The 55,000-nt window shown below is 48.7% G+C and overlaps 1 protein-coding gene across 1 annotated transcript; it reads right to left on the bottom strand.

Annotated features, from left to right (window-relative positions):
* Positions 1–19,432: 19,432 nt before the first annotated feature.
* Positions 19,433–23,544, bottom strand: LOC119103549 (larval cuticle protein LCP-14). The gene is made up of 3 exons (XM_037227130.1): positions 23,441–23,544; positions 22,216–22,325; positions 19,433–19,977 (listed from the first exon to the last, which is right to left on the bottom strand). Exons 1-3 carry the CDS (start codon positions 23,447–23,449, stop codon positions 19,791–19,793), a joined length of 306 nt encoding a protein of 101 aa, XP_037083025.1. The 5' UTR covers positions 23,450–23,544; the 3' UTR covers positions 19,433–19,790.
* Between the last annotated feature and the right edge of the window lie 31,456 nt (positions 23,545–55,000).

Below are 55,000 nucleotides of genomic sequence, written 5' to 3'. Positions count from 1 at the left end.
TCTAGCACACACCCAGCTTTGTCGGACCACATTATTTGAGGCCGTCTAAATACTGTAGACTGGCTGCCGGACAGCCCGAGTTATTGGTGGCTGGGCGCCGGACAGCCCGAGTAGTTGGTGACTGGGCTCCGGACAGCCCGAGTAGTTGGTGCGTCATAAAAACACAATCAGACCCAAAGGCAGTTCTGAAGTATACGATTAATCAGGCATGTACCAAAGTACAGTCATAACAACGCATGTAACCACCCGCACACACGATTCCTTTCTCATTGGCATACGATGGCTTTGGAAAAGCCGACAGTTCCAAGCTTTTAAGTAAAAGCTATATATATATATATATATATATATATATATATATATTCAGCGGGATTAGCCTCTGTGGAACACAGGGGGTATGCTGCTTAAAGCGATGGCTGCACAGTGAGGGCGAGTGTGCCGACCGTACTAAACGACCAATATTTATCCAGTCGTGCCTTACACCAGCCTTAGTGTCTTTCCGAGACACAGCCGAGCACACCCGGCTGGCGGAGGTGCCAGCAGTTACACAGCTCCAAGCAGTTGAGCGCAGCCGTGTCGGCGGACCACGCTCGTCACACAGGCCACCGGAGGGCAGATCACGTGCATTGGCATCAGTGCAGCCCCGACAATGGACCGCTCAGCATCCCACGGAGACAAAGCAGGACACCGGGAAACCCCTGGACCTGGGCGGCAGGCTACAGGCTGTCAGAAATGGACTGGTGGCGGGCACGCAGGAAGCGGGGAACAAGGGAAGGGCAGAATAGGAAACTGTGCTCCTCTTCGCACCAATCAACATAAACCATATGGCGATGCATGGAAATAAACCGGGTACTAACCGTCCCACCCCTCTCTACCGCAAAGGACCCGCTGTCACCGAATAGTGACCGAATTCTTAGAGCAGAAGGATGGAGGGACGAAAGGTGATCATGATTCGTGATAATCATGCGGAAACCAAGAGGAAGGAGTCATGCCAACCTTGTATCGGCTCCCTTTACACCATGGCGTGAAGTCGCTAGCGGTCCGAACAGACAGGTAAGTACACCATATGGCCAGTCCCGTCTGAAGATGAGATCAAACACAAACAATGTTGATCTGTTAACGCTGTTTCCTTCCGAGCGTTCCTAAGGAGTCAACGCTTAACTTGACAAGATAAGGGAATGCGGCTGCCTTCTCTGCTCTGCCCCTCCCCCACTCCGCTGTGGGTAGGTCGGTAGGTAGTTTCGGTTGACAAAAGATGCGGTGGCCGAAGCAGGCATTTTCAGGTGATAAAAGATGCGATGGCCGGTGGCCGAAGCAGGCAGTTTTGGTTGACAAAAGATGCGATGGCCGGTGGCCGAAGCAGGCAGTTTCGGGTGACAAAAGATGCGATGGCCACGGCGAGCCGTTTCAGACGGCAACAGATACGATGCCCCGAGAGCAGTTTCGAGAGACCGCCGACGCGACGGTCCGTCTGCACAAAGTCGGCCCGTCTACACCACCGGCCCTGGCGGCGGTCGATGGCGTGCGTGAGCGGGGCGCGTCACGTGACGACCCCATCCTGACGGCCGCGGGACGCCGTGACCAATGGCACAGCGTGTCCGGTCAGCGGCACGGCGCACCTACCTGGCGGCCGCGCCACTCTGCAAGGCGACGCGGCGTCGAGCAGTGCTGTCCGTCGATGGTCCAGAGGACAGCCCAACTACGCTGTCAGCACTTGATGTTTCATGGCGGGGTGTCGTGACAGATGCGGCCAAAATCCGAATGAATCCGAGTCAATTTCCGAGCGATGTCCTCGGTAATAACTGCGCTCCGAAAGCTGGCGAACTTCGGCCGTGTTGGGCAGTTCGCCGTGTGTCATTCGACAAACCTTCTGCCGTCCATCACGTCAAAGTTCGGACGCGCAAGTTCGCGTCAAACGCGTCAAAGTTCGGCATTCAGCTCCGCTTCTCGATCTCCCTCTTCTTTGCAATCACGGCGTCGCCACAACGCATATGGAAGTGCACCGCTCCGACCAGCGGTTCACGGTCGCTTCGGTTCATGTTGCGGTCTTCAGATGATTGTAAGAATTGTGCTCTGGAGCGCATCGCCGGCGACCACAGGTTCGGACGTCGCAGGAAGATAAGGCGGCCACCTCACGGTCACCGTCCGCCCCGACGCAGCAACCGGAACACTGCACCTGATCGAAGTCGTCTTCGTGATGTTTGCATATTCGGTCACTTTGGCGGCGGGGATGTCGATATGTTTCTTTGCCCTTACCTCCCCGGCTTTGGATTCACTGCCCGTTGTCGCTCCCCTTGCTAAAAATCGGCCAATCAGCATTGAGCCGGACGACCGTCAACACGACATGTAAGCGTCTCGAGATCGACAGATGGACTGGGAAGGCCACATGCCAAGGTTTAGGGCCAAAGGGCAGCTCATCAGAGCAAACAAATTTGCGCAGAGGTCGCCGGAGAAGCAGGACTCTGGTGGCATTTATTTATCTTTACATCCCGAACACCCTAATGGATGAATTTTGGAACGATGCGTGCTCGGTGCCGGAAAACGCGTGCAACCTTTGTGCGTGTACTCGCGCTCGTGCTAGAAGCCTCAGTCCGTAAGGTGCAAGAGGATCCAGTCCCGCACGTGATCCCATGCCTATACTCTCAGCTGAGACGGGGCGTCACGCCGATGTGGATCCCATGCCTATACTCTCAGCTGAGACGGGGCGTCACGCCGATGTGGATCCCATGCCTATACTCTCAGCTGAGACGGGGCGTCACGCCGATGTGGATCCCATGCCTATACTCTCAGCTGAGACGGGGCGTCACGCCGATGTGGATCCCATGCCTATACTCTCAGCTGAGACGGGGCGTCACGCCGATGTGGATCCCATGCCTATACTCTCAGCTGAGACGGGGCGTCACGCCGATGTGGATCCCATGCCTATACTCTCAGCTGAGACGGGGCGTCACGCCGACGTGGATCCCATGCCTATACTCTCAGCTGAGACGGGGCGTCACGCCGGTGCCAAACTCAGCGCCTTCAACCCGGCATTACGACGTTCTCACGTCTTTTGTTTCCTTTTTGCCCCATGTGTTGAGTTCTCAGGCGAAGCCAGCGACGGCGATATCACGCAAAAGACGGCTCGCTTATTGAGGAATTCTTCGGCTTCAAGTGATAATGAGCGGTTTGCAATGCGATGCGTTCATCACCTAGATCCAACATAAATGATACTTGCACAAAAGTCTTGAAGAGCGGCTGGGTCGCTTGCTGAATCCGTTTGAATTGTACCATGCAGTTGTACCATGTACCTTACCATGCAATACCCTGGCTTTAATGCCATTTGCTATAAGCTGGGTTGGCAGCCTACATATCCCGGGCCATTATTATGACATGAGTCTGCAATTACCACACCACCTGATCTGAACCTGTTATCCTTTAACACGCGTTCGGGTGGGGGTCAAATTGACCCCCCCCCCCGAAGGTTTTTCCAGAATGGTTTTGGCGTAGCCGCGCCAAATTTTGCACAGCTGTAGACAATTGAATATCAGATCGTTTGGCGTCAAAAATTTAGCTATACCCTGTAAGGTCGCTGACCTATGACGGGTCAAAGTCAATCCATGGTTTCAGCCGAGGCAATTTCTAGGAAACACTTTACCATACACATCTGAGATGCTTTCTTAGGCAACACAACAGTTGAATGAGCAAATTACATTGACTTTAGGTCAGTTATGAAGGTCACACCAAGGTGAAAACCAACCTGTTTTATTACTCTAGGGCAAGCTGTATGGGATTTTTTCTTGTGCTCATTTCGAGTTTATTGATAGCAGGAACCGCAATATGTATCTGCCATGGACTTCTTAGAGGTCAAAATAGGTCATTGAACTAAAATGACCTAGGTCAACATTTTGTTTTAGGAACATACTGCCTAGCGTGATCTTTGTCGCTTAGTCAAATGCAAAACTCAAAGCAATCTTGTATGATTTTGGTCACCTTGACCTTCAGAAGGTCAAACAAGGTCACGAACCTTAAATGATAATGTGACCTCTTCCTTAGAAACGGTTATCTACGTTCCGGGGGCACTTTGGAGGCCTAACCGCAACTTGACCTTGTTTGTTTGACCTTTTTTTACCCGAAGGTCTGGGGCCTAAGAACCTGAAACTTTGACCCAAGTGAGTTCACGTAAAGGTCAACACACCCTGGAATTTGGTGTTTTGAGATTTCTTAGTTCCCGAGATCTTAGGGGGGGGGGTGTCAAATTGACCCCTTCCCCCACCCGAGCGAAGGGTATCTAGCCGGCCACCCGGGCGCGTGTTAACGAGGAATACTGGCATAGGTTAATGAGACCTAATACTAAGAAACAATTGCTCTTGCTTGCCACCTGACCGCGATTTCCTCATAATTGTTTCAAAGAATCAAAAGGTCTACGCTGAATTACATACTGCATTTTGACCACCGGTTTTCCTCAAATAGTGCAAAAGTTTTACCCGAAGCACCAGCAGGTGCACAGCCAGGGACTTGGCGGGTTCCTGACCCAAAGCACCCTGGTTCCTGAGTTACACGCCAGCAAAAGTGGAAAAAGCTCTGATGGGAGACTACTTTAGAGACAACTTGCCATTGATGTCATCATAAAAACGTCATGCGATCGGCGTTATATAAGAGGCTGTTTTCTACTTATGGTCAAAACAGCATGACCGCTGATACATTCGCAAAAGCGATGACGCAGCACGTATGATACACTCTGCGGAAGTTGATTGGCTGTTCGTAAGATTTCGCTGCTGAATGCGTGTCCCGAACGTAAGCGTGAGCACTTTCGGATTGCGCGGCACTCGTTGTCATGAGCATCTTTTTCCTTATTTCTAGGCCATAGGTCAATGCTATAAAAAGGAACGTCACTGTCTGCAAAAAAAGTTCGGCCCCCAAAAAACGATTCTCTCCCGAATGTTAAATAAAAACAAGACACGACGGACAATCCGTCTTTTTTCTTCTGCTGGCGTTTTTTCTTTTTTTCTTCTACTCACGTATTTCTCACAGACAGCTCGGTTGGCGCATTATGCACCGGAGTAAAGAACTTTGCACGGGTGCATGGGTTAGCAAGGCATTATACAACCAGGGACATGTTACAGTAATTTTAGATATATACATCACCTAACATTCAACACATATTGTACGACAAATTTAAATCTTGAGCACAAAATGCGACCTACAAGTACCTCTTGAGCTGCATTACCATGATCCACCGTAAGGACTTTGTTTTGAAGGGACCTCACGGTGAGATCCGGTGGTATGACCAAAGACCTGTGCGGAAATTGCGAGAAAACCTGCAATTTGGTAGTCCCGCGGGCTGTGCAAGTCTGGGATCACACTTATTTGACATCAGAGTGTGAAGCAGGCGCTTGAGACGGATGCAATCACTGGTGGTGCGTGCCAGTAGCTTGTATTGATCTTGATGCGATAGGGAGTGTGCGTGCGAGGTTTGCACTTCTGATAGAGAACACTGCTTCGATATTCTTCAAGTCTTATGACTCCCAATAAAATATAACGCATCGCTACCTACCTCTGTCTTTATGTTTGCGTTTGAACATGACAAGGTAGGGACGCCAGCAAACTGAAAGAAACACTAGCACCTATGCTGCAGGGCTGTATAAAGACAATTTGCTACTTCATCATGATCTTGCCAACATTTTGAACCTGTTAAGGTAATACAGCATGTAATCAGTCCATTGTATTCCATTATATTAGCAACTCATTTTGGCAGCAGGGGCAGGTCTGCGCGGCTCATTAATGCACACGCTTGGTGTAAACTTGCATGATACGGCTTTGCAAAGTTGCCTTTCGCTTAAGAATTCTGAAAATATAGTGCTGTACTATTGTGAATGCACATACTACTGTCTTAACAACATTTGTATGCAGGCAAGCATCGTTTGTAAATATTTTTTAGTGAAGCAGCCTGGCCGCTGCAGCATGCTGCAGGGCTGTTGAAGTAGAAGACGTGTTTGCGTCTTTGTCACCTACGTTTTGTGAATTCACAAAACAGGCTGAGCAAGTGATGTCACTTACTGGTTGTGTGCTTTGCTGAAAGTCATTTGTATTCTTGCATCATGTGTTTTTGGTCAGTGATGTGTCAGATGTGGAGTTGGTACAAGAATGCACACTTGACTCATCTTTTCGTGATGGAATCTGTTATGCGAGCAGCAGGGATTGCAGTACAAAAACCATACCATTGCTCGTTATGCCATGCCAACGCAAATCACTGAGGTAGTGCCAAAATGACACTATTGATCCGTGCTATTACACAACGTGCCACATTTGATGACTACTCTATGTTAAGCCTATGAGATAACAGCTTATACTTTATGAATGACTGGTAAAAAGGACTATCATTATCACATCGCCAAAGGGCTATCACCAGCGATAATGCTGTTGCACCACAATGGTTACATCTGGTTTAAGTAGTAATTCCATAAGTAATCCTAAGCAAGAAAAAGCATTCTCGGTATCCCAGCCTTACCATCTCTACCACAACAATAGCAATGCCTTGGCAATCAATTCATATCATTATTACATATTCATTAATTTATGCGTGCAGCTGCATCTCCAGTTACAAATAATAAAGAAAATAACTACTTTGCACAGTGTATATCAATGTCAAGACCGCAGCACTGCAAGCAAGGATAGGTGGACAATACAGTATTGACACCATCAACAGTGCTTGGCAGGTTTCGGTAAGAGATTCATGACACTATATGACAGTTATCACAGCACATCGTGCTTTGATATTAGCAATCTGCCATAAGGGCTGGCGATCTCTACGTTGTGGATGTTAAAGAGTTCACCAAAGCTCTTGTTACGGCCAGTACCAAGACAAAAATTCCACAAACCATCCATTCACTAATGCGCCACTCGGCTTATCCCCCGCGACGAGAATGGCCGGCTGGTGTCAGCTTTCGTGTGTTTCGAGATATTCTTTAGGTCTGGCTGCCACATGCTGCCAGGTATTGCCGTTGTCACAAAACGTTTCCATGACGCCTTCAAATGATGACGTAATAGGGCGCATTTTTAGAAACTTTGAAATTTTGCTTCTTGGGGTCGTTTTTGAGCCTTGAAAGCCTACGAATAGTTTTTGCCCATCATGTCTGATGCTTATCTTAATATCTTCAGATGTGGAACATTCCCTTTAAGGGCAATTGGGCCGACACTCACACTGGTACAAAGAGCATGCCATTTGCGTCGGAATATCAGTGTTGCATTAATCAGAACCTTCATATTTCAATTCGCCCTGGTCTTCCAGTGCATGCCATCCGAATGCTACAAATCACTCTCCCTTTTCCACGCTGGATTAGCATGTGAAATATATAAGCAGCAGCATATAAGTAAAATTTACATCTTACCAACAACACTGCCACCACCCACCCATGGCACTTCGCTGAGACCACACCAAGAAACGCCAGTAATTGTGCACGTCTGCACTTGCACTGATGTCGCCGGCGGTATGGAAGGGAATCGAAATCATTTGAGTTTGGAATACAGCAATTCGTGCCCACAGCTCGGCAATCTAATCTCTTTCCAGTTCTCACACTTTTGTGGTATACTGGTATGTGCATCGCATCTTTATGACACAAAAGATTCCCTGTTGAAGCCAATCAAAATATCGCTTTGGGTGATTGTAATGCCGAATTATAGTTTCATGGCAAGGTGATGAAGAAGTGGAGCGATATTGGTGTTCCACTGAGGGTAATGGGCACTGTGTTGTACTGAATGGATGTGAAGCTGGTGAGGGCTCGCCACATGCTGGGCATACTCCAGCAGCTCACTTGTTCAGAATTAAGTAGAATTATACACCTATCATCAGTACATATTCTTGGAAGAGGGCTGAAACCGATTCCTGGAGCGGGATGAAGACTCTTTTTCTGAAAGGAGATTGAAATATGCAATCTTTCCCTACTGCGGGTTTCACGTCTTCCAATGGGTGTGTGCCGACTAAAGTTTGGCGTGGGCGTGGCCTCGAATGGCATGCAGCGAAACGGAATTGGACCGGTGTCACCTAGCCGACGACGCCGCCTTTAGGATTTGCTGAATGGTCGCATTAACCGGCCAATAACTGTCGGCTCTAAATATATCTGGCGTAACTAGCTGTCCATTTTAAGTGCGCGAAAGCAATGATATTTGCTGATTGGTTTTATCGATTCAACGTAGTCCAATGCGCAATTTTTCTGCCCTGAAAACGAACCTGTCGAAGAGAATAAAAGACTGCAGACTGTTTACGCAGCACATTTTTGCAATTGCTGATGGCAAACCGTAAGTCGCGAACTAAATATGGTAGTTGCACCGTCAATTATATGTCGTACATTTCATTCTATATGGAGTTCCATTCCTCCCATGCCTTATTGGGCCATCCTCGACTGCTGCAACGCATCGTTGTGCACGTGAAATTCAGACATTCCGTGCTATCCTAGTTAAAAAGTGACCACTGAAACATGGTTCAGGCAAACAGACCTGCGAGAGTTTCCGGGCTCAAAGTCGAGTCCAACCATATGATATTATGGCCCATTCTGCCCGCTCTGCCCCCCCCCCCCCCGCCCCCCTCCTTCAACACGACCACCGCGCCGCCTCTGCTGGTTGTGAAATCATACCTCGGATTCAGATTCAGATATAAGTGGACAGATTCAGCAACTCGAGACTCGTACTCTCGCTCAGGCTCGCAGTATAACGAGGCAAGATATCAAAACACAGGCCAACCCAACGAAGATCCAAACACGTAACATAATTTGCACTTGGCCAGTCGTGTAGTAGTGGTTAGTGCTGAAGTCTGCTGGCATGATCACACATGCACGCACGAATAGTGGAAATAGACCATTGAGATGCTGACTCATTCTGAAGAATGAGACACAAATAGGCTCAGATTCAGAACAAAAATCGGGGCACCAAAACAAGGCTCGGACTCGTGTAGTGTGAAGCTATTCGGATGAGATATCTTCACGGACAAGATGTGTGCTGCCGTGCCCGTCCCGTGTCCGATGGCCATTACTGGATCCAGTAGCCATCCGCTGCATACAGGCTTCACTCATCCGTTTGCCTGCCCAATTGAGCTCTTTGCCCGCTCACCCATCTGCGTAAAACATTCAGGTGCAGTAACGCAGTAATGAAATCAGTATTTCAAATGCAGTAAGAGGCCTGCTTTGCTGATGCCTCGTTCATCTGACATATAATTATCAATGCCGATTTGATCGTGTTGGTGGTAACACAGTACGTAGAACAGAGTTCCGCACGCTCGTTGTCGCCTGGCAACAAGGTCAAATAGAACAGCCATGACATGGCTGAGGCACGCTGGTGTGAGGCTCGGATGTCGTTTAACGTTTACAGTTGAATCAATTTGTGATCTCAGCTTACTTTGGTGTCGTGAATTTCAAAAAACACTGGTCATGGGCGACCATAGTAACGGGTGCTGGTGGCTCAAGTGTCCAAGCAGGGCTGGTGTGCTCTTGCGCTATTTTACTGGTAACGACTCAGCGCCTTCCACACGAGATGGATCTCTGATATCAAGTAATGTTTGAAGCGTTCCGTTCTATGGTTTCATCCTGCGACACCAGGAGGGCCTTGGCGGGTCCCACTTCTTACAGGCGGTCGCATGGAGCGAAAAACCCAAGGCGATGTTGGGATGAGCAAGTTAATTTTAGCAGCGTTTAACTAGCACTAAACCCCTCCATCATCGTTAAGCTCATGAGAGAAATTAAATCTCGCTTATTAAAAACTTCATTATCTCTGCGCGGCAGTAAGCAGTCGGCAGCGCTCACAAGTTGGTCCTAGAATCTCGAAGGCGACTGGTCGGCGTTAGGCGAATGTCACGCCTATTGACCCTGGGCTTCCACAATCAGTCACAAGACGGCTGCTGGTCGGAGCAGGCCGGCCGACGTCCCGTTCGCAGGGCGCTGGTCGGCAGTAGGCAATAGGCCATGACGCGGGAACTGAAAGGTGCAGTAATGGAATTTGACGCTAGATGGTGCCCTTTTACCTTTTACCTCACACAGCTGCGCTGACTGGTGGAATGAGGTAATATTGCTGATGAAGTTCGAAAGAACAAGGCTGATGAAAGATCGCACCGTAGGCACGTCACGCATTTTGCAATATTACTTGGTTTGAAAATGCCAACTGCACTAGCAAACTATGCTAGTGCAGTATTCTTCTCGCTACGAATGACGATATTTCTTGTAATGTTTTACGTTGTTGTTTTACCCTTTCGGTTCTTTTGCTCTGTGCTCACATTTTACCTCAGTTGTTAGCAAAAAGGCGGTAGCTTCGAATATCCTTACACTGATCTACAGTCGGAGACCAATTTGCTACCGTCCAGACTAAAAAGGACATTGATGGGTTTCGCCTAGATCGGTCACAAGTCAAATTAGGACCCCAGCGGATCACACACAGCGGTACGCCATGAACCGATCGACTAATATCAGGCGACCGGACACGATCGGCACACTGCATCGGGAATCGTGACCTTGAAGTTGAAACCAAGCAGGACTCATGAACAATGTTTAAATGAAAATGGCTTTGATTGACCTTACGCACCTGTCCTCCATCAAGGTTTGCGTAGATAGAGAGCCACATCATATCAGTTGCATTATAACTATGAAGACATTCTGTGCAACCGTATAGCATCGGTGTCAAGTAGCGTTTTTGAAAGATATTTTTAGTGTTCCGCCAGAGTTTTCCTTGGTTGTCCAGCTAAAACTTTAAAGAGAATATGCCATGTTTGAAAATATTTAAGCAAGCGTCATTTATGGCGAAATGAGCTTACTGATAAGCTTTGGTATACTTTTGAGTGAAAACGGGTCTTCTAGGCAACACATTTTCTGTGTTTAACAAACATGTTCCTCAATACATCGTTGTTTGATTGCAGCAGCGTACCTAGCAAAATATTGATTGAGAGCTAATTGACGCCCGTTATATCGGGAATCGTGGTGGCAAGCGCCAGATAAGCGCGACTCAATCGCATTTCTTTGTTTGGCCTTCATCGCTGTATGGCGAATGGAATTTCAGGATTTGAATGGCGTTATTACCGTGTCGTGGTCACCTGCAAAACTTTGTAAAAGTCTCTCTGAAATAGTCTGCACATATTCGCGAGCGTTTAGCTCAAGAACTAGAGAAGATTGGTTCTTAGGAGGGGCAGGACTTTTAACTGCACTTACGATCCTTATGATCGCTATTTTAGTTCAAACCCCATACAAATGTGGAGCATCCCCTTTAATGGAAAAAGTCGAGTACAAAAAAGTCAACCTAAGCATATCAAACATCAAAAGTAAACAAAAAATTGACTCGGAAAACAGTGAAGAACAAGCGGTCGAGAGAGATAAAAGCCGAATAGGAAGAAGGCGTATTGAAAAAGACAAGCTGCGAAACGTGGAACTGGAAACAAATCGAGTTGAAAAAGTCGAATCGGAAAAAGTTGGGTTAAAAATGGCGACATGAAAAAATTCGAACAAGAAAAACCTGATTGAAAACTTCAAGGACTAAGTGTAGGCATGGGATTAAAGTCGACGGGGGATAATCAAAAATAGAAAAGTCAAAGCACGAGAAGTGCGAAAGGGCAAAGATTGGTAGGCAGTCCACGGAGAGCTTCTTTAATGATTGCACACTCGTTATCATAAATATACCTTAAAACGCCAATGACAATTTTTTTTTTTTTTACATGGTTTAGCCGTACCTCGCGGTATAATAAAGCTCAGCAGCCCGGCAAAAAAACTCTGAATTCATGCCGAACACAGATACAGTTTCTTATTCATTTGCCCTCCCAACTTTGGGTGAAAGGAAGGTCAAATCCGGGGTGAAATCCATTTGCTGGCGTTGAGATGGTGATTTGCGTCGTTTTTTCCTTTCTCCCCCCCTCCCTAACCCCTCCCGTATTGCATACATCATATGAAGTTATGTGGCACCTTCGGCGCTGTCCTTTTTCTGTAGTTCGACCTATTTCTTATCACTAGATACCCCGTTATTATTTTCATCCCTGTCGACTTTTTGCAGTTTGACTTTTCTCGAAATCAGCGTTTTGCTTTCCTACTTTTCATTCGACTTTTTCCATTCCACCTTTTACGGTTATTTTCATTTTTGGCTTTCGGTGTTCCATTTTTTATTTGATTTCTCCATTCATTTTTTTCATTCAACTTTTTCGATTCGATGTCTCGTCCGGGAGCCTTGTCTTTCAACATGTACGCAATCGCGCTTTTAATTAAACACACACTATGTACACGGCAGAGGTACCAGTTTCTCGGCAGCCTTGCGGGACGATCTTGACCACACGCTTGCTCTCAGGCTCATCAGGTGGCGCTGTTGCAAACGCAGGAGCTATTCCGATTCCTCGGGGCGGTGAATCAGAGGATTGCTCTGGTGACATGAAGCGAAACCCCGCATTAGGAAAATCCCACTGGATGGAAGGCTCTGTTTAACGGCAAACTGTGCCCGTGAGCCTACCGGCACGGGCGTGAGTTGGTTCAGCACTAATCCAGCAGCAGAGTGATCACTCCCCGGTTTCTGCCAGTGCATGGGTGTGAGCCGGTCGAGGAAAAGTCCACCGGAGTCGAGCCTCAGTCAAGGACCTCCCACCCACATGGGCACGCGCATTAACCCACAGTGTCACTGAGCTGGTTTGGTCGGCGTCGATAACAAGTTATGCTACTGTTCATGCGTTGATGTTAGTTGATGAGAAGGACAGAAAAAGAGACAAGCAGGCTCAAACCTTGGTTTGTTTTTTCCGCACCGTGGGGTTTGTACAGCTAAGTTAATGCACCCAATGTTTCGCGTGACATTCGAGCCTGACAAGATTAGTTTGGATGTTCAAGCAGTTCTGCTCATCGATGTTACTTCAACTGAGACGTGTCCCCCCGTCATGGCTGACTACGACTGCAGCTGCGCGTTACCTCAAGTATTCGTGCCCTCGAACCTGTCCTGTAAGCATTGCTACGTTTTATGCATTTCATCAGCCGTCACATTGATGACAGGTTTGCTAAAATGGAACTGAATCCGTGTTGTTTGAATAAGTAACTCGCAACATGGAACTTTTTTTCGTAAAAAGGTTGCTCCTCCAAAAATAGGATGAGTTTGGAGGGGATGGAAGAGCGTTGAAATCTGCTCCCACGGGAACGATTTTGAGGGAGGTATGAGCTGTCTGAGCAAAACTAAGCCAAACAGGTTGGGCGCACTGACAGCGAATACGATTGTACGTTTAGCTGACTGAAAACAATAATTAAGAATGCTAGACATATGAGGATGTAGCTGTACAAAATGACTCAGCATATAATCTGTCTGCACCATTTTACACATCAGTCCTTTGTTTCTTTTAAGTGACATAAAATTGAGCCAAGGAATGAACAAGCTGCGCCACTAATGCCTACCACAACTCCAAACTCTTCCAAAAAACACCTTTCATAGGAGGTTGGAAGAGTTGCGGGCAAGCTTTGAGGAGGTTGGAGAAGGTTGGGTTGAAGCCACGGGAACGACCATATTGCTTTTGGATGACCTTTGAGGAGGTGTGACTGGGTACCTGCGTTAAGTCCGTAATCCACCCGAAGTGTGGCAGGTAATGATTTTAGATTGTCTGCACCGCTCCCGTGCTGTATTTTCATGCGCTCATGCCAACCTAAACCAGTGTTTCAGCACACGCCGTTGATAATGCCCTGGCATTATTAGGCATTACCTGCCTGGTCACCAATACAGCACAGTGGGCTTTTGCGTGCTGGATCACCAGCTAGCCGGGGTGGGCCGGGCTGCCACAAAACGTTGCTTCTCTGGTATTTACTCCGACTAGGACGGCAAGGCACTTCTGACCCTAACCGAGAAACGTAATGTTCTTACGTTCCATCCTTACGTTACGTTCCATCTTTCCATTCCCTTACGTTCCATCCGACGCGCAGAGCGCGTGTCTGCGAAATGTAACGGGTCTGCTTTTTTTGCTTGACAGGTTGGGTCGAAATGGGGTAGACAGTTGTATAGACCTTTATGCTTGCTTTAGAACGTCGCTTCATTTTTAGAGCAGATTATTAGAAAACTGATGGTTTTTGAGCGCACACACTCGCAATATTTGCGAATATAAGCAATGATGGCCGGCGTCACAGTCTGAGATAAACCGAGTGGCCTTGACCGCCAGCGGCGTATATGAACAGTTAGCACCAGGAGACAGGCGCTTGAAAGCGACAATGTGTCGGGAATTGATTGTTCCGAAAGACATTCAGAACCAACCCGTGCCGATCATAGGTTAGACTGGGGTATGCATTTCACGTAAGCGATTTTAAGGTTGATGTTCTGAACGGATTTGCAATTACAGGAACACAAACCAAAGACTTTCCATCGTTACGTCAATAGTTCGTGATGCTGCAAATGCGTATGTGTTCCGGAAGTCAATCTGCAAATTTCACAGCTAAAATGCTCGGCCTGGACTGTACTTAACACATAAAAACTTGTACTTCCTGAGAAGCTGTTTTCTTGTCCACAGTTGTCCCTCCTAAATCATCATTATCATAATAATCCTCATTTCTTATGTTTAAGGGTTAGTCATACTAGATCGTTCTGGGAATAGAAAACCATACTGGATTCGGCTTTCCCCCACTAGCACAAAGAAGCCATGAGGGGCTTCCTTCTCCCATCGCACGTCCAGAAAAGCCCATACTCGCAGATATGGTGCAAGCCGGCTCATGCACATGCTGACACGTAGGGTGACGCAACCCCTCCGCGCCTCGCACTCGATGGTCGTGAAGCATGACCCATTCGTCCAGCCAGGCTTCAGATCTCTTGCAGTACACCTTCGCAGCCATTTCTCTGGCCTGACGTATCGTTTTGTCTGGGATCGATGCATCACTGCCTTTAGGTAATGGTGCATATGTCAGATAAGAAGCTGAATTTCCTTGAGAGGGGATCTACCGCATTTTTTCTCCCATGGCTCGACCCATTTGTTTTAATACTAGATCCCTTGCAGGGTCAATGTCAATCGGTAGGTCAAAACGTCCATTGTTCACGGAAAAATGTTACTTAACTTCTTTTTCAGACTAGACGTAGTTATTAACAGCGCATGCATTTTCATCATGAACAGAATGTTGATTGGTAGCCATGCATCTGGAAGGTTAATAGCGTCATAACATTTTTCTCTCAGGCAAGATGGCAAAAATGGTTTTGTGCGCAATTAAAATTCTGGGTTAACAGACTTCATTACCTTTAAAACTCTCAGTTCCGCTTCATCGGATTAGCACATTCTTCCGGAGATCTGTTGCTTGATCGCCAAGCATCCACGTGGTAATTATAGAACCTGCGGTCTGCCAAGCATTCTATTCAAAATTACGAACCGTGTTTAAACTTCGTTAAATCGTTTCACAAGTTGCTGGGATTCAAAAAATGACCCTGGCAACGTAGCATGTCTGTACAGTGTTTGCCATATTTATTTTTATCTTTTTGAAATGATTTCTTAATATCTCTATCCACCTTGGGGTGGAAAGGACACAGCTATTTCCACGGCAGCTGTTCCCAAACGGAAGCATCGCGTTCCGAAGGAAAGACACAGGAATTCAGCTGGCCGTTGTGGGCTTTTCGTTTGAGAGGGCTGCTTGGTTTTCTGGCTTCCTTAGCGCGATAAATTCGTGTTATTTACCATGTTCAAGGACGGCATATTTGAAGAGTGTGTCACACACCAGCGGCGACAGCCCATCGGGCTTAGAGATTGAGCCTACACAACTCACGTTTATGAGCTCCATAGCTATTAAGTTCTGGCCGTCCCAGCCAATTCCGATGTCGTCTTCGTTTTTGCCGTAAATGTTCTCCCTATGCTGTAATAATGCTGCAGTTTTAGCTGCAGCTCGGACGAATGGAAGAACAATAGCCACATGGTGGTACTTTGAAGGGGGTCCGTCCAAATGCCTTTTGATTCGTCATCGCAACGGATCGGCAATGCTCTCTTACGGCCATTGAGTTATCAAGGTTAATTTGCGAGGGTTCGGGCAGTGGAGTTGTTGGTCATGGAACCAATACCGATTGCTGCGATGGAGAGCATAATTGACTGTTCTAGCCAAGTTAAGCCGGTGTCAATTCAGCTCAGTTTTCACTCACATAGTAAGGTGAGCAAACTGAAAGCCCCGATGACGCGAAGTCGCCGATGTGCGACGCCACCGCTCTCGTTCGATGCTTGTGTGCTGGCATGTGTTGCCGGGTGGCTCCGTGTGTAATGGCTCGCTGATGTTGTCCGGTCATGCAATCTCTTGGAGCTCCCAATCTCGGGCGCATCGGTATGATCGAGGCGTCTCGAGACGCCGTTTGTAGTCACGTCAACGTGGGCAAGTTTGACGTTCAAAGCAGACAGACTTCATCGGGCAAATAAACTGATGCGATAATACCTGGATTCCTTGCCTTGCATTGTCTCTTGCACCCGATCATCGTCAGAGGTGTGCTATGGTCAGCTGAAAACTGCTACACCAGGAGTTTTTAGGCTGGTTCGAGACAAGTAAGGCAGATAACTGCGACATTTATAACCCGGACGACGCCTTCGGCGTATGGAATGACCTGCACGATAACACACGCGATTGTCACCGTGTGGACGATACCTAAACATCGGCGAATGGGACCTGTCGCCTGTGGGAACTTCTGTGAATAGGAACATCAGTAAATTGGAATACCCTATTTTCCACTTTTTTTTTGTTTATTTTGAAAATAGCAGATCTTCAATATACCAAAGCGTGCTGTTTACCGACGTGTTGAGCAATCACTGGTATTTTCATTTTGTGAGATCATTTTGGTACAATCGTTTTGTGAGAAAGCTCGACGTTTTAAGACAATGCTCATGGTCAGTCGTGACTGAGGAAAACATATTAACCATAACCTGACAGTGTTAATGAAATGATTAAATCAAAATAACAACATCTGATGGCTTGCACCGGCCAATATCTGGCAATATCAATTGATAGGTGAATCAATATAACATCGTTCACATTTTTGGTGGCTGAGGCAACTGAAAAACGCTTTGGAAAAGCGGTGATATGTTTGGTGGTTATAGGTAACTACAATCTGGACTGCGCGCTTAAGTAGTTTGCGTGGTCCGATGTGGTGAAGTCACTACCTGAAAGGTAACGTTGGAGGCTTCCCACTCCGCTACTGGCGCTGCTGTGAGATAGAAAGTGTTAAGATTGTTCAAAGATTTGTGCACGTTCGCCAAAGTCGCACAGCTGGTTCCACGTCTCGACATTCTATGGTTGCCGAGCCCTGATGCATGTCATTACAAACACCTGGAAACTGGCACAGGCGTGGTTCACGGTTGGACTGCAAACAATGACTCACACTTTTGTCCTCGTGATGGTCCGGGCCCAGCCGAGGGCCTCATCCCACAAAATGTGCAGTTGACGTTAAGGAAAGCTCTACCGACCGGCGGCCTCCCTCGCGACCAGTGATTTTTGTTTAGTATGTTAGTGACAAACAATAAATGAGATTCGATCAGATGTCCTGGTCTCATTTTTAACCTGTATCATTTTAACATCATCGAACGGCTTCAAAGTGCAACAGCGTTTGCTTTTGTTTGGTGCCGATTGGAAATGTAAAGTAATTGATATTTCAGGTGCTTAAGTGCTCTAAACAAGCGCTGCGTAAATCGCTGCTGAAAAATGCATCAAAACTAGCCTTGTGCGAGATGTTTTTAAGGGTTGTTGCTCACCGTTGACTTTCATAAAAAGTTCGGCCACACACCTTCAACATGTGTTCGGCTTCAGACGCCGGTCTGAAACCACGGAAGTCTTTATATTAGTCATATCCAAGTTTACAAAAAAACTGACACTCATGTCGACTCCATAGTAGCACCACCAAGGTATTCATATGGCTGGCAGTCGTGGGCATGGAATGATGCTTTTGTGGTATAAGTTGTAAGCAGTTTTTACGGGCTAGTCTGGAAAAGTATGCTGATGGCATCTCAGGGTATTTATACACTGCCATCGTTAGCAGCGATTTGTTCTTTCAGCAGTGCTTCTACGGCGTCTACAGTTGACGGTATCTTGATCGGTGCGTGTAGTCACCATGGCATGCCATGCTCGCTGCTCGCGGTTTTATCACAAAGGCATCCCACCAAGCCTCTGGTGTGCCGAGCTTCCTCACAAAAAAGGAAGCCCTCATGCATCACTGCGGTTAAGGCACTCGGAACATTTACTTTTTGCCCGCGTTGATCGGATTGAACTGATAAAACACATCTTCTCAGGCAAGAGTACAGCTTTATAGTCATCAGATATGGTACGAGTTTTCGAGTGGCCCTGAACGCGTGTACATCTAGTGATGATTACGAATCATTTAACAGGTTCAGTAAGCAAGCTAATTTTTGTTTTAGATTTATACTTACACCGGAATAATCCCATTTATGATTAAGTAATCGAAACCATACTTTCTTACATTGAAGTTGCAAGCAAAATGTAGAGAGGTTTCAGGTAGTCTGGACAAGACTTTGTCATATGCACCGCAGTGTACGGCTGCGTTGTCAGTGCTCATTGAATGTTAATTTCAGTAGCCATGTTTAGCATCCGCTTAGCAAATTCTTCTGGCGTGCTATTCTCTACAAGGGCTACTTTTTAAAATACCCATTCATTAATTAATGAGTTTAATGCTCGAAAAAGCTTCACCACGCTGTTCGAACTGCTGCGAGCGTCTTTCAGCGTTTGTAAGCCTCCCAGCCCACTACTGATGGCAGCCTCGGCATCGTGTCAGTGGCCGGCCGGTTGCGTGAAGCACTGCCGAAGGCCTGACGCGTGACCGGCGGGATCTTCGTGAGCAGTGCGACCACAAGGTAATCATAAACCGGGACGGAGATTAGCGGTCTCGTCTCGCCGGTTCTCGGAGAGAAAGTACCGAAACCAGATCTGTCAGCTGAAGGGCGATCGATGCGCGATTGGGGCGGCCGGCCAGTCACGTTTTGCGTATCGCCAAATCAGCAGCGTACCAATTCGGGAGAATTATCGCTGTAGCCGATTGTCGGAGGTAGTGATGGAAGGCATCACTCCTCACCCTCCCCTCCCCTCCGTCGGCGCCACGGTGTAAGCGTCGGTTTGTGAGGGCGTCCGACTGTTGGCGGTCTGCAGACGCCAGCTTTGGTGATATCACTCAAAAATGGCATTCTCGTGTCCGTGGCTGCGTTGGTGTTTGTCGTCTGACGTGTACGGAAAACGACAGAGCCTCGTCTTTGCTGGCGATGACACCCTTCCAGCGCCTGTTGGGCTTATAAGACGGCCAGTTCTTGCCGCGAGCCCCCAAGGCCGGCGGTGCACGGCTATTGCGGCTTGACCGCGAGGTGCGACGATGATTTCGAACGGCGATGGAGTTATCCCTTAATTCCCCGGTTGAGCCGGTGGATCAAACGTGACGTATCGCGTAACCTTCGTAAGTCTGTGGCCAACCGTACATGGTGCGACGAGGCATGACGGAGCTCCGTTACTCTGCTGCAATTTGTCTCATTACGGTGCAATTCGGGACGAGACGTCGCTAACAGGCGCACACGTTGCCAAGCAGCCGCCTGGCACAGGGGCATCGCCGCTGAAGCCATCCTGCCGGTGCGATCTCATTTCAGCCGGTCGATTAAATTACCATCCGTGGTAACTGTATTCGCGCGACAGAGTGACATCGGATCCAGGACGAGGAGTCTGCTGGCGACATCTAGCGTTCACCCCGGAAACTCAAGTTTCCAGATATCACAGAGCGACGCGATCAACATTCGGCCGCGAAAGCAAGAGTTCAGCGATGAACATTTCCAGAGACAGCAGCTGACAGACGGCCGGCGGAATCAAGTGAAGGCGGGGGGAAGGCGGCTGTGACTTTGTTCAGGGCAGGATTTCCGACTCGGGCTGGTAGCCGTTCTCATCGGCGGTGTACTTGACGAGCACGGTGTTGCCGTCCCTGTCGATGTACGAGTACTCGCCCTCCACGAAGTACGAGCCCGTCTCGGGCTCAGCTCCCGGGTACGAGATACCGCTGGCCCGCATACGGATTCCGTTCGACGTCTCCATGCTGAAACGGAATAATGGTTTGGTCGGTTGGTTCACAGATGGGCAAAGCCTTCGTCTTAGCGGCCCATTTTCTTCGTAAAAGGAGCAATGCCTTTAAGTCTCGATTGCCGGGGCCACATTTCACAACATCAAACAATGGCGTGCAGCATAGGAATTTTGCAGCCGAGTGGACTAAAGAACCGATGACTGTTCACATTTACCACAAAACACAAACAAGGCATAGATTTATGTTTAAAGTGGAAGTAAATTTATGATATCCAGGTAAATATTTAAGATATGGAGTTTTGTGAACCGGCACTGGCTGGTGTTCTTATCTTTTTTTAGATGGATCATTGTTCTGAGATACTTCTCCGTGCTGGTGAATTCAAATGTTCTTAATTCTAATTGAGGAAGCGCTTCGATACAAAAACCATTTGCGTGAATGTGTTATCCAGCCCAACATTCCCATTCTGATCCTGAAAATGCTGCTCTACCAAAATGACAAAAGCTTGCTGCCTGGATTAACCGTAGTCAGTTATACATGAAACAATATCACGCAATGTATTACCGACCACTTTGAGATGGGTCGTACACCAACACTCAGATTTAAAGTTGTTGTTTTTGTTTTTTTGCTGTGTGACTGTTTGTTAATCATCTTCCTCGGTTCTGTCACCCACGATGTCACGAAACACAAGATGGGTTCATTGGTGTTATGATTGTTAGTGAGAGCATTATCGTTTTTCCATGTGCACCTAACTGTAAAGCGAATTCAGCATATTACCGGTGAAAGGCGCAGAAATGTCGGGAAATGGAAGGCTCAATACTCCTTTTGAAGTCTGCTCTTTCCACACAACTTTTTTAAACCTTTCGGGAAAGCCTAAGTGGCCGACGCGGGGCGTGGGTGCGTCAGTGCGTTGGTGTGTCGGTGTGTGGAAGCGTAGGCGGAGGACGAGGGACCACTGTGCGCGGACGCGACTGTCTTCACTAGCTGCCACAATCTGTTACGGGTAAAGTGTGACTTGTGTGTCCGTGATTGGTTTGCTGAGTGTTGTTGGCATTCCTGCACCGCTCCCCTCCGATTTATATGTCCATGCGCTGGGTATGGTACTACTCCGCCTGATAGGCCTAAATAGCATTAACTTATCTGCCAATCATTCTGTTGGTTTACTTTACCGATGGCTGTAGTGAAAACCTATTCAGAGATTCATTGAACGGTGTTTGTATAATGAGTCCCGGCACGGAATTGTATCCAGTGCGTCCATGCCCTGTCGAACTCGGGTCCAACGTGTCTCTGCCCTTTCGTATGTCGAACCAATGCGTCCCTGCCCTATCGTGTGTCGGCCCAGTGAGTCTCTACCCTGACGTATGTCGGTTCAATGCGTCTCTGCTCTGACGCATGTCAGTCCAATGCGTCTCTGCTCTGACGCATGCCGGTCCAATGGGTTCCTACCCTATCGTGTGTCGGTCCAATACGTCTCTGCTTCGATGCATGTCGGTCCAATGCGTCTCTGCCCTGACACATGTCAGTCCAGTGCGTCTCTGCCCTGACACACGTCAGTCCAATGCATCTCTGCTCTGACGCATGCCGGTCCAATGGGTTCCTACCCTGTCATGTGTCGGTCCAATACGTCTCTGCCCTGATGCATGTCGGTCCAATACGTCTCTGCCCTGATGCATGTCGGTCCAATACGTCTCTGCCCTGATGCATGTCGGTCCAATACGTCTCGCTCTGCTGATGCATGTCGGTCCAATACGCCTCCTTGCCCGTGAGTGCATGTCGGTCCCAATGCGGTCTCTGCCCTGATGCATGTCGGTCCAATACGTCCTCTCTGCCCCTGATGCATGTCGGTCCAATGCGTCTCTGCCCTGATGCCATGTCGTCCAATACGTCTCTTGCCCCTGATGCATGTCGGTCACAATGCGTCTCTGGCCCTGATGCATGTCGGTCCAATACGTCTCTGCCCTGATGCATGTCGGTCCAATACGTCTCTGCCCTGATGCATGTCGGTCCAATGCGTCTCTGCCCTGATGCATGTCGGTCCAATACGTCTCTGCCCTGATGCATGTCGGTCCAATGCGTCTCTGCCCTGATGCATGTCGGTCCAATACGTCTCTGCCCTGATGCATGTCGGTCCAATGCGTCTCTGCCCTAACGTATATCGGTCCAATGCGTCTCTGCCCTAACGCGTGTCGGTGCAATGCGTCTCTGCTGCGTCCCTGCCCTTTCGGACGCGGACCGCAAAGGGGTCGAGAAACTCACTCGGCCTGGTAGGAACCTTCCTCGGCGTCCAGCTCAAAGTCGTTCCTCAGGATCTCGGCATCCCTGTCGTTCTGGGCGGCCACCAGGGCCAGCAGGCACAGTGCGATGACCTGGGTGCAGACGCCGGGTCAGGCCAGAGTGCAGTGGGCTGGCAGCACGGGTAGGCGCCGGCCGGACCGCGCGAACGGTCGCGTCAATGACGTTGACGGGACAGTGGACGGTGCAGGTGATGATGAGCTCTGCGTCGTGCGCGTGGACATGATGACGGAGAGCTAGTTCCTTGTGTCGTTGTGTGGCGAAGATGTACACTAGCTGATGAGGGTAGACATGAAGTGGTGAGCACCTTAAGCATGCGGTTGTTAATATATGGTGGTCATTAAACCGCATCCATAAATTGAAAAAAGTTGTGCTCGAGGGCCGTCGGTTATTCGCTTCTAGAAGTCTAAGACGGGAAAATTTCGTCAGATTTTCTGCACAGTTAAAATGAATTCTCGCCTTTTGTGTCAAAGCATATGAAGTTCCTGACAGTCGATACATTCCAACTAATGTGCAGGTGTCATGCTTCCCTAAGGAGATTCAATTGGCTTCAAACTCAACATCTACACTCAGCATGCGGCTCATTCTCATTTTAAATGCATTGTTATGCCAAACGTTGAAGATTTGGAAGATTGCTTTTTGTCGGCGCCAACGATGAACAGATCATTTCCACTAAGAATTGACGAAAAAGGCCCAGGCTTCCTTTTCAGCGCAATTATTTTTAAACTGTCTGATGCAGCTCTACTCTTCGAGGACAAAACGACTGTCTTGTGCAAGGTCGTATGTTATTCAAATCAAGCTACCACAACCGCATCTATAAAGCTGGCAAAGAATCGTGAAGTACAATTTCCATGCCTGAATTCATTTTTTAAGCTAGTCAAAGAAACTGCAAGTATCTACCACGCGCCTCAAAATCAACAGGGCAAAATTGATTGAAGTATATCAGCAGTCGCTTGATCAAAATATGGTTTACATCTCTTGGACTTTCAGAAGTCACAAGGCCCGTGACAACGCTCGAAAGACCAGCGAAATGGAAGCAACGAAACGATGACGAACTTCACCTAAAAAACTAACCAAAATTCTGGACAGATCGTCCCAGAATCAACGCATATTAATGTATCTTTTTCGTCAAGCAGACGATAACCGCAGAGGTGGCAATCCTGATCACGTTTCTCTGCTAGTCACTCACCGTCTTCATGGCTGCTTCGGACCGAGTGCGCGTTCACTTCGGGATGTGACACGAATGCGACTAGACTGCTGGCGGCGCGCCTTATATACGCCGTCCACCAATCAGACCATTGGGCTGTGATTCAGAGCTGCCGTGCCCGGTGGCTTTGTGCTGGGCCTCAATCCGGCCGGCCGACCGGGCAACCCGTGCAGAAGTCCGGTCGGCCGCTGCCCCGTGCCCGCCGATCCCAGCCGGCGACGCCGTGTCGCGGCGTGTCGCTGGGGGAGTCCTCCGATACTGTCGGAACGTCCTCCGACGCCGGCGAGACGTCCTCCGACGCTGTTGTTCGTACTCCCACGCTGTCGGAGCGTCCTCCGACCCGACAGGGCCTACTCCGACCCTGGCGGGGCGCACTCCGACCCTGGCGGGACGTCTCCCGACCCTGGCGAGGCGCACCCCGACGCTGGTGAGACGTCCTGCGACGTTGTCGGGACATCCTCCGACCCTGGCGGGTCGTCTTCCGACGCTGGCAGGACGTTTTCTAACCGCGGTGAGGCGTTCCCTGACATTGGTGATGTGTCCTCTGGCGCCGGTGGGGTGTCCTCTGGCGCCGGTGGGGTGTTCTCTGGCGCCGGTGGGGTGTCCTCTGGCGCCGGTGGGGTGTTCTCTGGCGCCGGTGGGGTGTCCTCTGGCATCGGTGGGGTGCTCTCTGGCGCCGATGGGGTGTCCTCTGGCGCTGGTGGGGTGTTCTCTGGCGCCGGTGGGGTGTTCTCTGGCGCTGGTGGGGTGTTCTCTGGCGCCGGTGGGGTGTCCTCTGGCGCCGGTGGGGTGTCCTCTGGCATCGGTGGGGTGTTCTCTGGCGCCGGTGGGGTGTCCTCTGGCGCCGGTGGGGTGTTCTCTGGCGCTGGTGGGGTGTCCTCTGGCGCTGGTGGGGTGTTCTCTGGCGCGGTGGGATGTGCTCTGGCGCCGGTGGGGTGTCTTCTGGCGCCGGTGAGGTGTCCTCTGGCACCGTTTAGACGTGTTCCGATATGCGCCTGGCGAGACGGTCTTTAAAATTGCCGGGATGTTATCCGATGAGCACTGCTGGGCTGTTGTCCCTCGCCGCTCGCAGAATGTCTTCTGACACGCGCTGGTGACAGGTCCCGGGCAGTGGCGAGATGTGCCCTCCTAACACTGCAGTGATATCCTCCTGTTATGAGTCCTTCAGCACACTCCCGAGAGCTGTCCACCAGCTCTGGGGACATCCTCCCACACATTCGTCGTCCCATTACAGGGCGTCTTCTGACAAAAACCAACAAGCTGAGTTTAGCACCGCACTGGTGGAGAGTCTTTAATGGAGCGTTTCACATTTCCTTAGGGTTTTGAACTGAAATAGTCATCTTGAAGATCATGCGGTGCTGTTCACAGGGGTGTCCTTCTTGATAATTAAACCCCTCTAGTTTCTTAGCTATATGCCCGTGAAGATATGCAGACTTTTTCGGGGAAACGATTTCAGGGTCACTCGGGTATCCATGACACTATAATAACTTATTCAAATTCTGTCATTCCATCAGCCATGCGGCGGCCAATGCCAAGAAAAGAGTAATTATCGAGCTGCCATATCTGGCGTTCGTAAGCCCAATTCCTTAACTTTGGAATGGACTCATTATATGATATGATGACCGTCAAATGGTTCTCAACCAATGTCGTGTAAGATAAGATGACGTAATCAAACAATAGCGCATTGAGGAGTATATTTACCAGCCAAATACACCGCGTTGTCTAGAGCAGACTTTTTCAATAAAAGGCATGCCAAAAGTTCTAAAAGAGCTTATTTTAACATATCTGATGTTTGCCTCAGTATCTTGAAATGAGGAACCTTTAAACGAACTGTTCCACATCCGAAAATATTAAGACAAGCATCAGATGTGAAGGACAAAGCCGATTTATAACTTTGGTATGCTTGTAAGCGAAAAATGTCTGTTATGGCGAAACGCGGTTAATTATCGAGATATGCATTCAGCAGCACCATTTGGACAATAGTCATTTGGCCATTAGCCATCTGACCATTAGCCATTTAACCATGAGCCAGCTGTTAGTTGTTCAGTGCATTAGCGAGTAACATTGAACGCTGAAACTGATGTTTTCGGTCAATCAAAAGAAGGCATCTGCTGTTTTTTAGAGCAGTGTCTCCAGGACAATGTTTTCTCGCTCGGAGATGACTTCCACCGACAAAACTTGGGAATAGAAATGGGGAACCCATGTGCTCCTCCTCTGTCGGTCATATTTTGAGACCAATTTGAAACGTAGGACCTGGCCGCCAGCCCATTAAAACCAACTTTCTTAGCTAGATACATCGATGATTATGCTGGGGCATGGACGCACGGATAGCGTGCCGTTTAAGAGTTTTTAGAGTTCATGAGCAACCAGCATCCAAATCAAGCTTTTACGAAGGAGCATACAGGGGACGGAGAGTGGGTTCCATATTTGGATACGCCAGTGACGGTGGAAAGGAGGAACAGCCACACAACGTTAGAAACGGAGCTCTTTATCAAGCCCACCAACTCTAATATAATTCTGCACTGCAAATCTGTGCATCCAACCTCCACTAAGCACAACACAATTCGTAACATGTTCCACAGGGCTCTAAACAACTCATCATATTCGCCGCGACTTTTAGGTAACATTTTGGAAAAAGTAAAAAAGGCTAGAGCGCGAGGGATGGGTGGTAGGAGGCGGAAACACGTCCTATCGGAAGACGGATTCATAATGCCACCTTACATAGATGAATATTTGCTTTGGAAAGCAAACACGTTGTTAAAAAATCAGAACTGCGCGCACGCATAGCTTGGAAGAGCGACAATAAGATAAAAGGTCTCTGATGAAATATTCCAACCCGAATCCCAAGTGCCCAGGTGACAGCAGATGTCGTTTATTGAGTTCTGGGTTTCTAAGGTTTTGCACGCAAAAAAACGTGGTTTACGAAATCAGCTGAAGACTGTATGAAAACATAGAACGGACATATTCTATGTCGGGGAGTCCATGCGCCCTATTCCTTTGAGATGTAATGAACCCCTGCGAGACGTCAAAAACAAAACAGGGAATGCCCCTTTCGGTGACCTATTTTTGAGCAAAGCACGCCCTGGCTAAAATCAAGGAAGGTTTGAACCCCATGCTCCTTTTAGAGCTCAAAGTCATCTACAGAGCACAGGACCACCCAGACAGGAAAACAAGTGGATCTATTCTTATAAAAGTCGACGACAAAATCTTAACATACAGAGCTCATCATAGCCGATTATGCGAACGTGATATGTCCCATTATGTGTGATGTGTGTTAGCTTAAAATCGTTTACATGTGTAAGTGGTGCCTGACGCATGATGTGCGGGGCATGTTCAATTGAAATCGCTTACATGTATAATTGATGCGCGATGTGTGATGCCTCTTTACTTAACGTCGCTTGCATGTTTGAATGAAGCGGGATGCGTGATGCTTATTTGCTTGAATTCATTTGCATGTACAAGCATGGTCGCGTATTATAATTCCGAGATAGGCACTGTATCGTGTTAATGGCCGGCAATCGCTCTTTATCTAATCCCCTGAATGTCGGTGTCCTGTAAAAGCTGTGGTGTGCTCTTTCCAAAAAAACCTGAAAAACAAGTAGGATCATCGGCAGGCGATTTTAGATTCACTTCTGTTAGTGTTTCGATAAAGGCATGTTACCGAAATATCACCCTTACTATATATCCATTCTCCTGTTTTTTTCTCCGAGAAGTAAGGCTATTACTACTGTGTTATTTATGAGACAGCCGTATTTTAACGTTGTGACATTTGATACTGCATTAGCACAAACACCAACGTTTAAATGGCCATCCAGTTCTTGACCATGACCACAACACAGCTAACGAGGTCTGGTTTTCGCGTGCCGTTTCTTGCTGTCATACGCGTTTGGGTAGAATTTTCATGGCAATAGGCAGCAGAAGTTCAGTTGCGTCACCTCAGACACAAAACGGTTTGAAGTCTTAAAAAAGACATGACTGTTAACTACAGGGATTGATCTTGAAAATGGCAATATCAGTTCAACCCTCCATACAAATGTGGAGCAGTCGTTTGATGATGAATCGCCTACATATCGTCGCACGCAGCTCTGACAGTCAACGGCGTCCATCGAAGACTGTTTTATGGCGGGGCTGGCGTCATATTATCATAAAACTATGGGCACCTTCCTGAAAGGGTAACATGCATCCTTAATTCCCCGCTATCCCGCCAGGATCCTACAAGGAACAGGACAGCTGCAGTCGCAAACACAATGGAGGTAAACCTATTCCCGATTGTGACCATCATCTCCATTCTGGCGGGCGGAATACTCTCTTTCCTACACTCTAGACGAATGTAGTCTATTGTATACCGTTTCAGCCTCAGCTACTCATACAGAAATATGCCATCTTTTAGACCAGTCATCTGCTGCCACTGGTGTCTTGCATATTAGCGGATAACGACTTCGGCTCCTAGGCCACCTTTATGTAACCCGGTGCTGACTTGCTTTCGGGGTGGCAGCTTTGTACTGCATGATGATGCCAGTGATCTCCGAGTTATACTATCCCCATGATGGTCTGGTGCTCCTTACCTCGGGTGAGACATCCACGCACTCGTTGGCTTGTAAATCTGGAGTGTGAGCCCTCCTCGGTTGCATCTGAGTATGGATACTTGATCAGAGTATCGACCGCGCGGGAGAATAATGCCGACGCATCGTTTGAGGATGTGGGAAGGAGGGGTGGGGGAGGGGGAGGCAGGGAGGCGCTCTGTCTACGTCGAGGCTCAGGTTGGTCGAAAAATGGACAATATTATGTTTTGATGCTGCATTTTTCAGGTGGCCCGCTTCGGAACTCTGAAATTCCAGTAGAGTGACAGCGTCTAGAAGAAGTTCGTAAGATCGAAATTGAACATCTAGGTAGGCAATTATGAGCCCATTTAAGATAACCTGTTGCGCAGGTCTCTTATCCAGGAGAATCATCATGGGTTCTTTAGAGAGTCATTGAGCCCGTAAGCCAAAACGGTGATGAGGAAGGGGGGGGGGGGGCTAAGACGACCAAAGGTCAACTAAAAGGTAAAGAGCCTTAAGTGGTAAAACGCGCCTTAGATTGCTCCAGGGATCACTGTCTTTTGAAGGGCGCAAAGCAATCGTAACTGCAGACTGTTCAGTGTGCGAAGGATGACTTCGAAAGCGCTGGTGAGCATAAAGCAGCGAAAGGCCCCAGGATGGTCAAGCAGTTCCAAGACGTAGACAAAGCCTTTGCAGTTAAACGGCCCAAGCTGGCCGCATCTAGGTCGATTGGGAAGATAATGAGGCCAGAAATGAGAAGTGAAATTGAAATAGCCAAGTGCCAATACTTGAGAAGCCTCAGTCAAGAGCCCCAACGTGATGGCGAGTGCTGCCGTCGAATAACGTAAGGCCCAAAAATGCCGCAGGGCCAGAACGAGGGGGAGGGGGGTGCGAAAGACAAATGAATTGGCCAGTGGCTCCAAAAAGCGGCCTTAAGACCCAATCAACCGGGTAACCGAAAATGTCTAGATAGCCCAATCTGAAGAACCAGAAATATAGAACTCCGAGGCCGAGAGAGAGAGAGAGAGAGAGAGAGAGAGAGAGAGAGAGAGAGAGAGAGAGAGAGAGAGAGAGAGAGAGAGAGAGAGAGAGAGAGAGAGAGAGAGAGAGAGAGAGAGAGAGAGAGAGAGAGAGAGAGAGAGAGAGAGAGAGAGAGAGGCACCCAAGTGCGCGTGAGTTAAAAAGCGGAAAGTGAGTGCGCCAGCTGTTAAAGGTTCTCAAACCATACGGCATGCGTGTAGGTCGTGGCACACAGCATGCGTGCGGAACGTTCACAATATTGAACACAGAAGCACGCAATTAAGTTTCTAATAAAATACTCGGTATGAGTCACCGTAAGCCCCCGGCTCGGCCGGCAGTATTTCGTGCAGCCTTAAGCGCGGAATCGTGCGTCGAGTGTTAGGTTGTGTGAGTTCATATGACTTATAATTTTTCTATCTTTTCGATGTTAATGTTTGTAGAGATTTGAAGCATTTTCTGGATACACATGTCTTGGTTTTTAAACGTAAGTACTTGCTTACTCTTGATAAACGCTGTTCACTGGTGGCCACTCACAGCCTACAACGTCGAGCATTGACAATGTAACCAATGTTTGCTTGATAACGTCCTTAAACCAGTACCTAGTGTTATAGTGAAGGTCGACGGCTGTCCACAAGAACTCTGAACTAAAAATGCCGAAAAATCAGGAGCCCAAGGATGTTTACATTAGTTCCGACAATAGTTGCGGTATTATCTGACAACGGATTTTGAGATGACTGGAGGGCTCTAACGAATACGCCGTAATTCATTGCCGAGCGGTTTCGTGATGCGACGGGATGGCTTTTACGTCCCGAGCCAGGGTCTCTGTGTAGATGATATTCTTAAGGTAGGAACACTTTGGTTAGGTAGCAATACAACGCTCAAAAGAAGAATTTCGACCGACGTAAGCTATTACAAGATTTCGTACAAGCTCGTACAAAGCACAAGATCTGCAGAAGATATTACAGGAACGACACAGTAACCGCAACGCGAATTATGTTCCAAATGAGACACTCTGAAAGCGCATAGTCCGATGGAGAAATGGTGATATTCGGATCTGCCCAGGGTCTCGGTGCAGATAATATTCTTTAGGCAGCGACGCTTTGGGTAAGAGGACTTTCGACCGACATAAGCAATTACAAGATTTTGTACAAGCTCGTACGAAACACAGGATCTGTAGAAGATATTACAGGAATGGCACAGTTACTCAACCCGAATTATGTTCCAAATAAGACGTTTTGAAAGCGCATAGTCCTATGAAGAAATAATGTATTTTGGATTGAAAGATTGAGCTCTCTTGAACGCACCGAGAAAAGTTCTCTTTTAATGCAAACTAAAATGAACTACCTGACTGCCTTTGTGTGCGTAAGGTTTGTCTTAAGATTAAACAGCCTGCCTTATCTATCTATCTATCTATATCTATCTATCTATCTATCTATCTATCTATCTATCTATCTATCTATCTATCTATCTATCTATCTATCTATCTATCTATCTATCTATCTATCTATCTATCTATCTATCTATCTATCTATCTATCTATCTATCTATCTATCTATCCATCTATCTATCTATCTATATATATATATATATATATATATATATATATATATATATATTTATATTGCTGGTACATAACACAATTTATCTTAAGGCTAAAATGCATGTACAATCAAGTTTCAACTAAAAGATTAAAACTAGCCGGTGGCTGGTGGTCCAACTCCACATCTGCTAGTTGAAATGAGTTTGTTGGGGATACTAAGAAGCAATGTTTCAATCAATATAGCATGAGCATGCTCGACATGTCCATGCAGGGTGGACGCTACCCGCAAGACCTTTTGTCTGCTCCGATTGTTGCACACGGTGTCTATCCTTTTTCAAATACCTGACTGAACACAGTGCAGGTGCATGTGGTTACCCGTTTGTAAAAAAGTCGTATACAGTGGAACGATATTTCTTTGTTATGAATATTCAGATTGAGTGATAGATGGATTGCATGAGCCCGTGGATAAGACACAAGCAGTTCCATCGGCATTTGAAGGAAGAAGACTAACGGGAAGTTAGTGGTTCTGAAAAGTTGACGCATTTATACGTATTTTTGCTCCATCGATAGAAAATTAAATTCCGCAAGATATACGCTGTCAAAATAGGCTTACTCAGTGTGCGGGAACAGATTAGGGAGTGGGGCCTCGCCGTATTTGCTGAATGTGCGCTGAAGCGTAGCCGGGATTATCAGGTGCGGTTCTCGGCTGAGTGTTGTGTGGCCCCTGCCGTGGATCTCCTGAAACCCACCAATGTAGAGTCGGAGGTCAAGGACATTTGTACTGCTAACAGCGTAGAGTATCTTTCTCTTTATGCCCATCTCACACCTCCTGCTCAACGCCCCCACTTGGTGGCTGAATGTGCCCACGCACTGGTAAGTGAGCCGCATGTAATGTCATTGTCATTGGTGAGCAGTATGTGCCTTTGCACGTCATTTTTCCGATTCACACCTAATTGTTATGAAAGAGTTGCCGTGCGATTACATGCCTAAAAGACCGAACCGTAAGGACCAAGAATAAAAGCATCAGTATCATCATCATCACCGCCCATAATGTTTGCAATGCAGAGCGTGGCTGGTTATCACACTCTCCTTACTGCATCCTTCACCGTGCATGGCGAGTAGCGAGTAGGCTGATGTGTCTGAGTCCCCAAAGGTGGTCCTCCAACAGCAAAATGCTGATATTACCATAATTTTAATGAAAATGCGGTGTTAAGTTATAGCCGCTGCCACATCCCAACTGACCCCCTTACGACAAAGCGACAAGTGAAGGGACCAAAGCTTACACTTAGCCGCACTTCAGTTCTGAACACTACCTTGGCATTGTTTTGAAAGGTCAGAGGGACAGTTAAGAATTGCAGGATCTCGTATTTGTAAAGGTCATTTAAAGCGGGCGTATTAGGGGCGTATTACTTTGTGAAGAGCTGTCCAGAGCGTATCAAACTAAGCACCGCGAGAAGCATTATGGGCTGAAATGCGAGGGATAGTGCTGCATGTATCCAACATTTTTGTGCCAGCAATACTTGCGTGTTTAGGAAGTACGTCATTTGGTGGCTGCAAGTGACGTGCCGAAGGTTGAGTTTTCCATCAGTCATATTGTTTCTTGCTTTTGGCGGTTGATAAGTTAGAGAAGACCATTTATCTATTAGTAGAAAGTATTTAGGTGATACACGGGTGTAAATGTGTCCTGTCAAGTAAGGCGTGCACGGTCACATTTCACTTACAACACTGAAGGCGCCTCTGCATCACCATAGCGCGCGAATGGTAGAGCCTTCTTGTCAGGGTGGAGCAGTGTACTTTCTGAGGCTTATCATCAAGGACAAGCCAAGGGAAGAGAGTAGCGAGCAAGGTCGTTCAGGTCCAGAACATGACGTAGGTGTGAGATTAGGTACAAACGGTCGATGAACAGGGATCATTGTACGCCGGTGTAACCAGTCCAGACAACAGAGAAGATCATGCGATTTCCGAGGCAGTGGGTCGTGAAGCTGACCAGACACCACTCTGCGCCCGAGAAACAAGGTCACTTCATTCACTTTCTCCGTGCACTGGCCAAGGTAGCTGTTGAGAGGAATTTCACCAAAAATTGTCAGCTGTGGCATCGCGTACAGTACATAGCTTTTACTGCATGGTGCACATGTTTGTAAATGTAATGCCAGTTGAGGAGGTCACTGTTCCATCAGCCACTCCTGTATTTCTGATGACGTAGGGCACAGCACTGTCCATCAACCAAGCGTTTCTGGAACGGAACGGTTTCAAAGTCCGGATCTGATTTGCATCTGACCTTTAAAAGATTGCATTGATGGCAACGGTATCCGACATGTAATCATCCGGAATGCTTCTAGGTGCACTGTGGCTGGACTTCCATTGCCATATCGCACGGCACAGCCACATGCGACGGCATTGGGTTTGTAGTCAGGTGGCCATAGCTCAACCCTGTTCGGAGCGAGGGGAGAGCAGATTCTACTCCGACCCCCCCCCCCCCCTCCTTCCCTCTGAGTTCGCTTAAATTACTGAGACAATTTTGAAAGAAACAAAAATAACTTGATGTCATTTGGCGATAGCAATCTTTTTTAAGATCATAATCTCAAAAATATACACCACGGGGTGACAGGTGGGGTAAAACAAAAATTAGGGGCTTTTTTATCCAACACCGTTAGTATGTTCATCAGTTGATTTGGACCAAGGCATGCCGATATATAATTATTTCAAGAATAACTTTTCGTGGTGAAATTCTCAACTTGAAAAGTCGTGAGCGTATCCAGGAAATGCCAAATAGAGTTATGCCTAAATTGGTAGAAAAAGGGTTAAGCAGGGTGAACGCGTAGCACATTAGCACACTTTGCTTCGTTATTAAAAAGACAGATATATGCCAAAAGTTGGCTTTGGCTGAGCCAGGGCTGCGCAAGCCCTTCGATTGAAAAAAGGTGAATCGAATAACAAAAATTTATTCCGGTCACAGCCCCGCTTTTTAAAGCGAAGGAGAAGAGATACGGGTTTTGGGCGTGGCCCATCGTCTCGGGTGGCACCTGGCGAACCATTTTTTTGCCCACGGTTTCCTCGTACTCCTTCCCCGTCCCCTGTTCGTCGTTCCTAGACCCAGCTCCGTCATACTTCTTTTAAAATGTCACTTAATGCAGATGAATGAAAGATGGAATGCGGCATACCACTTGAGACCTAAGTGGTGGTCGGGCTCGAGATGACATGAGCCCTTCTTGCTCTCATCCTTGAGTCGCTTCTGAGCGCAATATGCGCGAATAGTTTGCTACGTGCTCTACGAACAGCTTCTTGCTCTCATCCTGGAGCCGCTTCTGAGCGCAATATGCGCGAATAGTTCGCTACGTTCTCTACGAACAGCTTCTTGCTCTCATCCTTGAGCCGCTTCTGAGCGCAATATGCGCGAATAGTTCGCTACGTTCTCAACGAACAGTTTCTTGCTCTCATCCTTGAGCCGCTTCTGAGCGCAATATGCGCGAATAGTTCGCTACGTTCTCAACGAACAGTTATCCACTCATGGTGTCGCAGTGCTTGCATAAGTCGGAGGCCACGTTACCCTCTATTGCAAATCCTGAACATGCCTTTCTCACCGCATGCATACATATTGTTTGTGGAAATGTTGTCTGAGGTGCAAAGGCTTGCATTGAGCTACCGAAAGTCCTACATTGTGTGCCCGCTCCAACTTTAATAATTCTCAGGCGGGCTGAGGGCCGTGAATTTCTTTGTCAGCGGAATAAAGGCAAAAGTGGCTTTGCATGCCGAACTGAAAACAACAGTTGCAAGTGCTTGCGAGTCTGTTTCGCTAAGCGACGGAGATGACTCCTCCAAAACCCACAGAAAGGTCGGTGGTGTTCTATGATGACCTGTGTTTACATTATTTCGGGATGGGTTCAACATCGTTTGGTAAGATTTCCTGGTCCATCCAACCTGTGGCTTGCGGAATATCTAATGGAAACCGGGTGTGATGTGTTGGCTACCAGGGACGTAGGTGGGTTATGGGAAACAAACCGCATCTGCCGGTCAGTTTTTCGTGCAACAACGAGGGGCGCATCGCTTCTAATCTTGGCGGTTATGGGTCGCTGGCCGGTCCGGTCGGGGTTGTTACACATTCTGGAAGCTTCGAGGACACCGTCTCTGCTGCCGCTGCAAATCCCAGGTCTTCTTAATTTCGCCTCTGCCACTCGCCAATGCTGCTACGATGACTGTGACACACCGGTGACTGGAAACATGGTGCTGATTGCCTTAGCGGTGGGCTTCGCTGAAAATCATCAGATTTCTTGAGTTTTCTTATTACATCACTCGCAAATTATTCTTTGCTCAAAATGTGTGCCTTTTCTCGTTGCAACTCATTTTCACTCGATATGCGTGCTCCCGTAACATTTATTAAAAACAGGAGTTCAAATTATGTATGGAAAAGGCCAGGTGCCCGCTCCCCTTCCACCATCTCCCCAGATCACGCGATCCCTGAAGTGGCTCCGGGATTAGTGATGACGAGCATCAGATGCCTCAGTGATGACGCTGTCTGCTGGTGGAAACCACGCATGACAGCATTAAATCGGAGTTTGCAACGTCCTAGGGCTGTCTGCCAGCTGGGCCTAGCGCGATGTTTACATGTCGAAGTGCAAACTGTAATAGAGAGTCTACCAAAATCACCCAGCAAAGCACATCAAAGTTCACGAGCTCGCAAAGAAGACTGTCTCTAATCGTAGCAGACTTACTCACCATTAGCGCATTTTATGTGATGTCGCCACTTTTTAGGCACGCAATGCATGCTGGGAAAACGGGTCATACAACCCCAGCAAGACGTGAAATCCCACCTTAACAGGTTCGTCGGCCAGAAAACAAGGCGGTTCGTGACCTCCGAACCGGACGGGGATCATGGGTGGACCTGCAGACAGCGCAGCCTTGGCCGCGCCCCAAGGAAAGCACGGCGACCGGTGCACCGTGAGCAGAGGTCGACCAGGCGTGAGATGTGCTGCAGTTGGTCTGCCGCGCTGAACGGTCGCTGGCGTCTCTGTCGCGCCTCTTTCATCATTTGCAGGTCACGCTTACTCTGCGTTCTTTTGATTTCATTTACTTCCTTTATAATGCTTTACCTACCTTCCTTCCCGAATCATCGTCAGTATGAGCTGAATGACAGCAGGCTGGAGGCCGGGATGTCTCACAGAGCAGCAGGTTGGACGTCTAGATGTCTCACAGAGCAGCAGGCTGGACGTCTATATGTCTCACAGAGAAGCTGGCTGGACACCGGGATGTCTCACAGAGCAGCAGGCTGAACACCGGGATGTCCCACAGAGACACATTCGCACTAGCCACCGGGGTTCCACCCATACTACATCTCGACAAATATGAGCTCTTATGGGAGCGTGCTAGACAGCGACATTGGCGCTCTTACAAATCAAGACTGTCCTTCTAAAGAGCGGATGAATTATTGACTGCATTTTTCTCCGTCGGTGGTCACGCTTTCTTTTCGGATCCATCTCAGTCAGTTTTACCGTAGCGTGCAGTTTGCATACCCGATATTATTTTTCTCTGAGGCTCCAATAAGACCAGCCTCGGATTCTCTTCCACGTCGAAATGATTTTTACTGTGGAAAACCTCAGACGTTATGAGGTTTAAAAGTTTGCTGTGAAGTCACATCTGAACGAAACCAGGGCCGATGTGAGTGGTGAGGGCGAGATGCGGCGCTGGTTAGTGATAACAGCACTTTGGGACATGGTAGGTCAACTCTGCTCATGAAACGCCACCGGTGTGGTGCGAATTTCAGTAAGTCGTAGACGCGTCTTCCTGTCCTTAGAAGACGCCACATCCCCGGGCGGTGGGCGTTCTGGGATCGAGGTCGGTCATACAGAGGATGTTCCACAGGTTTCTGGCTCTGTACAGTTGCAGATCAGAAGAAATCCCGCGCTATCTGTCCTATGAGGCATAAAAATAGACAAAATGTGGAAATTGTGGCCAGGAAGGATATAAGTACCAGCTGGGGATGCAGTTTTCCGACGACATTCACCGATTGGCAGACTGCGAATATGTTGGACCGACATGTGCGTCGAAAGTACTCATACCCCACCACTTCTCATTCTTCCAAGCCATTGCAACAGCTGTGCAGAAGAATGTGTTTACGCTTTTTATTTTCCCATGTGCTGTACGGCATAACGGAGAAATCGGAGCTCGTGTGTTGGTCCGCGATGCAGGGCAGCAGTCTAGTGCGTTTCTTTGGCTGGGGAATGATGACATGACATCAGCGGGTTCTGAGCCAGAACTGCACTCTCCTTATGAAGTGTGTTTTCCGGCGGGGTGTCCAACGTCAGCTCAGGAGCGCTTTGATTTTCAGCTGCGGTTGCCGTGCGTAATGCGCTGCCTGCTGAGCCGCCCAATGGCATCACCAGTCTGCAGTCAGGGCTGCAGTGCCGCGTGCAGAGTGCTGGCTCGTGAATCGTTACATCGCGCCGTCGGGTTTGGAAGCTGCGGTCTCACAGACAATGTGTTGATGGCGAATCACCACATAACATGGCCGCGGACAGGCATCAAAGCAGCACGCACCCAGCGAAACGCGACCTCCAGACGCCGGCCGTCCGGGTCGGCGGGTGGATCAGTTGGAGTGCGTCGCTGCTGGCTGCCGGCGGAGACGTGGCGCCGTCGGCCGGCCGTCGAGACGGCAGAGCCCGTCTCAGGCCGATTCTAATACCAGTGCCAGAGCCAGTTTCCAGGTACCGCACAATTTTTTGCGCGGCACAACAGGATTTCAAGTAAATATTTCCTATCGCAATTGACGCGACGCTGCTTTGCTTTAATTAAAGAGGCTAGTCTTTCCAAAAAACTTTTTCAATTTCACTTTTCTTAAGCCTGTCTTAAGACAGCCTGTCGGCCGCCTCAATTCCAAGCCATTCAAGTATTGCACTGCTGCGTTATAAATTCGACCCCAGGGTAATCAATAAAAACGCCTTCAGAATAAAAACACCCCTGCCGTTTCCTGGCACTGCCGTTTCCTGGCGAGTAGCATTCGCCCCGCAGAAGTTTTGTCACCTTTGCCCTACGACGGGGTCGTAAGAAAACAGAACCCAATTTTCGCGAATGAAGAAAACAGCTTAGATTAACTTAGGTCTTCCGATGCTGTAAGGTATTTTGCGTTTAAGTTTAAATCGTAAGACTTTCCAAGTGCCAAATAAATTCAAAAGGTCGAGATTTGACCCGATTTGACCTTCGCTGACCTGCCATGGAAAGGCACTGAAATGTTGATAATGCTCTTTAAATGGCGGTGACAGAGTTATATGTGCATATATATATATATATATATATATATATATATATATATATATATATATATATGAGTGGAAACACAGAGTGAAAAGGAAGGATGAGCAGTCTAGAGAACATCTTTTGAGTGCAATTCAAGCCTTACTGTCCACCATAATGCAAAATATCACCAACGCGACCCCGAGAACAAGACGATAGCTCATGAATTACTAAAGTAAAACGCTAACTCTCACATTCTAAACACTAAACTCGAATATTCAAATTTTTGGCACCGTAATAAAAGCCATTCGGAGGTCACTCCAGGACACTTCAGGGGTGGGTGTCCTCTGAGGCCGCCTTCTTTTCGTAGAGAGAAAGCTGAAAGCCTGGGTGATGACTTTCTTCATCGAGTGGCATGCTCCAAATACAGTATTATCCCACCAAACTTCGTGTCATTGGATCCGATTCCAGTTAATGTTGGGTCACGATGCCATGGGAAATAGGAGCGGCACGAGCATTGTTCCCACACCATGACACGTCTCATGGAGCTTATCGGTGCCGTCACCACGGAGCCTGTCGCCTATCTCATTTACTTCTGGTGCGGGGTGGTCGGATGGCCGGCGTCCTGACCGGGATTTGGAGCCGCGCTGCGCCAGGCGGCGTCTGGCGATAGCCAGACACATACAGCGGCCGAGCCGGACTTCACGATCACACGGCGCCGAGCCATTGTGCCGGTCGGGTATTTTATACCGTGCCGCAGCGGTGATTGTATCACGGCTGATAACGTCTGCCGAACGCACGGCGGCGCCACGGCGGCACGGGGCTGAGCCGTGGACCTCAGGCTGCGGGGGCCAGAACTCCCAGCCGCCTCCGCAGACGGGGAGCAGCTGTCGGAAGGTCCTCACCCGCGCTAGGCATCTCTGTGTGGAGAACAGGGTGTTCCTAGAAAACAAGACACTGACTGGTGGGTGACTGCCACAACCTGCGGTTTTGGAAGGCTCTGTACATTCCACAGACCAGGAAAAGAAATCGGTTTTAGCAGGCAAAGCTATGGACACCATGCCTCCAAACTGCTGGACTTGCGGTGTATGACGCTAAACCCCAAGGATGAAAATACCTCTGCAGGGTTCAGTATTGGCTTCGCATTGCTTTGAGTCATTTTTGCAACTTCTTTCAGGTGGATAACACGTTGGGGTGTAAGTAGGCGGCGCAATGACGGCTGCATGGACTTGGCGTTCGTTTACGCATGCGTAGAAATGCCATCAGCGTAAACACGCATCCAGAGCATTGTAAAAATACTGAACGCTAGGAAATATATCACACATAAAACAAAACGATGAGGAAACCAAAAAAACCTAACGTGAGATTCGGCGTAAGAGTTTGAAACACAGCCGTTAAATGCGCCAAAATAGCTTATGCAGTTTGTCGCGTGCACGTGTTAGTTGTACCTTCCCATTGCCTATTCAGGAGATGTTAAAACGTCATAGGCATCAAAGCAGTTACGCAGGGATCGTCACTTAACCAATAAGATCTGATCTCTCAGTCTCGTTCGTCACTTTTTCCTTTTTAAAGAAGAAACGCGTCGCGCGACATAACGCCCCGTTTTTTTATGGAGCGCCAGCGATTGCGCTGACCATATTAGCGCCCAGGGGCCATGGCGTAACCGGGACTCGAAACCCGCGCTCCCACGTGAGATTCCGATGCGCCAGCCACTCGGCGAGCATGCTCCGACCTTCATTTCCCACTTGCCTGCGTTTGTTATAAAGTGGCTGCGATGGCTCGGACCGACGGCGGATTCAAAGCATTCTGGAAGCCGACTGCTGTTCCGATTCAGTGGGCACTGCAGCCCGTCCTCCGTTTGGGTGTAGATACCGTTATAGGCTGTCTCTTCGCCACATTAGTTTAAGCTCCGTGCTCTTTGAAATAGCTACTTACAAGTGATGCAACTGATCGCATTTACAAGCGCGGACGGTTGATGTACAAGCCAAGAAAGCGGTTTACGTCGCCAATAGTCTTAGGCTATAAAATGATGTGCTTCGAAGGTCGTCTGTCACGTTTTGCAATGTTACCTGGTTGGCGAGCCAGGCTTTGATTGCTATCACTGGATCATCCCCGTCAGCACACTTAAGAGCCGCCTGCTGCCTTCGCCTGTCGTGCTGTGCAGGACGTGGGTGTAATAACTGAGGCCGTGCATTTTGGTGCTGTGAGTTCTGATTTTGAAGAAGGCACACAGACGAATGTACCACAGGGCGCTGGTTAAACGATGGTATCAAACAATTATTGGCATTTGTTATGAGAAAATTCAAAGCTTCAAGGTAGCGCCCATGGTCACGACTGATTGCTGGTGATTGCAGTCCAACGGACTGTCACGCTTTCCAGAAGCTTATATCTGCGATCACTGATCGCAGGTCAACTAACGATCATGGTCGCTATTGTCAACAAAAATGTCATTTTTAGAATTGGACATAAACGTGCAGATGTTAAACATAATAGTAATATGTAAAACACACGTAAATAAACCTACTAATCTTTCAACATTGCAGCATTGAGATTTTGCTTTCCCTGCAGCTAACGTCGAAAAAAATTTCATTGCGAAGAGGTAGAAGAACGCGTATCAAAATTGGGATCAGGTCTCAACCAACCAGCAGGACAGTGATACGAAATAAACCCACCCGGACGGAGGAACAACTGATAATCATATTACATTATCGTGAGGCAATGTCTGCAAACAATCATGCGCCTTAGTGCGCAAGCCATACTCGGCCCGTCTTCGTCTTCCCAAAACGGATGTTGACGTGAAAGCAACCGCACGGTGTAAGCGGGCGCGCTGGATGTCACTCACGAGGAATCTCTTAGCCCTCCGACCTATGTGTGTCACCAATCGATCGGGAAACACCGGAGCCAGCTGATCTAAACCGACTTCGAATCTCGTAGTCTTCCGACCCCCAGGTGTACCACCAATCGATCGGGAAACACTAAAGCCAGGTGATCTAGACCGATCTCGAATTTATGACGTTGAGGCCTGAACCGAGAATGACCGGGTCGTTAAAATTGCAACGGTATGTAGCCCTGTTTACGGTGATGAAATATTTCCCAGAATATTCGCATGCTTCCCAATAAACTGGTCAACATTGTCGCGATCGTAAATCAGCGCAAATTCATCGACGTCAACCAAAATTCTCCCAGCCTGACCAAAGTTATTGGCGGTGGTTTCAGAAGCGTCATTTCAAGTTTGCACGCTCGGGTATAGGCAAGAACGCCATGAAGTGACAGTTCGTTACGCCCAGAACAACGGCAAAATATTACTGGCTGCTCATTTTCTCCACTAATATCGATGCTCACGGCTAGTGGGTGAGTCGGGTAACCGGAAAAACAACCCAAGAAGGCCTCTAAACTTTTATGTATCTCCAGAGACATCTAGACGTCTGCACCCCTACATCCCACCCCACCGTGCCAGCCCTTGTGAAATCCTCGCCGCGCTTCAGGAGCATGCCGCCCCGCGTCGCCGCTGTTAACGGCGCGGCAGCTCGGCCTCCGGATCCTTCTCTCTTTCTCTATGGCGCCCCCTGACGGCCCGCGCAGCCGGGCGGCCGCGCCGACACTGACGAACCTCCGGCCGACGGTGACCCGCCCGCGAGATCCCACGCCATCCCACGCCCGATAGGCCGGCTCTGCGTGCATAGTGTCCTGGAACGTCTTGCGGTCATGGTGGTCCCGTACTGAGAGGGCTTACCGGTCAGGCAAACTCAGGGTCGAACAACGCGTGAGAACCGGAGTTCCGGAGGTGTCGGGGGCGCTGAGAAGAGCTCAAGGACACGGACTACTTAGAACAGACAGTGCAAGGGTCAGGTGGGGGACGGCATGCCAGCTGGCAGTTGAGCTTTTTTGGAACAGCTCCTTTGGAATCTGACATTAGCAGTCAGCGCCTGTGAGGAAAATGGGAAATGGGATATTATCTGTGCATGTGGTGTATCTGTCTAAGGGAATGCCGAATATTTGCACAGGCTTCTTCGCCGAGATAGTCAGATCGTGGTGTACGACACGTGTGTGCTCTGTACTAGCCTCCCTCCGTATGATAAAGTACTTGGAAGGCAACTGAAAGCAATGCCTGTTGAGCTCGAATGTCATTTTCCCATGCTTTCAGGCAGGGTGAATAGGGTTTATATCGATGTTCAAACGTTGAATTTGAAGCCTATACCAATGACTATAGTCCGACCCGTATCCAAATGTAGAATATCTGAACAGACATGCGAAGTAAATGAGCGTCCTCACCCAAGTCTTGTCAACGGATCATGTCCGTGTGGGTACAGCTTAAATGAAGAGGTCATCCGATAACGTGTGACGGTTTTCAAGATAGTGCGTTCTCGAATAGCAATGCTACAACACGGATACAAAGCTGTTGCATCGTGGAAACAGAACATCCGACAGCTGAAACTTCTCGCGTTGCAGTTCTAATGAAAATGCAGTACATCTTTTTTGTAACCCAGTTCCTCAGCCATACTTTATAGATGTAACATAAAGGTAAATCCAAGTCCGAACAGTCAGCTTAAGCTAGACCGTCTCGGTAGCTTCATCGGCGAGCAACGGGCTGGCACCAACGCAGTCGAGGTTTTGGTCAATTTCACGCCTGATGCCATAGCCATTCAGAAGGTAAGAGGTAACTTGTTCGGTAGCTTCATCGGCGAGCAACGAGCCGACATCAGCGCAGTCGGGGGTCTTGGTCAATTTCACGCCTGATACCATCGTCATTCAGAAGCTAGGAGGTAACCCGTACCTGTGCGTATTCTATAACCGTCGCAGCTTCATGCAAGTTCAATTTTAGTTTTGAACTGTTATGTCTAAATACAACGAGGAAGGAGAAGCGAGGCGCGACGATGTGTCTGCCATATGCCAACGGAGATTTTCACATGTTTATATTAATTTCAATTAATGTAACATGCCCACCGCTGCCTTTTGAAGAATGCACTGAGGTAATGGATACACGTATGCGTGCATGCCGTGTCATATATGCGTGCACGACTTTCCTGATACTCAAATCGAAACAGTAACAAGACCTAGACGAACAAGCCATATGAGCATTATTATTTGTAACTTCGCAGTCTGACTCGTAGGAAGTCAGCCGGGATGCCGTAGTGAAGTGGCTATGCCACTCGTCTGGGAAACCAGAGGTTACAGGCGGTCGATTCCCCGCGGTGCCCACTTTTCCTGGCAGGGTGAGAGCCAGGCGATCCCATATATCCTCAGCAGCTGAGTGCGTCGTAAAGCCTTCCACCCCCCCCCCCCCCCCCCGCTCCCCGCTCTATGACGACCAGAAGGACCAGTCGTTCTGAGCCCGCTGACCGAAGGCGCCGCGGTGTCACACCACGTCGCTTGTGGACAGTGTTCCTGGGCTAACAAGCGCCCAAGGTCTCCAAAGGGCTCCGTCGAGTTTCAAAACGTCGCGCTAAGCGCACCAGCGCGTCTAGAAAAGATCGCGTCGGCGCCGGCGGCCTCCAGAAGCTTCCGGCAGCTTAGTCCGAAAGCATAGTTGCTGCACTGCAAAGGTTAAAGGTCATTGTTTTGTTCAGAAGTTAACAACATTTTGCAGAATCCGGGCGCCTGAGGTTAAAAACGGTTAGACTCCACTTTCTAGAATAATTGCTGAACAGTTCCGAAGAGGTTCATTAAAGTTACCGTGACCAATTTCGCGTGTTCTGATATCAAAAACTAGTGTTGTGCCGGGCCGAAAATTACAACATTGGTCGATGTTAGGCTCCGGGGATATGAAGCATTGTTGAAGGCTTGTTCAGCAGTGCGTGTTTATCGATTCCGAAAGTTGCGTTTTGCTCGTTTTTTTTTTGTCTTCATATGCTGGCTTGCCTGCGTAGGAAGGGTAGGGTGGGACAAACTACCCCTAGTTTCATTAAAAACATTGCATCTTTGTACAAGCATCGTACCTCAGCCTCACTCCCAAGCGCCAAAATGGGACACCTCAGAGTGCCGTAAACTTTTTTTTTCGAACGAACTGTTCCAAAGTTGTCTACATTCGTCTTACATTTTCACTTAGCGCCATATTAAAAGCTGTAATCCGAACAAACATCAGAATTAAGAAGTAGGCTGCCGAAACCTGGCGACGGGCCAGCCTGCCCCAAATCCTGAAGAGTTCGGCTACACCTAAGAGCCAGGACCAAGGTCAGATGAACCTTTAGCGCCAGCCAAAAGGCGTTTTTCAGCCGTCTGGAGCTGTCAGGATTGCCGTCACATGTCATGCGTTTAAGCGAGGCGCACCCGTCATGCTCGTGCGAAATCTGAATCCCCAAACTCTACAATGGTGACCGCTACGACAGGCAATGTCAGGGAAGGTAAGGTGTTCATCCCGAGAACTCAACTCATCTTATCTGACATGCCCTTCGAGTCCAACCGGATATCCTCCCAAGAAGAGCTTTACGGTGACTAGGAGCATGAACCAAGGCTAATTTCCGAAGGTGAGGAGTCTCAGCCGGACTGAGCCAGTGTTCTACCGTGGTTGGCTTTACGTCAGCTGCTCCCGAATGACCGGCCGACCAGTTCGTCCTGTCGCAAGAGAACGAGACCAAGAATGTGGTGTACAGGAAAGTTCTGCAACCGTAAGATATCTTGGCGCAGAAGTTCAGCTGCAGCAGCATCGCAACACACATCGGCATCCAGCCTGCATTTGCCCACAGGTACATCACGTCACGTGTGGCCTCGGTTTTTCAGCGCCCGCCCCGTACGCTGCCGCGAATGCCTCGGTTTCTCAGCGCCCGCCCCGTACGCTGCCGCGAATGCCTCGGTTTCTCAGCGCCCGCCCCGTACGCTGCCGCGAATGCCTCGGTTTCTCAGCGCCCGCCCCGTACGCTGCCGCGAATGCCTCGGTTTCTCAGCGCCCGCCCCGTACGCTGCCGCAAATGCTTCGGTTTCTCAGCGCCCGCCCCGTACGCTGCCGCGAATGCCTCGGTTTCTCAGCGCCCGCCCCGTGCGCTGCCGCGAATGCCTCGGTTTCTCAGCGCCCGCCCCGTACGCTGCCGCGAATGCCTCGGTTTTTCAGCGCCCGCCCCGCACGCTGCCGCGAATGCCTCGGTTTCTCAGCGCCCGCCCCGTATGCTGCCGCAAATGCCTCGGTTTGTCAGCGCCCGCCCCGTGCGCTGCCGGAAGTGCATCGGTTTCTCAGCGCCCGCCCCGTACGCTGCCGGAAGTGCCTGAGCCCGGTATCGGACGGTGATGCCGCACCTCGGAGGGGCGCGTGATCCCATCGACTGGTTAGCTGTCAAACAGCAGCTCAGCAAGATGGGGCCACCTGTTTTGCATCAGAGAGCCTTAGTGGGCGAGCACTGCAAACTAACGCTGAGGTGGATTGGTGCTGCAACATTGCAATGCCAGCGCAATCCCACATGCCCCATTCAATTAATACAGCAAGGTAAAAGTATTTAAAATGCAAGAGCTGAAGAACACGGATTGAAACCAGGTCTAGATTGTGATGAGTCAACGTCGCAGCAACGCGAAATGACGCCCACTTCTGTAGGAGAAAACGGGTAATTGTGCTGGCAAAATGGGATCGATCTGAATAGGCCAGCACACGCCATCGTGCAAAAAACATGAAAACTTTAAGGCGTTTTTAGGGATTCATTGATGCATAAGAAAAGGTGATGAAACACATTCCACGAACAAAGTTATTTTAGCACAAGCCAAAAGGGAATAACAAGCAGGCCTTCAGCCATTTGCGGATTGTAGGTGCTTTGAGGCCGAATCAAACACTGTGCAGCCTAGCCCGAGACAGGTTGGGCCGTGCAAAGTACGCAGGTGTGTAGTTCTATCCGCTGTGAGCAACGTCCAACCAGCAGGGTTATATTTCGTTCTCAGCCACCCAAGCCGTAAACCATTGCAAATTTATCGATGCAGACATTTGCCAAGCCTGACCGGAATCGTAGTCCTTTTTTATCCGTCAATGCTATTTTGAGTTAATCAAGACTGCTTCAGTCATATGCCTGCTAAATTTATATCCAAGGTACGTTCCAGCACATTGATCAAGCCCACTGGTATTGGTGACCAAAAGCGCCTGGTTCCATTGGCCTAGCTTTGGAAATCCACACAATGGCAACTGAAAGCTTTCACATCTGTTATCGCTGCGCTCGTCTCACTCCGCTCAAGGCGCCTCACTGGTCGTGCAAGTGCTCTTACTCACAGACAGGTCTTGCCTCGGGATATGTAAATAGCCGTTTTTACAAAGGACGCAGGTTTTGTAACGTTGCACTTTTGCAACATGACGGATGGCAGGAATTACTTTTGATTATTTTCTGTCATTTGATTACGGCTCATGTCTTGCGTTCTGAACCAAGTCACGGAGGCAGAATAGTATACGCACAAAAGTTTATGCCTGTAAGTTATTGATGAACATGATCGCATCAAACACGGAGTAATCAGGCCACCTCCAGGTGATTCGGCGTTCAGCTGAAATTTTCTCAAGTAGCCACTTCTCTGTCTGCGGGCCTGACGGGCGCATTTTGGAGGCTGCACTTCTGCCCTTACATCAAGAAAGGCGCATGGTGAGTTGTTAAGGGCCGCATGTAACGCATTTCTTCACATGTAATGCGCTCACAGTGGCTTCCGCCAGATTTCTCATCAACTGAATATGATGTACCCACTATATTTCATTTAAGCAATTTCCTATCAGGACTCTCTTATGCTCTATTCACCGCATATCCTGCTGATTTGAAGAATGGAGACAAATTAAGATGAATACTGCTTCAAAGGACAAGACTAATGCTAATATATCCTTGCCTGGTGCGTACTACGTATCAGATAGGTATCGTATTCATACCTGATGCGTGTTAAATGGTGTTTCCATGCATAGCTCAACGGTGTTCCAAACTGAGAGCTGGTTGTCAAAGTACAGGGTTTCGTCAGATGATTGCCTGCTGCATTACATAATGCACCATCACGCGACCCAAAAACAGCTGCCGAAGACCCGAAGAACAAAGGCCATTTGCCCGCAGGCGAGCTATCGACCAGCACTCCCCACCAGCAAGCACTCCCGTTACCATGACTTGGTCACGACAGGGACGGGCAGATGGCACTCCTGCCCACACCGCCAGCGCGGCAGCGTGGCGGCCGCCGCGCAGCACCAGTTCGGTTGGTCGTGCAGACCCGTGCAAGATTCCCACATTTTTGTGCGGCTGTTTTAAACGCCCAAGGATCCCATGCGAGGTTAATCTCTTTCACTTTGCGCGCTTGTAGCGAGGTACGGCAGGGTGCGACGTGGCCGTTTATGGTGTTTGTGGTTACGTGGGCTGCAGGGTGGCAACCGGCTTCACCCACGGCCATCCCGCGCCCCATGAGCTGCTTTGTTTTACTTGGTTGACGAAGTGGATCCCGAGGCTCTCTGAAGATCTTGAAACTAGGTAGGCTAGGACCATGAAGAAACCGGCATTGCAAGCCTTTCTTCGCATTAGATAGGTGTGGCTGGATAACGACAAGTGAAATCAGGTTATAAGGGTCAAATTATTACTCAATGGGAATATTTCACATATGAAGATACTGAAGCAGGCGTCAGATATATTTAGATAATAGATAACTTATATTTATTAGTATATTTTTAAGAGACGACTGTCAGAGATGACACAATTTCCCTAGTTGGTAAACATGCTTTTCAGCTCGTCATTGTTTGATGGCATCGTCGTTCCTTGTATAACATTGATTGAGAGCCAATGGCGGCCGTTGTATCTGAAAATCGTGATCATGAACGCCAGGTACGAACGACTCGACAATTATATTTTCCTTGGCCTTGATCACCGCATGGCCAAAGGAATGGCAGGAATTGAATGACGTTGTCATGCCGTCATGGATGACTGGGCGACCTCGAAATAGTCTGCACGAAATAGTCTGTACATCCTCGTGGGCGTGTAGCTCAGCAACCAGAATGGCTTGGCTCTTAGGGGTGGCAGGGCTGTAGACTGCACCAGTGGTCTTCATGATGGCTATTTTAATTTAAAACCCCATACAAATATAGACCACCTCCTTAAACAGACCACTCATTGTGTCTCAAGAAATCGGCACGCTATGACAATGCATTAAACTGCATTGAATACTTCTTGGAATGCTCTATTAAATGGGCACGAGATGCGGTAAGCACGTTGGACGTTTGGATATCAAGGTCGCATTTGTTCCGGGCAGAACTGGTGCCGCAGTGTTTGCTTGCCTGCACCCCCCCCCCCCCCCTCCCGCACACACATTCCCGCTATTCTTTCCGCCCGCTCTGGCAAAAATTGCGCCCATAAAGATGCAAGGTAATAGAAAATTGGAAATTTATACTAACATATTTTAAGCATTCAGAATGAAGCATGACGTTTTGCGAAAGACGTCGATTTGTTATGGTGGCACCTATACCAGGTGACCCTTGTCAGCGGACGTTTTGTTTTCATTAACATTCGGCTAGCTGGTGTTTTTGAACAGCGATTTTGAAAAAAGAAGCCTGCAGAAAATCAAACATTTATTTGAAAAAAGTTATCATTGCTGGACTGTATCGGCACAGAATAAAGAAAGACACGGTCTTTATTAGAAACAAGTTTAGAATTGTGGCAGCTATGCCAGTTGACCGCGTCAGCTGGCGTTTTTACATTGGCACCGGGGCTACTTTTTCAGCATCTTCGGAATGGGAGACTAAACATCAGCTGACCCGGAATTGTTTTGATCCAAGATGTCGATACCATCCCGAAGTTATGCGTGAATGACGCGAAACGACTGGTCTATTCACTGCGAGAGGTGGCGTTTTTTCATCCATTCCACGCTCGCGTACAGTCCTGAGTAGGTATACCAGCACTACCTTGTATGAGCATACATTGATGACCGGTTGCAAGTGGCCAGTGCTGGCTCAATGTAGTGCTACGTAGAAGCCGTCGGGGTGATTCATTTAGTACTTAGTACTCGCAGCTCTCCTGTCCGTCACCACCAGCAAAAAAATGTGCCACGTGAATGTGGCTTCTCGGCACAGTCGGTCATTTCCTTCTCATCTGGAACGAAGACTGCAGGCCAGTTTTCAGGTACATGCAATGGATGAGGTCATACATCAGGATGGCAGGATGTGTGCGGCTTTAAATTTGCAGATAGTTCAGCCCGGTTTTGCTAAATGGGTCAGCCGATGGCTAATCCTGAATAACTCTGCAAACGATGGCTGTGCAGCAATGCTGTTCACGGTGGCCATTCGGGGTCCATTCGCATTCCTTGCTTATAGCGGATGCAGGCTCCCTACCAGATTGTGGCAGCAGTGGCAATGACTGACAGTGGGCGCAGTGACAGAAAAAATGGTTCGACGAATGCATTTTTATTTTCATTTGGGGCTGGAGAGGGGCGATTCGTCTTACATCTGGTTTCTGCTGTCATCGCAAAACCGTACCAGCTACGGAGCTGGACTTGTGTGCTGCGTCAGCCGCCGCTGACGGCAGCTCGTGAGACCGGTCACCCCATGCGGACGCTCCAGAAGGCGCACGAAGGGGCGGGGGTGGGCCGGTGCGGGCGTCGTCAGCGTGCGCTGTAAGTGGCAGTGGGGCAGTGTTTCGAAAGCTCTTTTAGACGTGATGTTTAAGGATCTTGACTTGCGTCAATACAGAAAGCACCGTTTATAGCAAAAACCTGCGGAGAATATCACGTTTATCACGACAAAAGATCGTTATTTGGTTGATCGGGGCGCCGGCTGAACCAGTGCCCGAAAACAATATGCCTACGCAAGGAAACGTGCTGCAGCGACATTTTCAGCTTCAATGTATGGATCAGCTTATCCAAAGCGTGACCGAAACATAGGCAGTCCGCCAGGAGATGAGGATGTGCAACAAAGCCCACATTTCCACTGCATCACCATGGAGCGTGATAGCAAAGCTGGACGGAAAACGTGACCAGGACCGAGCCATTCTCAAACGCGAACACGGCGTGACTACAGATGCTTAAGAACTGAAGACTGAGGAGCAGCTTCGAAGACATCTTTGAAATTGCCATGCGTACGCCGCGAAGCATGATCCCAGAGGACCCTTGTTCACCGCTCTTCTAAACTGGCAATCAACAGAATAGAATCAACAGAATAACATAAAATCAACTGGCAATCAACAACAGAATCAGGCCTTCGTGCGCACCGCAGAGAAGAATCACTGCCGAAAAAATCTGCCATTGTTTCTCTGCGCCAACCAGCCTAATGGTTCACTGGACGGCGAACTGCTATCAGAGGATAGAAAGGAGAACATGATTTGACTCTCTGTAAATGAACATAAACGTTTCTTCAGCAGCTGTTTTAGCGACAGCTCCCTGACTTCGCCTGTCTTTGTCATATCCTTAAGTAGTGTCAAAAGCGGCTTTCTCCATGTGCGTTAGTCTGCCTTCGGAAGCGTGGTCTCCTTGTTCAAGCGCTTCAAGAGGAGATGGAGACACATTGCTTGGAGAAACTTTGAACCCATGATGTGTGAACAGTGACTGAGGCGGTTCTCTGCTGCAAAGGTCGTGTCTTCGCATTATGAGGTGATAAAGCGATCGGAATTCACCTTTATGACGTGAGGAGGTGACCGGAATTCAGCCACGGCATGGCGATCGTGAGTTCTCGGGGCTCATGATCATCTTCTTTGTCGAAATGCCTGGTCACCCTGGCCGTTTTCTACTTCAGGGCACTGCTGGGGTTCCATCAGCGGTCAAATTCTGGTACACGACCTGACATGCCTGCAGAGCAGAATCAACTACCCGGATATTGAAACATAGACCGCGACTTTCAAGAGGTTCGCCATTTACCTCGGTGGCAACCCAGTGAAGAACCGGCTGGTTTGTCGTTCCTCAGCAAGGACGTGTCGTGTGAGGCGAAGAGGAGGATACTCGCGGAATCTAGAAACAGGGATTGGTAAGCCCGCCCTCCACCTTCAAATCTATGCTGGATTTTTGTGTTGTTTGTTTCTGCTGGAGTTTGTCTGTTTGTCGTCTCGACGAAGTCATGTTAACGCATTAGTTCCTGTTCTATGCGAGGGAGATAGCATAGTTAAAACGAAGTCGTGTGATGGAATCTCCATTTGTTTCAGCGTTGCCGTGAGAAGTGTCTTGATGTAACCGTGACTTTTTAATGTGAGAGTTGCTTTAAATAAAATGGACGGGCAAGACCGGACCCAGCAATGTTAACATGCGCTCAGTGATGTCGATAGATGTTGCGTTCCCACTATACTTTTTATGGACCAAGTTCACATGTTGTTCTCCTATTTTCCAACTCTGCCTGAAAATGTGCACCCTGGTTGCTATCCACGAGCACAACTTTTATGTCCGAGCAAAATACATCACGATAAAACAATATCAGAGACGAGCATTGCTCTCGCTAGAAATGGTTCATTTCGTCGCATGCTGAGATTGACCATGATGGTCACGTCGGAACCATGATGCCTTCATGAGAACGTAACTTCTCCCTGTTCAGGGAGACGAGTTCTGACGAGTTCAGGCAATGGCTGAGGAGCTTTGTGTCAACAGCGGCACACGCTGCTTTCCAGCTCAAACGTGACACACTGTAACCGAATGGGAAGGAACGTACCGTTCATCTGACATATCTGCTATCATCATGATAACAGCCTGCGGGCTACTAACGTGAAGGGCCTTCAGTGGTACTCAAATGCATGCCAGATTTGCGTCGATATTTTTACGGCCATTTAGATCCGTCTGAGCACGGACTGACAGCGCAGATAGCCGAGGAGGGAGGCGTGTGAGGTGTGATCCAGAGATATGAGATGGACTGTCACGACCATAATCAGCTAGACCATACAGGTTTATTTTATTTGGGAAAATCCAGAGTTGGTGTTACATACCAAAAACGTTTGGCGCCACAAAGTTTGCCATTTTTTAGTTTCCTGGAACGCGAGATACGTGAACGAAGGAGTTGCTGTGCGTTATCAAGGGCATTTAGTTTCACCCATGTCTCTCGGACATGTTTTAGAAAACGAATTTTCTAAAAAAAAAAATAAGACATCGACCTAAATATTTGTGTTGATGATATTCGTGTTTGCCTATACTCGATACTGGCTCTTCAACCAAGCAATAAGATCACAAATGCCCTTATTGTTCAGAATATTTAAACACCCGTTTGACCATGTACTCATGGCACGTGATAAATCATAGCAGTGGGTTAACTACTGCCCATTCAAAAACCTTCCCAACCAATTGAATGGGGGCAATCGGGAAATACAAGACGCCATCCGAAAATCGGAAAGCCCGTTCAAATGATCTTATTCCCTCTTGAAGTAAAAACTTGATTGCTCATGGAATTCCTGCGCCATTGAAGTACTGGTCTGCCTGAACCATGCTGATGCACTTGTGGCCTCTTCCCAGCGGCAGACAAGGTTCTTAATCAACAGATTCAAGAGCTGGGAGCGCTAGCGTGATGAATATGCGAGGAACAGTCCATGAAAGAGCACGCTTCAAAGTATTATGTAACAGTTTTGATTCCTATCTTGCGCAGCCGCTTCTCCCAATTCGTTTTGTCTCCGCATGGACTAAACAGCCAAAGATTTGTTGGACGCAACAGAACCTTCGGAAATAAATCTGCATGTGATGTGTCTGGATCACAAACTTGGAGGTTTTCTTGGCATTGTAAATACCAAAATAATTGTAATCACCAAAATAATTCAAAAACGTAACTCACCAGACTGTAATGCATGTGATTTGATGTGCACTTTTCTCTCGTCAAAGTTAGAAATAGTTCATTGTCTGCTTATAAATAAACAGGATTACAGTCTCAAAGGACATGAATGGTGTTCTCCCACACACCCGCTCCCCCTCCCTTCCCTCCCCCTCACACTCCTGCACACGGAGATGTAGAGCGCAGTGAGTGCACTCGGTCCGATGCGCTCTGGCCCCATGACCTCCGCAGCAGTCGGATGTTATCATGTCACAGTGTCCCGGCGTGACAACGCGTGGGAGACTCCGGAGATGTCACCGAGGCACGCTGCTGTCATAACGAGTGAGTCACCACACCACATGCGACCGGTGAGAGGCAGTGCCAGGCCCCGCGAGACTGCCGATGGGAGGCCTCCGTCGCTCGGTGCCTGGTGAGGGGCAGTACCAGGCCCCGCGAGACTGCCGATGGGAGGCTCCCGTCGCTCGGTGCCTGGTGAGGGGCAGTACCAGGCCCCGCGAGACTGCCGATGGGAGGCTCCCGTCGCTCGGTGCCTGGTGAGGGGCAGTACCAGGCCCCGCGAGACTACCGATGGGAGGCCTCCGTCGCTCGGTGCCTGGTGAGGGGCAGTACCAGGCCCCGCGAGACTGCCGATGGGAGGCCTCCGTCGCTCGGTGCCTGGTGAGGGGCAGTGCCAGGCCCCGCGAGACTGCCGATGGGAGGCTCCCGTCGCTCGGTGCCTGGTGAGGGGCAGTACCAGGCCCCGCGAGACTACCGATGGGAGGCCTCCGTCGCTCGGTGCCTGGTGAGGGGCAGTACCAGGCCCCGCGAGACTGCCGATGGGAGGCCTCCGTCGCTCGGTGCCTGGTAAGGGACAGTGCCAGGCCCCGCGAGACTGCCGATGGGAGGCTTCTGTCGCTCGGCGCCTGGTGAGAGGGGCGGCGAGCCCGTATAATTCCACTGGTAACGGGTCGGACCGCATGACCACGGCCAAGGCCGATCGGTTCCGGTCAGCAGCCACTCACGGCTTACTTATCATACATCATCCCTCATCAACATCACATCGCGATCTGCTGGACAGCGTAGCAAGCACGAGAGCAAGCGCTAGAGCAGCATCGCCATTTCGGAGGTCAACCTTGTGACAGGTAGGATTATGTAGAGCACGTTATTCATCATGAAATGGACTCTACTCCATGAAGCTATCGCACAGCATGTGCGATGGCTTCCTGGCGTTCTGATCACATCCTTGCTTCCTGGCATAGTGAACATGCATTGACCATGAACTAGTCACGTTTATGATACTTATGGACGAATGCAACTGCGCCGTTTTCCAGCTCGGTATCTCTTTGCGGAGGTTGTGAAAGGCCTGGAATATAAATGCAGCGGATGCGTGATGAGCGGCTGAGAGATTACTTTTCTCGCCGCTACGTCTGAAGCACGGCTGTCAGTTCGCGTCAGGCGATGCTTGGTTCTTCCGCGTAGATCACATAAAGTGCAAGCTAGAGGATTCGTTAAAGGCCACTTGAACTAAACGGTGGAAGTTTTTGTATTGCGGTACTCAACGTCCACCGTTGTTTAATGAATTACAGTCGTCACAAATGCACCGTTCCCTACCTCACTGGATTACACCAGTCTTGTCGGATGTATGGGCACACATGTGCTGATGACGCGTGTCATGCCGCGACGTGCTTGCGTATGACATTGCTCAAAATATGGCTCCCAACATAAACACGGCGGTCGATTTGACGTCTTCGAAGGTTTATACCAACAATGATTTCCGAACAGTGCACCGTAACCACGCCAAACTTTCATAGCGGTAGGCACTTAAATAGCTGATCTTTGATACAAAAATCAGATGTACCCTCAAAAATCGTTGATCAATGGCAGGTCAAAGTCAGGCCGTGGCTGTCCCCGAAGGCAATTTCTAGAGAATCGTTCAATCTGATGCGACAACCGAGTGTCAGGCGAAACCATACATCTCTGAGATAGTTGCTGAGGCGATAAAGCAACCGAACTTAACCGAGGGCGAAACCAGCCTTTTTACTTGAGAGCCCGCTATATGGGAAAGTTTCTGATGCTCATTTCAAATTTCTTCATACCAGGGATTGCAACAGACATCTTCCATGGGCATGTTTCATGGTGAGAGTAGGTCACTGGCATAAAACGACCTAGATCAACATTATGTCTTTTTAAGAACGCTAATTTGAACTAAAAATTTAAACAAGTTCGTGGGTTCTGGGCACTACAACCTGATAAAGGTCAGACAAGATCGCTAACCTAAAATGAACGCAAGCGACCTTTTCCTTAGAGTACGTACCTAGTTTCAAGGCGGTTGCATGAAGAGGTTTGGAGGAGTTTGGATACCAATCTTAAGTTTGACTCGCTGTTTGACCTTATTCAACTCAAGGGTCACAACCTATGGACCTCATCTCTTGACAGGAGTGAGCCCACGTACAGACTAACCAACTCCGGAACTTTGGTCACGCTAGCTCTTGTGTTTGAGGTCGCAAGGGGGCCAAATTGACCTCCCACCAATGCCGAGGATGTTCAGCCGGCTACCGGGCACGTGTCAACAACCCGGTGTTCACTTTTTGGTCGCAAAT

Source organism: Pollicipes pollicipes, unplaced genomic scaffold (assembly GCF_011947565.3).
Source record: "Pollicipes pollicipes isolate AB1234 unplaced genomic scaffold, Ppol_2.1 Scaffold_5724;HRSCAF=6776_pilon_pilon_pilon, whole genome shotgun sequence".
NCBI lineage: Eukaryota > Metazoa > Arthropoda > Thecostraca > Pollicipedomorpha > Pollicipedidae > Pollicipes > Pollicipes pollicipes.
The sequence above is the reverse complement of the archived record's forward strand: the minus strand, read 5'-3'. Positions and strand labels throughout refer to the sequence as shown.

Coding starts and splice junctions, on each gene's coding strand:
- LOC119103549 (XM_037227130.1), bottom strand. Junction 19,978..22,215: donor GAAGGTTCCTACCAGGCCGA/GTGAGTTTCTCG, acceptor ATTCCGTTTCAG/CATGGAGACGTCGAACGGAA.